The sequence below is a fragment of the Leptidea sinapis genome, chromosome 2 (assembly GCF_905404315.1).
Source record: "Leptidea sinapis chromosome 2, ilLepSina1.1, whole genome shotgun sequence".
Taxonomy (NCBI): domain Eukaryota; kingdom Metazoa; phylum Arthropoda; class Insecta; order Lepidoptera; family Pieridae; genus Leptidea; species Leptidea sinapis.
The window spans coordinates 12,773,149-12,845,237 of NC_066266.1; the positions used below are offsets into that span (position 1 = coordinate 12,773,149).

Below are 72,089 nucleotides of genomic sequence, written 5' to 3' on the forward strand. Positions count from 1 at the left end.
TACAATACCACTACAGTATACTAGAACCCACTGAGCAAAAATTTAAGATATATACTAAAGCTTCTTTAACAAAGAAGGCATACTATAGTATAGTAGAATTATCATCATCATCAGTCGCAAGACGTCCACTGCTGGACAAAGGCCTCCCCCAGAGATTTCCACGACGATCGGTCCTGCGCTGCCCTCATCCATCGTATTCCGGCGATCTTGACCAGATCGTCGGTCCATCTTGTGGGAGGCTTATGAACACTGCGTTTCCGGTACGTGGTCGCCATTCGAGGACTTTACTGTTCCAACGGCCATCCTCATCTCGGTTATCCGAGCAACTGGTGCGGTGGCCTTCAACTGACCTGAAGTAGATGGTTCCGAAAGCTTCCTCGGCGGTTACCCGTCAAACGTGGTGGAGATAGCTTTACCGACACGGGGGCTATGGGGGAGGGGAGCTCACTGGTTATCAGTGCCCCTCCATTGGTGGCGGAGTCGTAGTGGCTTGGCGCAAATGGGATGTAGATCTTGATAACCGAAAGATTGGTAAGTCCATGGGAAGGGAAATGTTCCAACGGCCATCTGTCCGTCTAGTATCTGTCTGTATAGTAGAATATATAGAGGATAAAATGATATTTGGTACTTGTCTGGTTCTGCGACGGCCACCTAACATCGTATAATAGTAGAAGGCTAAGTTGCTAATTATGATTTAAAAGATGGGCTGGGAGTTTCTTATCAGTTCTTCTCCCCATGTCAAATCCCCTCTACGAACTGAAGTAGCTTGATGACGTTTACCAAGTGTTGTTGCAATATGTTATGTTATTTTCACTCCCGATGGTAAAATAATTGCGTGCGTACAAAGTACACATGTCAGAAGTGAAACCTGCATTCTGCATGAACCTCTAAACTACATTATATGAAGTCCTGGTACATGTTGCTAGGATGACACATGATTTCAACCGCTATGGAAGACATTTCTATCACCCCTATCATACTTATGTTCTCCTGGTGTCTTAGTAGTAATACGTTGCGAGCAGAATATATTAAAACATTATTAAAATATTATACATTAAGACTTCAGAATATATAAAAGTATACTCGCGTCATACATAAGAAGAGATTTTTCAACTATGATCGCCTGTTACCACAACTCTGTAGAATACTTCCTATCTAATTTTCCCTCACGTCAAATCTTATGCATTTATGTGTCTGTCTCTTTTTACAGTCGCTTTTTCGTTTCATCGACATTCAAATCACAATAATGCTAAAGACATTTACACTTCACTAAATATAATTCTATTTCTAGATCAGCACGATTTACAATTACAACATACGCATTACACATTGTAATAGATCAATAATTCAATGGATATTAGTTATTCACTGCCCTAAGGCTAATATCCAAGCAAAATTACATGTCCACCCTATGTGATTGATCTCATTAGTGACACATGTATCGAAGTCTCATTAAAGCTTATATATTCACAGTTATATACAGTGTGCTTCTAATTGTATGCACATTTCAATTATTAAAGGTGCTTCAAATAGTGTGCTTAATTAATTTATGTTGTTTTCAATGGCTTCTTAATTTAGAGGTTATTTATCGACTTTTTGTGGTGTAAGAGCAAGATGCACAATAACTAAATAGACTTCCATTCGCCTGTTAATATGTCGTTAAAATTGTAAGAGTGGCGGTGCTGTATATGAGTAATCATTAGGTTATACATATTTCAATAAAACATTCATTCAAATTACTACCTTATTTCGTAGCAGTAGTATTCAAAGCCTATTGTTTACGCTCTTTAAAGTTTCATACATATTTTTTCAGTTTGGGTATGCTGTTATTTGGACAGTTTTTCACTGAACACTTTGTCATTGCGTGGCGTTGTAATCAACCCTCGGTTGAAACCACCAGTAGGAGGCTCCTTTGCACAGGATTCCAGCTAGATTATGGGTACCACAACGGCGCCTATTTCTGCCGTGAAGCAGTAACGTGTAAGCATTATTGTGTTTCGGTCTGCAGGGCCGTAGCTTGTGAAATTACTGTGCAAACGAGACTTAACATCTGATGTCTTAAGGAGACGAGCGCAATTGTAGTGCAACTCAGAATTTTTGGGTTTTTCAAGAATCCTGAGCGGCACACGACCCAGCGACGTGTCAATTACCATCAGCTGAACGTGCTTCTCGTCTCGTCCCTTATTGTCGTGAAAAAAAAAAGGCGTGACCGAAATAACTATTACACAATATTATCCATTGCTAGTCTAGTTTTTAAGGAGCTTTCTTCCACGTACTACAAAGCTGTGGAATGAGCTTCCTTTTGCAGTGTTTCGGAGACGATACGACATGGGTACTAGCCTAGCGAAACTCTCTAAGAAATAAATTATAGTAGTTAAAAAGAACTAAAAAACACGCTTTTTATAGAAAACCGAACTTAGAAATAGTTGAAAATTATATAAATTAACAAAACGAAGTTTGAACGAAATCTGGCCGTTTGAAGTGGGTCAAATCGCGCCCAAATGAGTCAGTTACACACAAACATACATACAGTTTAAGCTAATAAAAAGCATGTAAAAAGCGATTCACTCGATTGTATGAGACGTGAAGCCATTGATAGATTGACAGATGCTATAATCATGTAAAAAAAGGAGGTAGCCGAAATCCACTATGTTTTAAGCAACTGTTCGCTTTCAAGCTTACCCAGATTATACTGTACATACGACATACTGTCATTACTACAACTTATGTCAAATGACTGCACGTTTCATACTTAAATAAATTTCAATTTTTACTTCTTACTACGTAGTATATACATTCTCTTTGGTGCCTTTTTTGACATGTCGAGACAACCTCAACGCATAACTTATCAGGCGTGCAATATACCTTATAACAATGATTCGTACACGACCATAGTTGCCGGCGTATCGTCTACTAATTAAATAGATTAGTTGCAGCGTTCACAGAGCAATATAATCGGAATGCTGCCATCATGAAAGCACAAGTAATTAGTACTGACATCTGGCGGGATGACGTCAGCCAACCGAAAAGTAAGGTAATTGAATCTGTCTCACAAACAATGCCTTTGAGGCTTATAGACACGTGTATTTACGATGTTACATGCTGTGTGTAAGAAGAAAACAATTAAGTTTCTGTTGCTTGTATAATATTTACTGAAAACGTCAAATTTATATGGGCATAAAAATACTTAACCTATACTAATATTATAAAGAGGAAAAATTTGTTTGATTAGGTTGAATAGGCTCCGAAACTACTGAAACGATTTGAAAAACTCTTTCACTTTTTCACATCTCCAGGTGACATTTTTTTACAAGGGGCGAGACGAGCAGGACGTTCAGTTGTTGGTAATTGATACGCCCTACCCGTTCAATGCAGTGCCGCTCAGGATTATTGAAAAATTCTAAGCGATACCACAACTGCGCTCATCACCTTGAGGCATAAGCTGTCAAGTCTCATTTGCCCAGTAATTTCACTAGCTCTGGCGCCCTTCCGACCGAAACACAGTAATGCTTTTACACATTACTTCTTCACGGCAGAAATCAGCGCCGTTGTGATACCCATATTCTAGTCGGCATCCGGTTCAAAGGAGCCTACCACTGGACATAGGCTATATTATATTTACAAAACAAATTGGATCTTGTAAAACTCCAATAATGTAAGCTTGGTAAAAAAAAATACCCAAAATATTCTTTACAGAAGAAAATAATGTGTAGTACATTAGACTTTGCAGTATACATCATTATGTACATAAAGTATTACGACAGCATATACTATCATAAGTATACAACCATTAGTGTTCTTTTATTTTTAAATTTTAATTTAAATGCCGCTACTACGTGCTCCTGTGAGCACGCGAATGATGTCGCGGGACATCAGCTAGTAAGTTATTTATTTTTTTTAAGTTTAAGTCAATTTGACAAAAGTATTTTAAGTCCAATTACAAAATAAACTTCAGAACTGTGTCTTCAATTTGTTTTTTTCTTAATAATGCCGCAAATTTGTAATTATTTTTATTTTATTATTAGGTACTAAATACATTTTGAAAGTTCTGCAAAGAGCAATCATTCATAAAAAATTATTACATTATTTTACTTAGTTTTAAGAAAGAAAACCCTAAATTATCTGTAAATCTAAAACTTAATTAAAAGTGAACTAAATTATTTCTTCTTCGTTTAGCAAAGGCATCCTCCAACTGTCCTTTGAGCTCTATACTTTGCAACCCTTTTCCAATACGGCCCAAATGTTCGAAAAATTGTCTGTAAACATCAAATAATCCTTCAAATACAGAAAATACTGATTATTTTAAATCAAGGAATGAGAAAAAAAATGCCACGCCGTAAGCAATTAGCCTTGTAATAAATACAATGAATTGCTGGCATTAAGAAAATTGATATCAAAAGATGCAGGAAAACTTACAAAAATGCCACATCAGGGAGCCGTTCGTCTTGTTTTAAAGTGCAAATGTAGCGGAGAACGCGGGTATTCGCAAATTTACAATGCTTTTAGACGCGCTTCAGTGGACGGCTCACACGTCGCCAGATCTGTTTTGTTGTATGCCATACTCGATAAATGGATGCGGCATATTATTGCTTCGATATTAATATTTTTTTAATAAATATTTTAATATTTTTAACAACAAGCCCAGGTCAGAAAATGACAAATACAAAACTAAGAAGTTCTTAAGGTTGATTGTAAAAGTAACAAAAATGTTAAGTATTGATAGCTGGGAAAGGAATCATATTTTAATAAATACTTACATATTAACTAGCTGAACCGGCAAACGTTGTTTTGCCATATAAATTAAGTACCCTGTGTCCGCTCATCACAGTTACTTGACTGACTTACATATTTGTATTGCGAATATATAGATAGGTATTTCTAAGTAAACAATTTTAGGTTCCCGATAAGTAATCTCCAATGTATTAATACTAACACCGTGTCCGAAATACGCTGCATCTTACGGTAATATTTAAGAAAATTATAGTAGTCTTTATTTTTTTTTTGCTTTACAACTTCATTTCTTGCGAATGACGGACAAATAAATCAATATTGATATTTCAATTTCATAGAGTTTGTTATTATTTAAGAAAACTAGCATCAGATATTGAAAACACGATAATTTTATTAGGTAAAGATTAAGAAGACTTCAACCTTCCATAATATGAGATATTTGAAAATACCTGATCCATTATAATTTATACATCCTAGACCATGGGTACAAAGGGAGAGACGTAGATTTCCTTATGCCATTAACATGTATATTACCTTTAATTTATCGCGCAAACCTTTTTGATAGCACGACAAACGTTTTATTTGCAATTTGTTCACAAATACCATTTACTGTTTTCGACATTTACACCATATAAATTTATAAGACCCTCTAGGTAATGTACCAAGAGTCCTACGTACCTCCGTCGAGCTTTTGTTTAAATTTTTGTTTAAATTTTGATGAGTTTTACTTAAAATAATCATATATTTTTTTTATGTTTTCTTCTTATTGTATTCTTATATTCAATTCAACTTTGATATGTTTTATTGTAAGGCACACAAAAGCAATATGTGACCTGTTCATTCCTCAAATATGTGCCAGGGGAACGATGGGTAGTCCATGCGTCAACTCGTGGACGGGTGCTGCTTGTGGTGCCAGGTCGACTGTTATAATTAATAAGTATTTGTTGGATGCAATTACTAATTGTGACAGTAATCACGACCATCATGTTCAAGAAGCATCATTACACAAACAATGAGTTCAAAGTCTAAAGGTTATATGCATCTAATATACGATAATTTCTATTTATACAGTTAATTATTTATTACTTTTTATGAATTAATTTATATTATTGAAAAACGACTCATATATTGGATGTAGCGTCTTACAAACTAATTTGTTATGTATTTTATAGCCATTGTAAAATACTCTATTTGATTGAAAAGAGTGGCCGTTGAGTTTCTTTTATGTTCTTCTCACGAGCTCAACTTTTTACAAACACAATATGGTAAAATCTGTAATTTAAAAGAAATATTTGTAGTGACGATTCAAAAGCACTTAGTTTAAGCCTAATTGAATAAAGTTGATTTGACTTTGACTTTTGACTTTAGCGTGCTAGAGAAAAATAAAATATGTGTGTGTACCAGAATACGAGTACACGATCAGTATGACGATCTGCAAGCGAACAAAAACATTGTTAGGCAAAAATACTAAGAAGTATTTTAACATAATATAAAAGGTAGTTCTATTACTATTTAGTATCATGATTATTACCATCGAAAATTCGGATGCATAAAAGACATAAAAGGTATTTATTTTCTCAAAATTGATTCCTTTAGAATTCTTTCTGATGTCATGTCTAATATACTAGATAGTACTACCGCTTCGGAAACAAATGGAGCTCTAAGAGAGAAGAAGGCAAGAAACTCTCCCCGCATTTTTTTTGCGCTCTTTTTATCAAAATATACAATATTGTACTGTCGTTGCTATTGATATAACGTTATCAGAATCTAGTACCAGGCTGTCCGATCACTTAGATATTCAGCTGTGGAGTAATACGATTTACGACAGAGCCATTTTTTAATAAAACATTTAAATTTATGTATTGATAATGCCTGAACAGTGGCTGGGACTTTATTGTGAAAGTATAACATTTACACTTAAAGCTATTATGTATTTTATGAAGCCTAATAGAATTAGTTACAAGCAATCCTTTAAAACATATCTTACGTTATTTACCAGGCAGGGTTCCAAGTCTAACAAAGCGGTGTATTTATGTGTAAGCAATCTTGTGTTTACGTTTTAAGGGCGCGAATTTAATTCATTTATTTATTCAATAGGTACACACCACAGAATTACAACAAATAAAACTATCAGCTAAATACAAGATAGGCTGCAACTCCTCGAGGGTGTGTACTCAGCATGTTTAGCATAAATAACTATTAAAATACAACAATAATAGCGATTTTTAAACTAGCTTTAGGTAATGTAGTATTATAAAAGAAAACGACAGAAAAAATATATATCTGGACAAATAGAAGTGAATAATTATAGTAATAATATTAAGATTTTTTTAAATAATTTAAAGTAATTAAGGAATTTATATAAACTAGATTTCCATTTACAAAAAGATGAACTGTGGATGTCGGGTGCTTCACTGATTTCGAGTAGTAGTGCATTATATTAACGACAAATTCTATAGATAGGGTTATGGAAGGACACGTTATTATTGCAGAATGGAATAGTAAAAGGCTGTGCATGTCTTGAAGACCGATTGGGAACTCTTAGATGAATATTCGACGAGAGGGTAGTAGAAATTGTGCCATCGAGTATTTTGTATAGTCGTTAGGCCATGCAATTTGCGACGACTCTCGAGGCTCTAGTAACTTGAAGTGAGATAGCCTTTCCTCATATGTATTCAGCTCCCTTTTTAGACCAAACCTAATCGTCAATACGCGTATAACGTCTTTGAATAGACTCAAGCATATCAGTATATGTATTATATTGAGGTGACAGAATTAGCGACTTAAAGAGTAACAGATTGAGACTTAACATGTCTTAAAGTAAGATTGGGAATTTAAAGAATCCTTTGAGGCACCGCATTGTATTAGGCACTGTGTAGTTTTACACCTTACCAACCGGACTGCATGGTCGGTTCGTTCTGCTATGCTTGCTAAATGCTAATATTTAATTGAATGGCTTGGCCAATGGATGAAATGAAATGAAATAAAATGGAATGAAATGAAATTTTATTTGCAGGAAACATTGTACTTAAGATGTTAACATAAAATTATTGATAATCCAATATGTTTCGTCAAATGACATGCAAAATATGTTACAAAATTGTCTAAACACTACTGTTATACCGAAACATGTCGGATTACACAATGCTATCATAAACATTTATAAAATTTAAATTTTAAGATTTTATAATATGTGATGTAAATAATTAAAATAGCATCATTCAACGTTTAGCTAGCTTGGCATTCATTTGTTATTAATAAAATTCAATTTATGTATTTAAGCTCACTTACATATTAACTAAACTAATAATATAATATTATAAATAGGAAACATTTGTGTTTTGAATGTATGTTTGTAATGTTTTCACACAAAACTACTGGATCAATTTCAAAAATTATTTCATCATTAGGAAGCTGCAATTCACTGAGTGAAAAAGGCTATATTACATTTACAATAAATCACTAATAAAACTGCAATAATATGTAAACCCAAGGTGTAGAAAAAAATTGTCATCACGTGCGCTGCGGCAACTATTGATGGTAGAACAAAAAATTGTTCTAGAGTATCATAGAACGTATCAATATCTACAGAAAAGTCCTCGATTCCATATTATGTCCAACTACTGTAGTTATGCCACTATATCTACTTTTATACATTTTAATAATTGATAAAAGTGCCGACAATAATCAAACCATATTATTCATACCTATGTATAAACCCTTATCCCATTTAATGATATTTTATTCAATTCCTGTAAAATACTTTTCAAAGTATTAAAATCAGATTATTCCATTCAAAAGATAACATAAAAAATTTGAAAATGTAAATCTATAGAAAATAATGGGTGCTACCATATTCTGTTTTATTTAAAAGTGTTTGTTCGACTGTTTTGATTTTTGCAGACTATATGATTAAGCCGTTTTTTGCACTTTTTGAAGTACTCTAGCACTGTCATAAAACAAATGCCAGATAAAACAAATCAGAGAGACGCATATATAATAATGATATTTATCTTATACGAAAAAAGTTTTGGCCTAGGATAAAAAACCTAGGAGAAAAGAGTGAAGAACGTTAATTTTATGTAATCATTGTAAAAGTTCATAGAAATAGGCAAATATCTCAATTTTGAATTGGTTCCTAATGTACGATACGGATTAATACTCGAATATCAATCAATTTTTTACAATTGGAAGGGTCACAGTTAAATCTTACTAAAATTAATTTTCTCTCTCATTTTAATTTCATAAAAAATCTTCTGATGCCTTCCATCTATTAACTTATTGTAAACAAAAAAGTAATAAGTAACCAAAACTACATTTCACTTGTTATATTTAAAGCCATTTTTACTTTGGTATCCTTTTCCCGAGCACAATTCATTTCCTTTGTCATATAAAATGCATTTTCTTGTTAAGCTACTTCATCATAAGAAAACAATATCAAAAGCAGCCAGAGTCTCATAAATCATCATTAGTTTTTGTTTCTTATGCACCAGACTTGCTTCATATTTTGTCAATTTGCGCGACAATTCCTGCATTTAAAAGCAACATTGAATAATGAACTTTAAGCTTAATACTGTATAGCTCATATTTTTTTAATATCGGATTGCAATCAGTTTTCATTTGCAGTATATTTAGGAGAAAAAGCGATCGCTTGAAATACAACCAAATTGATTGGAGCTTCTAGTAGTTACGAGTTCGAATAGTTCCTGAAGCGGCACGTCTTTTATGAAATATCTTAAACTAAGAATGTGAATTGATAGACAGAACAAAATAGTGAACCAAATACATTTCTGGAAAATTTATTTTGAGCCATATTATAAGTAAAGTGTCTCGATTAAGATAACAATTATTTTTCTTTAAAAGCGTGATATTTACTACAGAATACAAATTAAATTTTTATCTTTCTCCATCCTGTTTTGGTTTCTCCAATACCCGAAATGGCTGAATCATTTTAACGAGGCTTTCTTTATAGTTATTAATGTATTATTAATTTGTTATCTATATATTATCATGATTACTTGTTAGCACTTCTATCCATAGAAATTATTCTCAGTGAATAAAAGTCATTGATACAAGATAACTTTGTTTTTTTGTATTTTTTGTTATGAAGTTAAAAGCCATTTTTACTCATTTTGCTTGTAATTACCACAAGCAAACAAAACATGTACCTACACAAACAACGAATTCAAGATTTAATGGTCGATGCTACGTCCATCCGATATTTTATACTTACTACGAATATTTTAGACTACAACGCATTCAAGCTATAATGGTCGATACTACGACTGACCGATATTTTATACTCAATACGAATATTTTATACTAAAACGAATTCAAGCTCTAATGGTCGATGCTACAATTGGCCGATAATTTATACTCACTACGAATATTTTATACTACAACGAATTCAAGCTTTAATGGTCGATGCTACGTCTGACCGATATTTTATACTTACACAGTTTTTTCTGTTTTCGTGACATTCATGGCATATTTGATTTATAAAATACTTTTTTTTATGTTGAAGGACAAACGAGCGTATGGGTCACCTGTTGTTAAGTGATCACCACCGCTCACACTCTCTGGCAACACAAGAGGAATCACGGAGCGTTGCCGGTTAAATATTTAATTACTGTAATATACATACTTTTTGGTTAAAGAGTGGCCACAAAATATATGGTTATTCTAACACGATTAAATGAGAAAAAACGTGTGGTATAGCCCACATTGCTAATATTTTAGTATGAGTTTGCAAGTGTCTATTTATCTCTAAGTCTGAGATCCGAATAAATTGGTGAAGTTTTACATAAAATAAGGAAAACGCTCGCAGCATATTCGGTACGAAATCTCGAGTATCACTTAGCTGGAGGAGTTATAACAATAAATTCGCGATAACATTTACATGCGGGTGTTCGAGTCGAGGGGACTCTGTACGGCTCAGTTGACACGGTAATGCACAATCGTAAGGTTTTCCTGTTTGTGCCCTTACGACTTCTCGGCGATATTTTGGAAAATGAATAACCATTGAGTATTACCAAAGATTTTTTTGCAAGTAGAGGTTGTATCAGCAAGCTGTATGAGGTTGAACCAGTTGGAGGCTCTTTTGCACATGATGCCGGCTAGTTTACAAAGGCGTCTTAATCTGCCGTGCAGCAGTAATGTGTAAACATTATTGTGTTTCGATCTGAAATTATATAATAATAATATTGACACACTCTAACACAAATTATCCTGCCCCAAACTAGGCATAGCCTTTACTGGATACAATACAAACAAACATTCATATTCATCATATAAATGATTGCACCTAACGGGATACGGACCCGGGATATCAAGCTCAGTAGGCAGGGTCACTTCACTAACCAATAGGCTATACGGGTCGTCATGAGAGAGAAAGATGAAAATGACACTTAGCATCTTATGTCTCAAGGTGACGAGCGCAATTGTAGTGCTACTCAGAATTATTGGGTTTTTAAGGAATCCTGAGCGGCACTGCACTATAATGGGCAGCGTATATCAATTGGCAAATTCAAAATCATGGCGCAAAAGGGCGATGCATGTAGACAGGAGAAACGCTAGAACATGTGCTTAAATTCAAGAATGCAAGAGTGGTTGAAAATATGACCGTTCTTCAACCACTCTTGCATCCTCCGATCTCCGACAGGTTCCAGGAGTGGTCCGGGCTGGTTGGTGTAAGAGGACGAATTGACACACACGATGGCCCAATCAAGAGGCTAAGGCTGAGATCTATACTTAGACTTTGCTCAGACTTTACTCACGTAAAACTCGGGAATTTTAAATGTCGAACAAAAGCTGTTGTGATGACGCAAGAATTAGTGGATCTCATTTTTGTTTAGCTTATATTCTGAATCTAAGTTGTCGTTATGGTGAACTTAAGCGTAAGCTTAGCTCGCCTTTGAAGCGATTTTCATAAATACGGACTTCGACTTATGTGAGATGTTTTTCTATACGCTCGTATTTTAAAAGTCTATGATCATGACTCGTATTTGATGTCCCTGCTATGGACAGATGATGCCGATTAGCATCAGGTTTGCTGATCATAACATAACACTGTGATAACATTATAAAGAAATCATTGCCATTTTTGCATGTATGATTTTATATAACATCGTAAGCTACTTGACCGGTCTAATAAATTCTTTCACTATTATATATACCTACATATTATCACTGCGTTACGTGGAGTGTATTTTAAAAAAGCTTATCGTAGTTAAAATGCCTACATTGAATTCCAATTACTTTGAGAAAAGATTTTGATACGGCACTGTTCAAATCCAAACACAATAATGCTTACACGTTACTGCTTCACGACAGAAAAAGCCGTTGTGGTACCCATAATCTAGCCGGCATCCTGTGCAAAGAAGCCCTTACTGATAATATCCACTTGCAATACTTTGCTGTCAGAAAAGAACAGGGCGTTATATTTTACTTCATAATTATAGAAATCAAATCAAAATCACATTATTCCTGCAGGTCACGGAAGAGACACTTATGAATATCAAAAGTATTTTTTTTCTTTTATAATTACCGTCACTACAAAAAGGGTCCATCGAATACAGTATGAACGAAATCGGCGCGAGAAACTAAGGAATATAAAAATATTATAAAATCTTTTCTTTATTTATTTATTTTATTTTATTCGGGAAACAAACATAACAACTTAACACACTTAAAAAACAAAACTTAAAATATAAATTACTGACCAATAAAAGTTTCCACACTTAAATGGTACATAGAAATATGCGAGAAACTTAATTACTTACAGTGTAAAAGTACCTATTTGTATTGAAAATAATGAATAGATACTAATTAAATATATTGAATTGAAAATAATAAAATATTTACAGAAAATTATTGATAGTTTTAGTTATAATAATAATAGCATACATTTTTGAGTTAAAAAAGAGATGCAATATTATTTAATACTAATGAAAATAAATTAAAACTAAGACATTTTCATTTTTTTTTTTAAGTTTCAAAATTTGATCAATCAACTTATGTAACTACCCTGAAATGTAATCAAGGGAACAGTATTCATTGTTGTATACTAAACAAGAACGATGAATGAAGGCATTTTGTGCATAGTTAGTGCGTAAGTTAAGTTTAGTATGTAAGTTAAATAAAGATTTTATTCGCGAAGATTGTCTTGGACATCGGAAATTAAGGCAATTAAGAAGGAGTGGACAGTCAATAATGTTATGAAGTAATTTTTATTATCTTCTATGGTGATTCCGTTTTGAAACTATTTGGGTGAATTGACACAGGTGAGCTAATACATAATAAAATTAAAAAATAAATACATTTACTTCAGAGATTCATTTTTAATAATAGGTACTAAAAATTATTAGTGTTGTAAGATTCTTATACTAAATTAGTGAATCTATTTATACATGCCTAAACAATAAGAGAAACTTCAAAAGTCAAATCTTTAGCGACTTAAGTAATCTTATATATAAAATTCTCGTGTCACAATGTTCGTTCCCGTACTCCTCCGAAACGGCTTGACCGATTCTCATGAAATTTTATGAGCATATTGAGTAGGTCTGAGAATCGGCCAACATCTATTTTTCATACCCCTAAATGTTAAGGGTGGTCCACACGATTTTTTTTTAAATTATTTTTGACATTTTTTTTTAAATTTGTTTGATTATGAGTCAGAATTAAAAAATACATACAACTTCAAATTTTCATTCATCTACGATCAACAGTTACTTTTGTATCGCGATTTTAATAGCGGCAATACAATGTTTGCTGGGTCAGCTAGTTTTAGAATAAAACCATTGAGATTGCAATCCATAAAATAAGTCGCTCTTTCAAAATATGTAAACAATTTAAAGAGCGAAATCTCAAGTTAATGTCCTAATATGCAATTATTGGGTTTTTGCAATCGATTGTAAAGTAGATCCTGTAGATGGAGCCACAACCTGGGAGTTAAAAAAGATATACCAAGATTTACGAACCATACGTCACTCAAATACATAGTTAGCTCAGTTGGAAGACCACTCGGACGGAACCGAAGAGGTCGCGGGTTCGTGTCCCGCATCGTTCATAGATTTTGGTAACACTTTTAATTTAAATAATCGTAGAAGTGAAGGAATATCACTTTAAAAATTACAATATATATCAAATATTCTTTCAGAATTATTCATTCAAAAACGTAAACATACTTTAAGTTTGACATAATATTTTATTCGACAATCCTTAACGTTTTGTAATCCTTGTAATCCGTTGTCCGATCTAATGATGTAGCAACCATCAACTTCCATAAACTGATTGAGAAGGGTTCCGTACAAAACAAACTCAGATTCAATGCGGACCCCTGTCAGCAAAACAAAACACTTTAAGAATGAAAAATGAAATCAAGTGGACAGTGCGTACCAGTGCGTATGGGTTAATGACTCGATAAACTTCGGACTTGGCACATTTTTTTTTTTATATCTTAATAATATCTTAGTTCGTACGATAATTAATGTGAGTATAATTATATTGTTAAATAATCTCAATGTCTATAGATCAGTGAAAAAATACATTTTTTTTTATAAATTGGTGTGATAAAGGTTAATAGTATCGCAATGTGTAAAAAAACTAATTATATACGTTTGGAACTGAATAGCCTTGAATGATTCAATATAGAATGACGTTTTTAATCCAACATAATAAATTATCAACTTGAAATTTGCAATGGGTCATCTTTTTTTAAACATTCTTAGGTGTTTGTTAATTTTTTTTAAGTGATATCTCTCACTTCTGGTATTAAATATATAAATATTATACATATTAATTGAATTTGTATATTCTTTGGTGTACCACTACTAGCAGGAAACTTTTTTTATGAAACATAGTGAGTAGACGAAGAAAATGTTCACCTAATAATAATAAAATACGTCCTGCCCATAATAAAAAAATGTCTCTCAGGATCTGTACCCAAAATTCAGAGTGGCATAGCCTCTTTGAGATAAGATTTTAAATCTCATTGACACATAATAATGCTTTCCAGCAGTAAAATCTTCAAGGTGTTGCAAATATGCTTAAGGCTTGGGACCAAGTCAGTGGCCTTGAAGAATTGGGCGAAACTAGGTTAGTTCTGCCCATAATTACCATTGTTTCAATTCAGAATCATAATCATTATTAATTTATTTCAAACTAATATAATGTGATAAAAATTCATAACGCCAATTTAAAATTCATATCCTATATTGGGTATAAGTATATATATATCTATTTCACCTTACAAACGGGCTCAAGATACAACACCGATAATTTAACTAATATTATATTCATTAAAAAACCAGTTAAATATTAGGTGACTGCAACGTAATTGTAATTTTACCAAGTTCACAGTTATTTCGGTGGTAGTAGTCCAAGCTTGACCATCCATTTATCAGTAGCACTTAACCAAATTTACATAAAATCCGACACATGATTAATGCGAGTACGTGATACGGTAGTGAGACTGGATTATGTTTATTGTTTATTTGATTAATTATATGCGAAATAGAACGAACTGTATAATAGCCTATCTGTTCTTGTATGACCATGTTTTTGCAACATCACCTCTTTAGCTGAACTGTGCTACCTATCTGTATATCTACATAGTTTTCTTTTAAATAAGGTACGAGACGAGCAGGCAGTTTAGCTGATGGTAATTGATACACCCTACCCATTACAATGCTGTGCCGCTCAGGATTCTTGAAAAACCCAAAAATTCTGAGCGGCACTACAATTATTTCGCTCGTCACCTTGAGACATAAGTTCTTAAGTCTCATTTGCCCAGTAATTTCACTAGCTACGGCGCCCTTCAGACCGAAACTCAATAATGTTTATACATTACTGCTTCATGGCAGATATAGGTGCCGTTGTGGTACCCATAATCTAGCCGGCATCCTGTGCAAAACAGCCCGCTACTAGTGGACAAGTAGCGAATAGTATCTATCCTATTGCTATCATCGTTTTATTAACATTTTGAAGTTATACTTATTTTACATACAACTTAATTTAATTACTTAGACAGACAGCACTCCCGGAGTGCAACCCGTTTTTTTTTATTTATTACTGAGACTTCAGTTAATATGTGCGTCCATCAGTTTTGTCAAGATTACATTACGTCATAAAAAATATTTTATTGTTTTTAATTGACTTCTCACACTTCTGGAATTAAATATACAAAATCAAGTTATACAGGGTGGCCGAGAAGTTGACGTCCAAAGCTAATATTTGAAAGCCTCATGGTGATGAGATCCGAATCACCCCTATGTATGTTCTACAATTTTACGTAGTATACGAGATAATAATTTGTTTCCCCCTTTATCGTTTAGGACCTTTTTTCTAATTTTTTTGAACACTTTTAGTTAATTTTGTGTTGATAATTATTAACTACAGTTGTAATAACCACATAGGAAACTATGAATAGTTTAGACAATGCGGAACTAGTTTAGAATTGAGTCGTAAGTTCAAGATAACAAGATCCAGCTAAATTCATGAAAATGTTCAAGGTATCCTATGGTTTCTAACTATTTTTAAAAACTTCCCAGAACATTGGCCAATAAAATGAGCCAAATTCAAATTTTAGCTTTGGACGTCAACTTCTCGGCCACCCAGTATAATATTATGGACTAGGATTCGACCTATTGGGCTACACCCCAGCGCTTTACCCACTTTGCCAACCGAAAAAGATACATTTAAATAGAAAGAGATCAAATATATTTATTTGGTTCAAAAACTCCTAAATGCCGTTCCCAATATTCAGTCTATCTCCGGTTATGGCCTACTTGAGTTAAAAAATCGTAACCATTGTTGACTTTTCTTTCCCATAAACATATCGACGGTAACTCACCTTATCCGTGCGCGCTGTCTGTCAATGGCAGGACGTATAGCTTACCAGCGATAGAAGTGTGTACGGAAATTGCAATTCACACGTCCCAATATAAGGCGATAAGAATGACTTATCGGGTATACTGGGACAGCTACAGATTATTGACAGCTAATTACTGACAGAAGAAGGTAGTAATTTATCACTATCTGTAGATAGAATAATGGGAACGGCCGTAAATTAACTTGCTTAATTTACTATTTAATTTAACTTAAAGGGTGTCTGCTAAGCTTTATGTTGGGAAATTAGTCCAGAACGCTGTAGAAAAGAAACTTAACAAAATATTCAAACTCTCAACTGAACAAGATATTCGCAACAATCAAATATCTCAAACAGTGGTCGTTCCGTCATCCGTTCCATATTCAAATCTGACATTGACAAATCCTGGTCATTTCCGGCTGCGGCTGCGGATCTTTATATCATTTATATCCATTCTGGTTTCCCCGTTCGTGTCAGCAGAAAGATGTTTTGTGTTGGGGCGAAAATTAAATTACTGACGATGTTGATTGTACTTTGTTTTTTATTATTAGAAGTCTCAAACTTGACGTTGGTTTAATGTGATTTTAACGTTGTCATCTGTTCTTAATGAAGAGGGAGAATAACTGTCATTATCTAAATGCAAAATTCAACTGAAGTACTTTTTATTAAAGTATTATTTTACAGGAATCGAAAGGAGGACCCGGAATTTACGAGAAAGTTCTGGCGAAGCACGAAAATAACAACAATAATTATCATTTTTGCTGTAAATATTTGTGTTACAGTAAAAAAGCGGCCAAGTGCGAGTTGGCCTCGCCCATGAAGGGTAGCAGCAAGTAACATAATATAAAAGTTATATAAAAAGGAAAAAAATCTTGCTCAAAATCATATAGTGCAAATGAGCTCTTATCAGACCTTTACATAGACCCCACCCCACACGTATGGGTTTGATGAAAAAAAAAATTGTGTTAAACATAATAAAATCTGTTAAAGCTTGTGCCAATAAAGCCCTTTCCGATACGATGGAGCGCCGTTCCTTGCAGAAAGGCCCTGTTTTTATAATTTAATTACAAATGCAAAATATTTCCATATACTTGTAGTATAAGGCGATATTCCTTAAAAATAAATATTGATTTATCTATTTATTTATTTAGGCACACAAACAAACTACAATAAATTGTGTAAATAATATGGTTTCCAATACATCCTCTTTTAATACTATAATATCATTGCAATAAATATATATTATATATGTATGTACACATCTGTATTGTAGTTCACTAATAGCTTGCACAGCATGCTTTTTACAAAATTTTAGTATCTATCTGAATATAGCATTAATATTAAACTATACATAAATCATTTAAAATGATTACAATGTTAATTTCAAATATATGATTTTTTGACACAATACTTGAATTCTGACAAACTTTGCCTAAATATGTCTAGGTTTTTATTTTTCTCAGATAATTCATTATAATATCTACACATACGCACAAGGGGATTATAATACGAGGTATTATTTTTGTACACAAACAGAGAAAAAGTCCTATGTGATCTGGAATTGTGAAAAGTGTTAAAATTAAGCGATTGAACGAGATAGGGCGAGTCAATATTGGAATTTATTATTATAGTCATTATACATTCTTCTGTCCTCCAAAGATAAAGTTTTGTATTTAACCAGCCTCTCCCGATAGTTATAAAGCAGCCTTCCTGTGCCTATGCGGCATAAACGGCCGTATCATTTTTTACGTTTAATAAGATGTTTTAATTTTTCACAACTTCAAGATGAAGACTGTATGTAGACTTGAGTATATCGTACCTCCACGCGTTGCCGAGATAACGGGTCTTGACAAACAGACGGACGGGTTTTTCCTTTTAAGATAATTTCAATAGGAATACAGAATCACACTTGATTTTTCAAAGGATGAACATTGAGGCTTCCTCGCCTATTTCATCATTTACAATGTGTCACCGATATAAAATGTCTTCAATCTGCCAGCACTTACCGAGAAGATTCACCAATTAAATTCAAAAAATACAGTCTGTACGATAAAGTATCCAATAAATTTGCCAAATATGATTCGTTATCGGCGCGAATATTATTGTTAATAATTCCCAACCAACCGGAATATATTTGAATAACAACATTCACCGCATTTTCTTTTTAATATCAGCGAACTGGATTCTAAATAGAAGAGAAATATATTTATTTGCATAGTGACAATTATATAACATATTGCAACAACACTTGGTAAACGTCATGAAGCTGTATCAGATCGTAACGGGGCTTTGATATGGGGAGAAGAACTGATAAGAAACTTGTATTCCATCTTTAAAATCACAGAATATAAAATTACTTAGGCAACTGTACGATATAAATTTAGGTGGCCTGCACAGAAGCAGTCAAGAACCATGAATTCTTATCTTCTATATAGTTCTCTAAAATATAGTAAGACTTCTTTGAAAAAAAAACTAAAATATATTTCTTAAATTTGTGCTCAGCGATTTCTAGAAGTAATTTCTGTTTGGTATTTTATGAAACAAATTAACACCAATACCTATGAAAGAGACCTCAACCCCTAGCTGACTTATTAGATAGCACGTACCGAAGAAAGAATAAATCTTTCTTCTTGAATCTTATAACTTCAAATCAAAATTATCTTAAATACAGTAATACTTTACTAACAGTATACAGTCCACAAAGAAATGCACCAACTACAGACTCATATCCTTGATATCTCATGCAAGTAAGGTGATGCTCCACATAATTTATACAACGCTGTTGGACTACCTCTCAAGGCAGATTGCACCCGAGCAAGCCGGACTTGTTAAGGGAAGAGGCAGTCGCAAACAAATTCTTATACTGCGTCAGATTATTGAGAAGGAGAGACTGGTAGTTCAGGGCCAGGTGAAAGGCAAGAGAGCACGCGGTAGATCGCCAACCCGCTGGATAGACGCCATCACAAAGGCTACTGAGTCCACCATTGTCCAGTGTACTCGCAACGCCTCTATCCGTCAGAAATGGAAGCACATCACCAGGAGATCTACCCTCTGTAAGGATATTGACCCACCGAACACTCCACCATGTACCTCCTCACCGCAACCACGACCACTCTGACAAGAGTGTCCGACTAAGAAGAAGAATATAGTACACTCAAATATTAGATATATATATAGATATGTATTGTGAGGGTTAGGATGTTTAACTATATTGTCTAACATGGATAAGAACCTGCCAAATAATATAACAACGATAATTGTGTCTGTGAAATTCCAAAATATTAATTATGCAGTCTTGAAACGAATGACGCAATCAAGTCATAGCTCGGAATTAATGAGGGTACTTTGAAAACTAATGTTCGCTCCCGTCTTTGTGAGCGGTACAAATGTTGCACTATCATTTGAATTGTAGATATTTGTCTACATGAACGCTTCTCAATCATAGAGCGTGGATGACCAGAGGCTAATGGTGGTGATTACTTACCAGTTATGATTGATCCAAGGCGAGTACGAAGGTTGCTGATTCTGTAAATTTTTAGATCTATATTTCAACGTCATTTATTTTTCAACGTTGATTCTACGAGATTTCTTTTTGGTGTCAAATAATCACTACTGTTTCAGAGAGAAAAACTGCTGGTACGAATATTATGCGAAACGTGCGTGTTTTTAAGAAACAGTAACATTAACTTACCTTACTTACCAGTGGGAGGCTCCTTTGCACAGGAAGCCGGCTAGATTATGGGTACCACAACAGCGCCTATTTCTGCCGTGAAGCAGTTATGTGTAGCATTACTGTGTTTCGGTCTGAAGGGCGCCGTAGCTAGTGAAATTACTGGGCAAATGAGGCTTAACATCTTATGTCTCAAAGTGTCGAGCGCAATTATAGTGCCGCTCAGAATTTATGGGTTTTTTGAGAATCCTGAGCGGCACTGCATTGTAATGGGCATGGCGTATCAATTACCATCAGCTGAACGTCCTGCTCGTCTCGTCCCTTATTATCTATATATATAAAAATGAATTGCTGTTAGCTCGCTAAAACTCGAGAACGGCTGGACCGATTTGGCTAATTTTGGTCTTGAATTATTTGTGGAAGTCCAGAGAAGGCTTAAAAGGTGAATAAATATGAAAATGCTGCTAAATTAAATAAAAACAACAAATTTGTTTTTCCTTTGATGTGTCCATACATAATTTCTATGAGAGAATTTATTGACACACGGTTTGAAAGTTCTGCTGTGAAACAATTTAAAAAACATTACGACAGCAGGGTGCATATTTTACGAAGTAATTTTTGATGTTATGATATATTATTGACAAATTCATATAAAAAAATTATTTTATTTATTATAATATACATACAGAACAACGTCTGTCGGGTCAGCTACTCATAAATAAAATAAAAAAAAAACTTAAGAATCAATAGTAATTGAAACGCATACGTAACTTATCATGTAGGTGGATAAACTATATTTATGTAGAGACCGTATGAGGCTTCTTAGCACAAGTTGCTGAAAAGATATGTAGGTAGGTACTGTAACGATATCCTATTCTGCATCTTATGACGACCCGCATCTACATATTGACAGTTGAATCTACACTGTTGATTAGAATTGTCGTCTTTTCTCTCAAGGTAACGAAAGCCACCACGGTGCTAAAAAGAATATCATGAAGAAAAAAAATCAAATTCCAAATTCCAAATTTCTGTATTTGATCTTAAAGTATATATACAAAATTACTTAAATCTACTTATTAAAGCAATTTACAAATAAGCCTTATATATGTAGGTATCAGAAAACTTATTTCTACAACCCTATCTACGTTTGAGGGATAAAACTTTATTATGCTTAAAAAACTAATACATGAGGTTTGTTGGGAATCCAGGAAACTGGGAAAACCTGGCTATTTGCTATTGATATAACGTAATATTAATCGTAACCTATCACTTAACCTAACTTAACTAATGACTAGAACTTAAAACTAACTTAAAAACTAAGGTAAATAAATACATAGATATGTATACATACATATATAAATATAAGAGAGGTGTGGGGAGGGGGGGGGATCTTGGGAAGGGGAAGGAGGGAGAGGGTCATGAAGTTTTATTTGTAATAAATTACTGTTATATACGGAGATATCCTGAATTAAATAAATAATAAAAATAAATAACGATTACATGCTGTAGATATCGATAAATATGAGTATCTTATATCCTATCGATATCTACAGATAGAGTTGTTTCAACCGGCTTATATAATTACATTGGTTAAACTTGTCTGCACTGACCAGGATTTTAAGCGAATACAATTCTCAAGTGAATTGTGTTGATTAAAGTGATAAACTATACTAATACCTTTGGTGTGTAATTAACTATTCCCCTAAATATTATGACATATTTTAATTAGTAGACCGCCATTTTAATTTCAAAAGTAATCCGCTTACAACGCGCTAGAATTATAAAATAGGGATGTGACTATCACATTCGATATTATATTTATATATTAATAAAGTTTCTTTTTAATAATTAAATGTCAAAGAAGTCCTTGCAAGAATTTTACAAAATTGTTCTTTCCAAAAACGTAGAAAGCACGAGGAATAAATCATTTGAATATTTTTTGCTTCGTTAAGCCAAAAAAATATATCTTCTTGCATGCATACATAAGTACACACACACTTTTTTTAAATAATTTGTCTTCATTCGGATGATATTTATTTATTAGGCAACTAATAAAATACACTCTTTACATGCACACTAACATATTATAGTAATGACATATATAAGATTTATTCAATTATAAGTTACTACTACTACTAGCATTCATAATACTACTACTACTACTACATACGTTTTAATAAGACAGCAATAAAACTTTAACAATTTAAAAAATAAACTTTAAAATTTTATAATATTTGATTGAAAAATAAAAATGAAATGTGATAACAAAATATGTACTTAAACCACTTGTGTAAATTAACTTTTTTCTTTTTATATTGGATTATTATTATTTACATTATTTTATCATATCAATTTATTAATCTCCCGTACTACAAACCTTTAACAGATCTAATTTGAATTACCCTGTAACTAGTTATAAAAACTAGTAAGAGCAAACTTTTCAATATATTTATATATTGAAAAGTATTTGTCTATAATTTCAACGTCATATACTAACACGTCGTTGCAAAAAATTATATTGACATCCAAACAGAAAACCGACATCAATATATAATTCAAATTACAAAAAATCTTTATTCACTGTAAAACTTTATAAGTTATTTAGTGCAAGTCAGGATGAAGTACTAAGGTTACAATAACATTCAAATTTGTATAACAATATTCGTTAACAAAATTTAGAAACATAATTCCAAATATCTTTATCAATCAAATAATCATTCGCATTATAATAGGCCTTAGATGTTAATTTATTTTTTACGATACATTTAATTGGTAATATTTTATAGATACATAACCCGGTAGAGTTTTGAAAAATATTTGATTTAGTTTGTACCGATTCTAGCCCCTCCATTTATTATACAAACTATCGACACCGTTGACTCTAGCACAACACTAGCACGCCGCGTTGACACTGCAATTAACGCCTCTTAATCCCACCGCGACAGGTTTCTTATTAACACCATTTGTCAGAACAGGGATTAGTGAAGTTATCAGCCCATCACTATTTGTGTCTCGGGCGCGAATTTATAATCACTGTCTCCCATTCAGAATAATATAATCTCCGAAAAGCGGATTGTAAGTCATTAGGAAGAGAAATGTTTTATGATATTTAATGGATTTGAAAAATGTGTTTAATAGAACGACTTTAATCTCGCAAGAATATAAGCTTATATCAAAAATATAATATCTACTTCATTTAAATTAGTAAAGGTTATAAAAAATACTATACTTAGGCCGGGTTTCACTAACTAACTTTAGCAAAAACAAACAAGAAAAAAATTAGTTGGAACATTTGAAAAATTTTAGATGACGTCATAGCTTTAACTTACAACTGTAAACGTCCATTAACGTTTAATAGCTATAAAGCGAACTGTCAAACGTTTCAAATAATAAAATTCAATTTGAACAATAAGATTTTTGTTAATTTATGTATTATTTTTCATCTAGCGTCGATAAGGCAGGAATTGATTGAATTTAGTGTTTTTTAGTTTTTTCTTAAAACTATTTTTATTAATTTTTGATGGCTTAGCATTTGTCACAATAGCGGGAAATCACAGGGCTGAGGGCAAGTTTCAGGCACAGACAGCTATCTTTAATAATAATACTTGTCAAATATATATTACAAACAGTAAGTACCCCTGTCTCGCACAAAAGAAGCAACTCAGTAAGTACACTAAGTATTAACTCCTGCTACATTTCTAAATAGCACACTATTTTTCATTCTCGAAACATAAATAGATTATGACACCGATGACATGAATGTAGAAGTAACAATGTGTTATGAATTGACGTCATTTATATTCGCTGCCGGGCTTTTGTGGGACCTTGTTGGGCTGAGCTTTGAAGGAATGACAGAATGATGTGATATTCTATGTATGTTTTAAGAGAGCTCAGTTTGTTTTGTGTATTAACACTAATCAAGAGAAGGTAACTAAAGTTTTGAAAACTTTATTATGTGCTTTTAAGCTCAATTTTCAATTGGAGAATGATTTCTTTTGGGTAAAGGAGGACAAAATAGCGTACGGGCTACCTGGTGTTAAGTGATCACCGCCGCCCAAATTCTCTTGCAACACGACTTTTAAGGAAGGTGTACGCGCTTTTTTGAAGGTTCCTAAGGAATCTATATCGTATCGCCACGAAAGCTCATTCCACAGCTTTGTTGGAAGAAAGTTCCTTGTAAACCGCAATGTGCCGGACCGCCACACATCAAGATGGTGGGGATGTTACCCTAATTTGTGGCGTGTCGTGTGAAGGTGGAATTCGGCGGCAGGAATCAGGTATTTTATATATTATATTGATTTGTATAAGCATAGTTCAGTCTTAGTAACATATATTTTATTTATATCAGACTGATTTCAGATTGAGAGAGAGAAAAATAGGACTGAAAGACTGGAGCATGAAAGCAAAAACAACAAAAACCTGGTAACTGTTGGAGGAGGACTATACCCACAATGGGACATCTATAAATTAGGGAGGTAGGGGTTCGATCAAGTGTGACACTGTGTGAAAAGGAGCGGGAAGGGTCTAAATATTTTGACATCACATTGTTTCAAAATATAATATTTTATAGAACTTCGAACTTCTTTCTTCTTTTATTAGAACTTCTTTCTGTCCGAGGTATATTTATCTTGCGTGTTATGACAAGCATGCATAAGGAGGTCTTGAATTTGCCTAATTATAAAAACCTACTAGATAGCCGTTCGTACACCACACGTAAGATTCCAACACCAATAATAAATACAACATTTGCAAGTAGATTTAGCCCATTCTTACATACATATATATACAACAAGGTAAATTTTAAATGTTCTATTAAAAATTGCTCGGTCATCAGGTCAAATTTAAATTTACAGAGATGGTTACACACTCTCACTTATGCAGACATGGAAGCTATTCTTAAAGTGATACCTTAGCATTCATATAATGTTAATACTTTGTAACATGATTAATCAGATACACACACACACACAGACAGATACAGAGTGCACTTTTTGACCTTTCGGTTCATATTGTTAAACATAGGATGTAAATTGGTTGCCTACAGGACAGGCTACGCCTAGTGTAGGGACCAAATATAATGTAATATTATGTGATAAAGTGTCTGTATATAATAAATAAATAAATATCTAAGTACTAGTTGACCCGACAGACGTTGTTCTGTATATAATGAATAAAATACCGTTTTTTATGAATTTGTCAATAATATTTCATAACATCAAGAATTATTTCGTAAAATATGCTCCCTGTTGTTGTAATGAAATTGTTTTACAGCAGAACTGTCAAACTGTCAAACAAATATCGGACGACGGGGGACACATAAAGGAAAAACAAAATTGTTGTTTTTATTTAATTCCGAACACTTTCATATTTATTCTTCTTTTAAACCTTCCCTGGACTTCCACAAATAATTTAAGACCAAAATTAGCCAAATCGGTCCAGTCGTTCTCGAGTTTTAGCGAGACTAACGAACAGCAATTCATTTTTATATTATACTAGTGGACCCAACAGACGTTGTCCTGTACACACGTCTTAAATTTGAAAAATCTGTCCAGCCGTTAGGAGGAGTTCACTAACATACACATGAGCAGGAGAATTATATTATATGGACGTAATTGAGAATCTAAACCAATCTCAAATTCACTGAAACAAACAAAAAGTCATCAAAATCGGTCCAGCCGTTTAGGAGGTAGTTTAATTGGGAATCTAAACCATTCTTGAATCCACCCGAAGACACACATCAATCTCAAATTCACTGGAACACACAAAAATCTCATCAAAATCGGTCCAGCCGTTCAGGAGGTAGTTCAATTGTAAATCTAAACCATTCTCGAATCCACCTGAAGACACACAGAAAGTTTCAATAAAATCGGTCCAGCCGTCTAGGAGGAGTTCAGTGACATACACACGCACACAAGAATTATATATATAAAGATAGATTAAGACACTAAATTTAACTTTTATTTTAGAGACCTACATAACTATCAAAAAAGGGGCCATGTGTGAGTCGGACTCGCCCATTAAGGGCCCAGCAAAATAGCGGTAACGATTTATTTTGTATTAAAAAGATTACTTACAAGATCTCGTTCAAACCAATTTTCGGTATAAGTTTGCATGGTAATGTACATCATATATTTTGTTTAGTTTTATCATTCTCTTATTTGAAAAGTTGTGTGTCCTATGTGTGTGTCCACACACACATTTTACCACTTTGGAGGTGTCTCTCGCGCAAACTATTCAGTTTAGAAAAAAATTATATTAGAAACCTCAATAACATTTTAAGACCTATCCATAGATATGATATAGAAATCTATATACAGGGTGTCCCAAAGTTATGGGACATGAAGGGAAAGTACCTTAAATATCGTAGATAAGATATTTTACTGAAAGAAGACTTTATGTTATTTTTAAAAGTTAGTTATTCTGCATTTAAAGATTTTCTAAAAATTACTTGCCTCGTCTGGGAATCGAACCCATCTTAAATGTAAAAAAAACACCCCTACTTTTATGATATGTAAATATGAGAAAGTAGTCAATTAAGTGGGTATTTTTTTGTAAATTAATTAATTAAATGCTCAAAATGTGATCCCTTCTGTCTTACGCAAATCGCCAATCTTTTAATGAGTCCGCTGCCTTTTGATTTTCTTATCATTTTATGGTGTATACTCGACATGATATGGCACAATTCTGTTTGTAACTCGCCCACGTTCTCGTATCGCTTTTAAACTAAAAAAAAACTATGCTATAAAGTATTTTAATTATGAAGTGGGCACTTATTTACGAATAATCAATGCTATCTATGGAATGATAGTATCTCTACTTTTCGAACGTCGTCGTCGGCAATAAATAACTTTATTGAAATTTGACTCAAACATTTTACGTTGCTTCTTTCTTTTAAAATACTATGTTACTTAAGAAGAGTTATTAGTTTTTGGCCATTCTTTGGATTGGCATCATAAAAGTGGGGGTGTTTTTTTTACATTTTAATCAGGTTTGAGTCCCAGACTAGGAAAGTAATTTTTAGAAAATCTTTGAATGCAGAATTACTAACTTTTAAAAATAACATAAAGTCTTCTTTCAGTAAAATACCCTATCTACGATATTTAAGGTACTATCCCTTCATGTCCCATAACTTTGGGACACCTGTATATATATACACCACACGTATGTATGGGTTTGATGAAAAAAATTTTTTGAGTTTCAGTTCTAATTATGGGGAATACCCAATTTTTCTATTACGTTTTAATAGTGTAGTTCTTATATTTTTGGAAAAAAGTGGCAGTGATATATAGACGGACAGACAGACAAACATGACGAATCCATACGGGTTCCGTTTTTTGCCATTTGGCTAAGGAACCCTAAAAATTAATATATAAATAGTTGTGAGTCTGTCTACATGACTAAGGTCTCATTCGATTTGTTGGCTATACAACCTTGTTTACTTAGTTCTGCAATTTTGTGATTTTTAACTTATGAAACATATTTAAAATGAACAAAAAAAGTAATTTAGATAATAGTTACTTACCTTAAATTACATGAAGCATAAGCTGCACTGCATGCTTATGCGCATATTATAAAAAAAATCAAAATGTACAAGAAATAAGAAGGAATTAGCACATTATGGAAAGGTATGAAAAGTAGTGACAATGCGAAGTGGAATCTAAAATCAAGGAATTACAAAGGAAACTGGAATTAAAATAAAATACTGGAAATTAAAATAAAGTTCAGTAATTTGACTAGCTACGACTTCCTTCAAACTGATACACAATACTGCTTATACACGCATAACACAAAAAGATAGGTTGTACATTACTGCTTCACGATATTCTGTATAAAGGAGCCTCCCACTGGTGTTATTTTACAAATTTTGGAGTACGTACAGAAATACTCAAATTATACTTCAAACAAATACTAATAAAAAAAAAAGCCAACATCACGCGGTGTTCCCAAGCGGTCACCCATCTAAGTACTGACCGCGCCCGACGTTGCTTAACTTCGGTGATCGGACGAGAACCGGTGTATTCAACGTGGTATGGACGTTGGCGAGTGTATGTTCAAATATAATAAACGCTATAAAAATGTTATTTCACGTATGCTTCATATTGTGAAGTCATTCAATTCTCGAGACTTATTATATTATGGGCCGGCAACGCTCCTGTGATGTATCTGCTGTTTCGTGAGGGTATCGGTGGTGGTGATCACTTAACATGACGGTTACCTTTACGCCTCTATTCCAAAAAATAATATTTTTTTTATCACATTTTTTTTATTGACATTCAGAAAATTAGCAAATAAAATTAATGTATTGTCATCGGTGTTCGATAAATCTACGAAGTTTGAACGAAATCTGGCCTTTTAAAGTGGGTCAAAATAACGCCCAAAGGAGTCGGTTACAAACAAACATATTACATACAGGTGAAGGTAATAGAAAGCGTGTAAAAATCCATTTTAGATTGTATAACCAAATATACTGTATCTATAAATCTCAAAATAATTAAGAAACATACTGCCCGCCGGCGACCAAATTTACATAAATAGCTAGATACATTAACTAGATCAAGCCCGTATCTCCCGACTTGACCCCTGTTAATATACCAGTTATTAAGATAGAGCTAATCCTGACATAACTTAGGATCAATGCCGTTAAGCGACCACTGACCATTGTCCAGCACAATTTAAAGGGAGAGAATTGATTACAGTATCCTATTATTAAAATACTGCTCGAATAATTCGCTGCGTAGCACAAACATTGCTGCTTCTATTTTATCAGGCGTTTAAATTTTGGTCTCCAAAGTAGCAATGTAGAGAAAGTTACGTCGAAATACAATGCTCTTGCGAATTTAAATTATTTCAATGCATTGTTGTAATGATTGGGCGTACATCTACAACGTTCATTTTGCGTTTGTACTTTAGTAACACAACTTTATTACAATACAATAAAGTTGTTTTTCGTTTAACTAAAATTTCTAAAGCGAAATAACAAATATGTTTAGCATCATCGTAAGATTTTATGTGAGTCGGTCTTTATGCAAAATGCTCCTTTGGGTGATGTTTTTGGTTTTTAGTTGCTATTGAAACTTGGACAGTAATTTCGGTGCTTTGCTATTAAGGATACTGTACGTTACATTCATGTTCGTTTTGATGACCCTCGAATATTATTATGAACATCATTATGATGTTGGCATTCTACCCAATTATTATCTTATTGTTTCCTTTATGTATATTATTTGACTTGGTTTACTTGATTAAATTGGTTTATGGAAGCGTCACGGAACTGGAGGTAACTTACGCAAATTCATTTTCATATTTTTTCCTCATTTTTATAAAAACTAAGTTCTTTTAAGTGATTATAAATAAACTAACACTTCTACATTATATAAAAATTTAATTACTTACCTTGATATTTTTTTTTTCATTGCTACAAAAAAAAACAATAACATTGTGAATTAATATTATTATACTGTGCTTAGGGTAATCTAAGAACAAAGCGCAAATAGCAAATGTTACAAAACAATTAATTAATTAATTAATTACTCAATATTATTCTGTTCACTTAAATATAACCTAGAAATTATTCCTTTACTTACGTACTTATTAGTTACTTACTTTACTTTCCCTAATATATTATCGCATATAATCAATATCATCATTGCATTTAAAAATTACTAATAAGAGAATAATTTTGAAAATGTATTAAAATTAACGAGACAAAATTTTCTGTATAAAAATTTCTTTAATGTTAACGTAATAACGTTCATACTATTATTAAATAACAATTAAAGTAAAAAAAATGCTCCGCCGTGACAGTGAATGACACTGCCGTGACCAGGATTCGAACCTGGGTTACTACGGCCACAACGTAGGGTCCTAACCACTAGACGATCACGGCTATCGGAGCGATGTGTACTTATTCGAAATTATGGATGTGATGAATAGCGCGTTTGATATATTTACGTCTCACTTATCTATTCATTGAAACCTAATGGGCAAATATATCAATGAATAAATTTAAATGAATACAGTCGAACGTATAGCATTTATTGAAAATATTAAGAAAGTGTAAGCTTATACTTATAACACTACAGCATGCTTTTACTTTTTAAGATAAGGTAATTGAGATAACCTAAGTATTCTAACCGTCATATAGGTCACTTATCTCTAATATTGCTGCATTTAATAATGATACTACAGACTGGGAATTGTTCGAACACCCTCAGCCTATGTAATTAACTACCTATGAATTTTATTGTACAACAACATAATATTATAATGTAACTAAATTAAGAAAAAAGTTCACTCTTCTCAGGTCTGAGGCATAGGTGCTATTTCGAATGGATGGTAAATAGTTGTTGGTGTTCAGAATAGAGTTTAAATCCTATTTTGAATAAAAATATTTGAATTTGAATGCGACAGGTAAGAAATTGTATTCTAACGAACAAGGGTTAACCAACCAATTGTATTAATTACGTACTCAAATTATCAATGTATAAATTAATAGAATGTTGAAACGAAATTATTATTTATTGATTATAACTATTAATAAATAATCACCCAACAGGCACCCAATTCAAACAATGCAATAATTTAAAGAGTCAGTAATCATGTAAGTACATTAATACGAAAAAGCCTGACTTTTTGTCAACAAATTCTTAGGCAATTAAGGAAAACATACAGATCAAAATATATTGTGACTTATGTGGTCTATATACTGATAGAAAGGACAATAGAAATAAATAGTTAATTCCATGAATGACAATAATTTGTGTAACTTTAACAGTTCGCGTGCGCCCGGGGTAACTTGAGCCCCAAACGATACTCGACCAATTATGTACTAACAAAAAGCTTTCCCTTGTTATATTCGTCAAATTTGTTTTAGTGTTTCGTACTTAATTGTTATACTGATTATTACTGACTGAATTAATCATGTGGTTAGTTGACAGTTGACATTGAGTGTTCGATCGTGCCTTGTTTCATTGTTAATGTGCCTTTTTGTGGTTTTTGATAATCAAGCCGATTGTAAATGAACGTAATAATAACACGTATCTATTATTTTCATGTACTTAACTGTTATGGGTTTCTTGAGTGTTATTTCCGCTAAGACTTGTTGCTGTGACATGTTGACTCGCCAAATTCTGGAACGAGACTTGACTGACGTTTCCTGGGATCAGACGACCAGGACGTTCAGCTGATGGTAATTGATATGTCCTGTCCATTACAATGCAGTGCCGCTCAGGATTTTGGAAAAACCCAAAAACTCTGACCAGCACTACAACTGCGCTCCTCCCCTTAAGACAAAAGTTTTCAAACATTGTAATGCTTACACATCACTGCTTCACGGCAGAAATAGGCGCCGTTGTGGTACCCGTAATTTAGCCGGCATCCGGTGCAAAGGAGCCTTCCACTGGTACACGTATAGAGGAAAACCACGTGTTGAATTGGTTAAGGCCAAATCTTTGAAGATAAGAAAACTTACTACATTGAGATATTTATGGACAATCGCAAAGTAACGCCTAGCTCGATAAATTTTCTTTCTCTAAGGAGTTTTTCTTGAAACACATGTTAAATACTAAAACTAACCTCCCAAAAGAATGAAAAGGCTCCACACAATCTACCGAATCCGAGTTGCACCACTAGTATAACATTGATTTAGTGGTTGGTGATTGGTGTAAATATTAAGTATTGTACTTATATTTCAGTAACATGTTTGCCAACGTTCATACCACGTTGAATACACCGGTTCTCGTCCGATCACCGAAGTTAAGCAACGTCGGGCGCGGTCAGTACTTGGATGGGTGACCGCCTGGGAACACCGCGTAATGTTGGCTTTTTGCTTTTTGCTGCCCCTTTAGTAAGTACACCAAAAAGAACATATTATTGTTACAAAATTATATAATTACAGTACACCGTAGCTTATATCATGCGTATTATCACGATGCAAAAACAAAAATTCCACATCGATTCTGCGAATGTTTTATTCAAAATTCTCCCAAAATATTATATCTGATATCATATTTTATTGCGGCGTCTAGGTAATCGAGTGAGACGACGCAACGCAAGTCACCGACATAAATAATACAACGAAATATCGAATGCTATTGCTCCTCTTTACCTATCACAGCAGGACTGTTATGGGCCAAAGTTGAGAAGCTAAGTCAAACAAATACCAACATAACTCTACAAACCAACCTCAATAACATTAGACCTTATAGCAACGAAGTTAAGGCGAATTTAGAGTAGCAAATTCACTAAATTGAACAAAATTTATATTGGCGCAAATATAATGTGAGCCATTTATAACGTATTGTGTTTTGATTGCGCACGTCAGTTCGCAGACTAGTTGTTCGATGGATGACACTCATCCGAGAATAGGAAATGGTTATGTCTTGAGATCCGAGCTAAGTTTCGAACGTCCAAATGGCTGGCTGTTATCGCTCGCTACGTTTACACTTTATTGTCTTCAGGATCCCTTTAAGCGTGAAATCTACGGTTTATGGAGACATGAAATGTTTACTTCAATTTATTTGAAGAAAATGGCTTTATCATTTTGAGAATTTGTGGGCTATTTACATCTTTGTCGCTATCTCTAATGCCAGAGACACTCTTATGTGGCTCCTCAGTTTTAAATTTTCATTAATCCACGGAAGAATCAAAAGCATCAAATTTTCTTGTAATAAAAATAAATTTTTATCTACTAAAATAATAAGTACCTATCACTCTTGTTTTTCACTGAATTGCAGGTTGAATGTCAAATTCATCATGCTGGTGTTTTTTTTATTCCCGGAGATTACTAGAATAAAAACGATACGCAGAAATAAAAGTATAACACAAAAAAAAATTATGGTACAAGCATTAATATTATATTAAAATTTAACTCGTAAGAATTTATTTTTTAAATACATTTTAACGTAGGTACATTTAAATATAATAGAACGGATGAAACAAGAAAAAGTAAATGTCAATATATTGTTTTCTTTCGAACTTAATCTATCCTAAAATATTGGAGCTTGGAGGAGGTCATCTAACTTAATAGTTATTTTACTTATAATTATAATTTATCTTAATCTTTTTTATGCTTCTTGTTTTAGGAAAAAATACAGATCTTCGACTAGAACAAAGGATGTATACAATTATGAACTCCTTAGCTTATTCAGAATCCTTAGATTCAAATAGAACGATCGAATTTTTTTGCCTTATCAAATAGGTCTCTCTTCTACTACATGCCGACAGCACATTCATTATTTTATAATATATCGTACTAACCATACTTAACAAATGATAAACCTTTTTTTGCCAATTATAAATTTATATTATCCTTTATTGAGCATAAGTCCCCAATTTCCAGCAAGCACACCTAAAACTCTGTAAACATTTCTAACAACATACTATGAGTGGTTGCAATATTCAAAAATAATACTAGTATTTCTTCCGTAAACAATTATAATAAATATATACGTGGCCATACAATAATCTAATTATTTTTTTAGAGATAAAGCAGCATACCAATCTTCACAGCCTTAAAAAATTCACCAAATACATCATCTTGACAAGCACGGTATTATAAAACCGCACACAAAAGGGACAATCCAACTTTGAACCAACCGTATTTATTTGAGAGATTTTATTTCTGATATCGGTTGAGTTTTGGCGCTGTATTGTATAGAATACACCCCTCAAACTGAGCAAGTATCATTTTAGATCAAACACGTGATAACAGCTATAAGAACACCCCTATTATTTGATACAATAAAAGTGAAGTGTCGACATATTCCGCATTCTACTGCGAAATTACTAGAAGAATGATTGACCAAACTGGTTCTGTGCCTTTAAGCGAAAATGTAACTAATGTTTCACATGGTAAGGTATATAACGCAATAATTTTTCTCGAGATTGATGAAAGATTTTAGGGTGACAGGCTGAAAGTATACAGTGCTATCGCGAGCATAGTAAAGGTCGGTAGACGAGCGATACGTACTAATGGTGATTGAGAAAAATATTGCTCCTGTGTCACTTCCAATGAGATGTGTTTATATCGTCATGAATATTGAAGATCTTTTTCCTATGCTTTTATTTGATTGCACATTAAGTAATATATAATACTCTGTCTCTGTCTGTGTAGATGTATTGCATTATAAGCATTTACGTACTAGGTTACTGTGCATTAAATAAATCACTGAGTATTGGTTGCCTTTTTTATACTACAAATTGTTGACCGAGCAAAAATAATTACGCAACTAACCTGCTTTTAATATGCTGCTTAACATTTCACAAACATAGAGATTTGCTTATTTAAATAATTGGTTTTGTTTTAGCCAGTAATGCCCCTGAGACTAACAATAGAGAGAAATGGAATGGGAGTTTTCTGAATCAGGGTTCCGGGCAGGTCGGTACCACAACTGTGCCTTTTTGTACCTTGAAGCAATAACGTGCAAGTTGTATTCATTGGAAAGGTGCTGTAGCTAGAGAAATTACTGGCCAATAAATGAGACTTAACATCTTATGTCACAAGGCAACTGCAACGCCGCTCCGAACTTTGGGTTAAATGAAGAATTGCGCCATTGCATTATAATGAACATGGCGTACCCATAATAACATCAGCTGAACGTCCTGCTCATCTCGTCCGTTAATTTTATAAAAAGAAATTTATAAAAAAACATAAACGTTCAATTAATGATACTTTTTAATTCCTTGCACAGTCCTCACTAAACAATTTTACCATACATGCACATATTCGCAAAATATTAATTATTGCCAAAGATTACCCCTGTTGTGAGGATTATTAATATTCAGACGAGTATCAGATAAAGGGGTGAATACATTGAAACAGTGTCGCGTCGAGATCAGCTACCCGTGAAAGATTCGGTAATTAATACCCGGAATGATCTTACAAGCCCCCATACACATTGAAAGGGCTAAAATATAACAGTTTTTTAAACATCAATCATTATTTATTATACTAGACGTCAAGAGTAAAAATAAAAATAACAATTCAAATGTAGGTAAGACGATTTATTGTAACCGGCGTGGTCAATCATCTCCTGTTTCTATAAGTAACGTTAGATTAAGTAGACTAGTTAGAAAAAGAAGTACACCAATTACCGTGTTAGTCCACGGCAATAATTTATTAATTTTTCATTTATTGATTTGAAGTTGCGGCCAGACGCACAATAATGTTTTTATAATTTACATATATTATCATCTCTCTCTTAACATTTTATAGTTATTGTTATCTACCTACAAGTTATATATTGCTAGCTGTGATCGATTTCATTATTTATTATAATTACTATATATATATTGTCCTAGATGGTTTATGGCTACTTATTTTTTCCAATTCCAACGTCCCTACGTTCCTTCCTTTGGCGAATTTTAACGGGTAGTATATAATATATATATTTATTGTTAACACTGTTTCTTAACTAAATAATTAGATAAATACACTATATAAGGCCGACAAACGTACGGTCCAGTGGGCTTACGTGGGCCGCGATCAATAGGTCCGCCGTGGTACTCGGTAAGGTCCGGACGGTAAGAATAATAACTTTGTGCAATGGATAATATGACATTCCATCTAATATGGTCCGGTACTGGACCGCATCCTATTGTTCGACCGGACCAAAACCGACCATGTGTTTAGACTATAAGACTCCCACTGCATCTTTTTCTGAGGTTGAAGTAGATCTTAGTTTCTGTGCAGTGCAGTCAGCAATGTTAGTTCGGGTCAGTATACTCACTTCACCTATTTATGTGTGAAATGTAAGTACCTATATGAAACAGAAATAATAAGCCCTTTGCACAGGATGCCGGCTAGATTATGGGTACCATAACTAGCCGGCATCCTGCCGTGAAGCAGTAATGTGTAAACATTATTGTGCTTCGGACTGAAGGGCGCGCTAGCTAGTGAAATTACTGGGCAAATGGGACGTAACATCTTATGTCTCAAGGTGACGAGCGCAGTTGTAGTGTCGCTCAGAATTTTTGGGTATTTCAATAATTCTGAACGGCACTGCATTGTAATGGGCTGGGCGTATCAATTACCATCAGCTCAACGCCTATCTCGTCTCGTCCCTCCTTCTTCTTCTTCGCGTGCCTCTCCGACTAGCGAAAGTTGGCGGTTAGCTTTGTAGTTTCAATAGTTCAATAGTTCTGCCGCACTCCCGATGCCAGTCCACTCTCGAATGTTGCGCAGCCAAGACTTTTTTCTGCGACCTACGCCTCTTCTTCCGGCAACTTTATGCATCATGATGAGTTGTAGGAGTTTGTACCTCTCGTACGTAAGCACGTGCCCCAAATATCTCGTCCCTTATTTACACCAAATAAAAAAAACAGTTCGTAAGGAATTATGTAAAATTATTGATTGGAAATGTTACTGCCAACGCGACTCAGTAGGTACAATACAGACACAGAATGAAATGTATCCATCGACATGAGGGTGAATAAATTATAATGGAATCCAATTCGAAAATTGTCAGTGCTAATAACGTATTACAACAAATCCAATTGTATTTAATCGTGACGAAATATCAATATTATGTCGGATCACTTAAATTTTAATGAGAGATGATAAAATGTTTATATTTAACCAATGACCTTCTATACACATGAACGTACCATTCGGAGTCTGAGAGCGGAACGTCAAAAGATCAAGCACACTTTTCTCCTTAGTCGTGTGTCAGCTGTCACTGTCCGAATCGAACCCATACTGAATAAATACATTGCTGCTTATTGACCAAGAATATTTTAAACAACTGGAGTAAATGCGGCAATCTATAGATAAAGCTGTATTTGAAGCTTATTATGGTGTAATTTGTGGCATGTGCCATATTTCATCTTTGTTTTTATATATTACTAGCTTCCCTGCAAACGTTGTATGCCGATATTAAAATCGCGATACAAAAGTAACCGTTGATCGTAGATGGGTGAAAGTTGAAGTTGTATGTATTTTTTAATGTTGAGTCATAATCAAACAATTTAAAAAAAATGTAAAAAAAAAATTCGTGTGGACCCCTTAACATTTTCTTCTTCGTCGGACGTCCCTTGACAGAGCAGTCGTGGTCACGTCGAACGACGAACGATTCTACGCCAGTTATCCCTGGCTGTTGCTTCTCTGGCACATGTGTTGAGGGGAGTATTGGTTAGGGCTTTGTTCTGGTCTGTCCAGTGCGTAGGGGAGCGTCCTCTCGACCTACTGCCGTTGACCCTTCCCTGAACAACAAGTCTCTCTATGGCATGCTCTCCACATCCAGCGCGTAGAGGAGCGTCCTCTTGACCTACTGCTGTTGACCCTTCCCTGAACAACAAGTCTCTCTATGGCATGCTCTCCACGTCGCGTGATATGTCCGAAGTATCTGAGGATACGGGCTCTGACTATAGATGAAAGCCTTTCTTTCACCTTGAGCTCTTCAAGTATCGAGACGTTTGTGCGGCGTTGTGTCCAAGATACTCATAGCATTCGTCTCCAACACCACATTTCTAGTGCGTCAATCCTTTGTCTCTCTTGTTCTTTGACTGTCCATGTTTCGGCACCATATAGTATGGGAAACACTAGAGATCTTACTAACTGAACTTTAGTAGCTTTGGTGATATTCCTGTCCCGCCATATCCTCGTCAACTTCTGCATTGCAGATCTGGTAATAGCAATTCGGCTTCTAATTTCGTCTTCCGAGCCACCAGTATTAGCGACCAGTGATCCTAAGTATATGTATGACTGTACAACCTCGCAATTAGCAATCTCGACTATATCTGGTGCATTGTTTTGACTTCGATCGACAATCATCATTTTTGTTTACTGCCGCTTTATTTTAAGGCCATACTGGAGACTGGTATGCTCAATACGATGTAATAATTCAGCAATGTTTTCCTTACTTGTCGCTATTAACGTGGTGTCGTCGGCATATCGGAGATTGGATATGTTTTTGCCGCCAATTGGTATGCCATCTGTCCAATCTTCTAGAGGTATCCTCATAATGTGCTCCGTATAAATACTGAACAGAAGAGGCGACAAAATGCAGCCCTGCCTGACTCCTGCAGAGGGATGAAGTGGGTAGGACGTGACATTATCCACCTTGACTGAAGCGGAACCATGTTCATAAAGGGCTCTGAGGATTTGCACCAACTGCTTGGGCACTCCCATCTCTATGAGGGTCTTCCATAGTAGTGGCCATTTAACAGAATCAAATGCCTTTTGGAAATCAACGAAACATATGAAAGTCGGTCTGTTGAATTCCTTGGCTTTCTGTATTATTTGTCTCACAATTAGGATCTGTTCCCGTGTACCTTTGCCGTTTACGAAACCGGCCTGCTCTGGTGCTATTTCCTTCAGAATATAAGCCTTCAGTCTTTCGTTTACTATATGCAGTAAAGTTTTGCTGGCATGTGGTATGAGCGCTATAAGACGATAGTTATTGCATTTCGTTGTAGACCTCTTAACATTTAGGGGGATGAAAAATAGATGTTGTCCGATTCTCAGACCTACCCAATATGCACTAAAAATTTCATGAGAATCGGTGGAGTTCAATGTTTAACACCATGACACGAGAATTTATATACGTATTAGAGATAGATGTTTATCTTTAACAGATAATATATATTTATAATATTAGTTTTATTGTGTTTAAATTATATTTAGATGAACAAACATATATCTTATGTGTAGACTAAATTGTAGATATTAAGAAACCATTATGTAATTATTATAATTATTGTAATGTAACACTGAAATTGCGAGCGACAACTTACCCAGATCTTTTAGGGGTTTTTATTGTACTTTGATGAAGATGTAGTAGAATTTTATTTTACCTATGCTTTGTTTTGAACAATAATTATAATATTACTAGCTATCAGAAGCTATAGATTTTTTTTGAGATACAGTAGCTCAATTAAAAAAAAACCTAGCAATCTACTTTGTAAATTAGATTTTATATTATTTTTAAATGATAGAGTTATCCCCCTTATTCATAATGGTTCGCTAACTTTAAACAGCCGCTTAGGAGTGTTTTTTCTCATTCTGACTTAGGAATAGACAATAGAAGAAGACAGAGTGAGCATTAGCAAAGCTTTAAGTTAGCAGACTATTATGAATGAGGGGGAAGTGTTTAGCTGTGACATATAAGCTTTAATTGATATACAAATGATTTAAGTTTAAAGCACGAGACACGTGCCAGATTTTGGCGAGACAACACGTCCTGAGGATGCCTCGTGTAGAGGCGAAACACGTGTCGAATTGTTTTAAAAACAAATATTGGCGGAATTAACACTAAAGAAAACTTAAATCATTTGTATAATTATGGATTTCCGCAAAGTAACGCCTAATTCAATAAATTTTCTTTAATTGATATGTCAAATATTATAGAACTTTACTAACTGTTCTTTCATTAGTATTTTTGTACATATAGCTTTAATACATATACATATATACGTAATGTACCTGTTATTTATCAGAAACACGGTTTATTTAATTTTTAGGAATTCACATGTTTATCCTATGTTGGAACTAAAGTAAACGATACCTACAGATCATATTTCTACAGCTGAAATAAATTATAAGATATTATATTTAAGTATGATTTTACATTCATGGGTCTTAACTAGACATACCAAGAGCATTTATGTATCATTGTTTACTAATACTTGTGAATAAGTAAAAATATATAGTAAGTTTTATTTAGATGACTTAAGTTTTTTTTGTTTAATAACCATTAGGATGTAGACAATCGGATCAAATCTTTTTGTAAAAATCCTTACTAAAATTTTATTTTTAAAATCTTCGCTAAGAACTATTGCTCGTCATTTTATATCAGGCAGTATTTTGTGGAAGTAATGTACATATTGGGCAGCAGTGATTACTTACAAAGTTACCTTTATGTTCGTCTGCCGTCTTATTTTATTTTAATTTATTTATTTATAACAGCTTTGACACAACAAAAACGAAAGAAATGGACCCATAAACCATCATGATGGTTTGTCTGTGGGATCATGACATTTAGTAACTTTATATGTAAATAGATATTAAGTTATGAAGCATTTTATAAACGTGGATGTGAAAATTGTTACATAATATTGTTTAGAATGACTAAGGACAATTTTTTTTATGGAATAGGAGGACAAACGAGCGTACGGGTCACCAGGTGTTAAGTGATCACCGCCGCCCACAATCTCTTGCAACACCAGAGGAATCACAGGAGCGTTGCCGGCCTCTAAGGAAGGAGTATGCGCTTTTTTTGAAGGTACCCATGTCGTTTCGTCTCGGAAACACCGCATAAGGAAACTCATTCCACATTTTTGTAGTACGTGGAAGAAAGCTCCTTGAAAACCGTACTGTGGAGGACCGCCACACATCCAAATGGTGGGGATGATATCTTATTATTAATTATTTAAATCTTTATGTATATATATTTATTCTGTGCTTGTGTTAGTCAATCAGAATGGTTCAGGTTTGAACTACCTCCTAAACCATCAAACTCAAACGCGTGGAGTATCTATGGATAGGTCTAGGTGAAAAATGATATTGAGATTTCTAGTATTTTCTTTAATTGAGCGAGAGTTACACGTTAAAATAAGACTCTTTTGAAAGGATTAAAATGTGTGTAATTGTAACTATGTTTTTCCCCCTTGAAAAAGGTGTGTTGGGGTGAGTAGGAAAACATATATTATTAAAATTGCGAATCAATTATGGCTAAATATATACAGACATCCTTGAGATTCCGAGGTGAGATAGTCAGCATCTTGGGGTCCCCGCTAAGCCTCTGGGAACTCCTAGTGCTAAGGTGCGTGTTACTTCCTCTCAGCGTGTGTAGGAAACAGGATTTATGTGTGGCGTTACACCGAGAACTTAATGGGAGGCGATTAGGTCGTCGACCACTGATGAAGTTTTAAAATACTGCGTATGCTTCTTAAACTGTATTGCTCGGTGACAATTTTGGTTATTAAGCGGAAAGACAAGAAGCAAGAGACAGGAAGCGATAGACAACTGGTATCTCTCTATATTTTTTCTTTTTTTTTTTACAGTAATCGTCTGCACTATCATTTGTCATAACAAAATTACAAGAAAAGAGAATAGATAATTGCGGCGCTTCCAAAAGGTGCTCTGAAAAGGTCCCGAAACGTCGGGTTAACTAAAATAATTATACTAATGTACAAACACAGTAATAAAATAAAAGTGAAAATGTATAAACACAGTTACATTTACATGCGTTTTAATCCTGTATAGTTGATAAAGTCCTTTCCTCTTAGAATTCTTTAAAAAGGGTTTTATTTAGACTACTCTACTTTATCAAAATGATTTGCGTTATCTTTAGTTTTATTTCCGCCAATATTTGTCTTTAAACAATTCGACATGTGTTTCGCCTCTACACGAGGCATACTCAGGACGTGTTGACTCGCCAAAATCTGGCATGAGACTGAGACAAATATTGGCGGAATTAACACTTAAAAAAAACTCAAAATCATTTTGATAAATATGGTGTTCCGCAAAGTAACGCCTACCTCAATAAATTTTCCTACACTACTCTATTTCAAAGCATGCTTGGCAACCCTTATCTGCTTACAACTATTTCATAATAATAACACCTATTAATTTCTACTGCCCTGGTATATATATTTCATTACAGATGTTTTGTCTGTAACTGTGTAATAAGGTAATTATCATTGAAGATTGTTATCAAATTCTAATTAGATTTACACTGCTGATTGTTCCGGACTAATTAACTACAATATTATTATTAAATGGCTTATATTATTGTTCGTCTCCGGTTAATATGTTATATTCATATTAATATATCACTGATAAGGATAAGTATTGCAGTTCATAGTAATGAAAAGTTACTCCAAATTTACTTCTCTCTGTCATAGTATTTTCTTTGAATAACGCGAGTGTCACACATTTAAATAAAACAATTTTAAAGGATTAAAACGCGTGTTAAATAGCAAATAGCCAGGTTTGCCCAGTTTCCTGGATTTTCCCCCACAAACTATATGTATTAGTTTTTTAAGCATTTTATCCCTCAACACGTAGATAGGGTTGTAGAAATAAGTTTTCTGATACCTACATATATAAGGCTTAATTGTAAATTGCTTAAATAAGTAGATTATAAGTAATTTTTGTATATATCTTATTAACAAATATAGAAATTTGAAAATTTGATTTTTTTTTAAAACGCGTGTAATTGCAACGGTTTTTAAATTAGATTTTTGCGTAAAAGTTACATTTTTAGTTTATTAGTGAAACCATTAGTGTACAGCAAATACCACCTCCGAGGAAATAAATGGCGCTTAACTTCATAATGACAACTATGACAAATACTATCTTGGACACATTTCATCTGCAGTCACCCTGAAAACGAGATCTGGAAAGGTCTTGCAACGTCGGGTTGAATAAAATAAAAATGTAACTTCTCCCTGTCATGTAATTCTGTAGTGACAAAGGTAAGATTAAGACTAGTAGCTTTACCTAAGGGCCTTACTATTAAAATCGTAACAAATTTAATACAGTTGAATATCTTTTAAAAGAGTACTTGCTGTATGTTCGACAAATACTACCGACTCCAAAAAAGTATTTCAAAGAATTTGTCTATTTGTCTGTTTGCCCGTGTAATACCTATCCGTAAGCAGTGTGTTGCATACAGATGTCGTCTCATTATCTGTTTTCTACACTGACCTCTACTATATACCACTGGACTGGCGGATTTCAAAGTGCTTTTGTGCCTGTTTGATATTCGCCATTTTGGCGCTGTTGGCCCTGTAGCGAGAGTCTGCGGTACTAAACTAGTGATGACAACCTCAGCAAACATCACCTCAACAAAAAATTTGTCCTTTATTACGTTAATTCTTCACGTATAAATAGCACGGAAAACGAAAGGAATTAATTCAAAATGCAAAAATACTTCATAGTATTGAACGTTTCTTCGCAGCCATTTGTATTATACGTTTATACGTCAATATTAGTTCTCTGGACGCTCGCGAGTGGCGCTTCAAATAGGCACAAAAAATTTGCTGTCAAAGATATGGAACAGCCTGTCCATTGGTATTTATACAGGTCAGTGGTTTTCTACCATACTGATATCAACCCCACCATCTGGATGCCTGGCGTTCCTCCACAGTGCAGTTTTCAAGGAACTTTCTTCCACGTACAACCAACAACCAACCTTGTTGGTTGGTGCTGTGGAATGAGCTCCGTGGTGCGGTGTTTCCGTGACGATACGACACAGCTACCTTAAAAAAAATGGCGTACACTTTTCCAAGGCCGGCAACGCTCCTGTGATTCCTCTGGTGTTGCAAGAGAATGTGGATGGCGGTGATCACTAAACAACAGTTGACCATCCATGAGGCCATAATGAGGCTTTCTATTGGTAACAGAATTTTCAAAAGCAGTTCAGTAGGGATTATCTCCTACAAACTCACAAACTTTAACTCTTTTCAATATTAGTATTAGTTTCTATTTCTTAATAACACTACTTACAGAACCTTCAAGTTGATGAATGAAGCTATTGCGTCATGAGATGAATATCAAATATAGTTTTAACGCCTGAAATATATAAATAATAAAATTGCCTTCGCGCGTCAGATCAGACTGAATGCTTACTTACTTTATTAAAATAAAATACTTTTTAAAGGATTCAAACTGGTGCAATTGTAATATTAAAGATACAAACATTTTGAATGTTGCATCTCAATATTTGTATTCTTGATAAAGTTTTATATCTTCATTAGGACGTTAAAGAATTTTCTAGAAACTGTGACAGTTAGTAAGTCGTCACTTTGAGACATAAGATGTTAAGTCTCATTTGCCCAGTAACTTCACTAGCTACGACACCCTTCAGACCGAAACACTGTAATGTTTACACATTACTGCTTCACGGCAGAAATAGGCGCCGTTGTGGTACCCATAACCTAGCCGGAGCAAAATAGCCTCCCACTGTACGTACGCGATTATATTCTACTCAAAACAGTTATTTGCTTTAATAATATTATTAATTATTCAAACAATTTTATGTACTATTTTGAGCAAGAGTATAAATATAAAATATATACTGTAGGTATAAAACATTAAGTACTACTCACGTCAAATCTTCAATGAAGAGGACACCTAACACTCAACCCGTCATTGCTATGCGGGCCTATTGTGCCCTACCGCGACCGCTCTCGTCTAATCGATCAACTTTACATTTAGCTCATCTGCATACTAATTCTGCTCCTGGTCTTATTATGGGCCAACATTTCAATGTACAATCCTGAAGAAAACGTTTTAGATATTTTTATGCAATATTTTAAATATTATTTATTTGTTTAGAATAAGTACGTTTATTTTCATGCAATGCGTTATTTCATGGAAACGCACATGTAATTGAGTATGTGTTTAACGCAGCCTGTATTACCAGAGGCAAAGCACTTGGAACGCGTGTCCCCGAGTAAGTAGAAACTAACCTTAATTCACACCGGTTTAGCGCAAATTAAATTATTTACGAATAAATTTTTAATCGATCTCATTGTTCGTAGGTTCGCTAATAATAGATCTAAAAGGCACACATAAACTCGTTCCACTTTTAATCATTTTATTAACAAACCTATCAAATTTTAACTTACCTATACAACAGAAAATAGTGACAAAAAATAAATTTGAAATTTGACGTTGCAGATAGGTACAAATGTATTTAATTATAACCATATGATTTAATAACTGAGAAGTGCTAATCCTGTCTGTTCTGTCGGCACTCAGCAAGTGATCGCTGGCCAGCGTCCTCTGTCCCAACCGCACTGCCTCTTCCCTTTTTTGTCACCTATTTATCGCAAATATGATCTTTTCTTACATTTTTATGTAGTTGCCAGAGGAAGCGTTACTGAATTTATAAATAATCGAATATTGAATTTTGAATTTATAATAATTTTATGTAAAACCGACATCACAATGGTACGTTGCGGGTAAGGATTGAACTGAGGGCACCATAGTCAGAGTCATTGTTGATGGAGATTTATGCACTAAAATATTACTTAAAACAAACCCCTTATCTATATAATAACTCCTAAACTATTCGACCGATCTCAATGAAATCTTTTGTAATAGATTCGTTGAAGCTCGAGGAAAGTTTACATATATAATTTATATGGCAAAACAACCAGGTCAGCCAGTGTAAAGTAATCTATTACAGTTACGTATGTGAAATAGATTAGGTATAATAAAAATGTTGCTTTTCATTTAAAATTTGGTGATAAAATTATATTTATTATTATTGACAGTTGAATTTTGATCGTGGTTGTACAATGTAGAATGGCTTAAAACTCGGAGGTAACTGATCTCAAAATTATTGGCTATGCGGGCAATTACGATTAATAAAGCAATGGTCACTATCACGTGCGAATATTTATTATAATGCTCACTTGAATCTTAATGATGTTCTAGTCATAATTAAGTATTCTGTTCGTGGGGATAGCTCATTAGAAGAGTAACGCGTTTTGGTACTTTCACCTGCTAAGAATTTTTTAAGCGATAAGCTCTTGGTGTGTTTATATAAAATAGTTTAGAATTTATTCAAACGAGTAACTCATGTACAAATTTAAAATCTGCTTTTGTGTATCTTGGTATAATGCGTTGCTAGGGTTTGCGGTGTAAAAATATTATCTAGCTTGGTCTGTTTTAAGAACTTAAGAATAATTTATGCGTGTAGGTCAAAACATATTTTTATCTTCATCCTTTTAAAAGTTTAAAATGAGTTACTGAGTGTGAGTACAGTGCATACATCAATTTAATTCAATTCTTAAATAAATAAAGGCAATATACGAATAATTTAAAAACTATATATAATAAATTAGGAAATTTTTAGGATTTTCACAACAAAGACAAAATTTGGAATTTACTTCCACACTCTTCGTACTCTTTTTCACAGATTCTAGAATATATCTGGTAATTACTTAAGTTAAATATTCTCACCTGCGCTAGCATGCCACTGATATATATTGCTATGAAGATATAACAGGCGTTATAATTACACAGTTAAACCTTAGGTTCAGTCAAATAACAGAGTCTATCAGTCGAAATCGCCAATTAATTAATGATTTATAGAACTAATATTATTTAAAAAAGATATCAACTATCGTTTTTATTTACATTTAGTCACGTTACAATGACATGTAATAACGTAATCGAGGTTAAGTAAGCCTTAAAATATTATTTTCTATAATTTACACATATTTTTAAATTAATATTCCTTGATAGATTAAAAAATTGTATGGATGCGAAATAATTAAAGATTCATTGAAAGGGTTAGCGGGCAGATTCGGCACGCTCATGGTATTAATAACTTTATCCATCACCCGGTGACGGGTTAAGATGAATCAATGTCAAAGGGTTAGGTTAGGGTATTCAAAGTTTAGAATGTTAAGTCAAATGTTAAATTGCAGTATTAACGAATACGCAATGTATTAGTTTCTATTCAATGCGGCTTAGATTCCGTTACAAAAGTTTGAAATTAGAATTATTTCTTAAACTGCTGATTTCAAAAGGACTGCGGCCTCTTATAAATCCCTACAACGGTAAAATACATATATAAATAATTAAATAAAATAAGCCTTTATTGCTGTTACTTATAATAATATTAATTAATATTATATACTTAAGTAATTGCTAACGATTTTTTAACAGCTTGTCCTTCGACAAAGGCCTCCTCCAAAGACTTCCATCTTTCTCTCTCTCCATTCTCATCCATTATGGGCCAGCCACTCTCTTAGGTTATCCTCCCATCGTTTTATTTGTCGCCCTTTGCTTCTTTTGCACTCTCGTGGATACCCATCCGCTATGATTTTTGTCCAATTTTCGTTTTTTTTTTTTGTAAAATACATAGTGTATTAAAAATAATTTCAATATTAATACATAATAGTATTAAAAGTGCTATTTTTGTGGCGTACTTATAAAATAAACATTTGAATTGGAAGATTTCGCAACAATTTGGTTTTTTGCTGTGGTATTTTCAGATACTCTTCTAAATCACGGAATTACAAACCAAATTCTAGTGAATAAGCTCAAAAGCAATCTCATATTCAATACACAGAATAAACGCGAATATTCATAACCATACCTTTATAAACATTATTTTTCTCTGTGTCGGTTAACATAATAAAACTCAGGAAAAGCAATAAAAAAAAATTGCACAGTTATATTTTAGAAGTCAATGATACGCGCAAAAATTATTACCACAGTACTAGGTAGGTATGTAGTTAGGTATTAAAAAACCGTGTTGCAAGCCAATTGATGGTAAAAAGTTTAGTAGGTATCCAATAAAAGTGAAAAAGTTTGAGAAGCTTGTGTTGTGATTTATTCTGTGTAACAGACAAAGGGTTAAGCCATTAATTAACGGTATTCTCGCATCAATTGGTCAAAAGAAGGGATTATACTTTGTAATTTGATATTGTGTAGGCGAAATGGAGCTAGGTGTGATATTTCATTCAAATTAAAATGCAATTTCTTTGAAATGAAACTTCAGCTATATACATCTCCGTTTACGTGTATTATTACGTAATAATAATAATTATTATTATTATTGACTTAGTGGGAGGCTAAGGCACCTATTTCTGCCGTGAAGCAGTAATGTGTAAGCATTATTGTGTTTCGGTCTAAATGGCTAGTGAAATTACTGGGATTAAATGAGACTTAACATCTTATGTCTCAAGGTGACGACAACAATTAATGTGGTGCCGCTAAGAATTTTTGGGTCTTTCAAGAATCCTGATCGACTCTGCATTGTAATGGGCAGGGCGTATCAATGACCATCAGCTGAACGTCGGGCTCGTCTCATCCCTTATTTTCATAAAAAAAAAATATAGTTGCTGATTTTAGTGATTGCTATAAATATTCAATTGTAGATAATCTCAATGCTTTCAATAGTGTCGACTACTGTAGAAGAAATTTTTACAAATCGCCAACGTCCATATCACGTTGAATACACCGGTTCTCGTCCGATCACCGAAGTTAAGAAACGTCGGGCGGGGTCAGTACTTAGATGGGTGACCGCTTGGGAACACCGCGTGATGTTGGCTTTTTTTTATGGAAAACTTTCTTACTATGTACATGTTTTTTTTGCATCTTTAATGATGGCAGATATACTATTAGGTTATAATAAGTCTTATCGCTTACCTTTTATCGAAAAATCTCTTACTGGAGTAAGTAAGAGTGGTCAGTTGTAGTGAGGTTTTCTAGTAAGTTTCCTGATAGAATATAGTCATAGTTCAGACACTATTACGTCTTGCCTCAAGCATCATTATAATATGTTAAACATTGAGGAAATAAAATATAGCACTACCCGCTTTTTTGTAAATCATACTAACAAGTACCTAATTTGCACATTAACAATGGTTTTCAAATAACGTCAAGCATGTTAATGTGTTTTTAACTACTAGTTATTTTCCAATTAAATATCATAAAACCAAAGCCTTAACACATCACCCGTGATGAAGTTTCATCATAAAATCTGACCACCTAAGTCGTGAAAAATGGTCACCTTTTAGATCACGAGAAATAAGGAAGTATATTATATTAATAAGAGCAGACTCCGCAAAATATATAACAGTCTTAAAGATAAATAACAATCTGTGTAATACCCTTATAATAAGCTAGCTGATCTGACAGACGGTGTTCTATCAATAGAAAAAAAAATGGATATAGTATGTAATTCTTAATAGATATACATATATGCCATCGCATACTTTTAGGCCTATATCTAATATATATCAAATTCTCATGTCGCGGTGTTTGTAGTTAAACTCCTTCGAAACGGCTTGACCGATTCTCATGAAATTTTGAGTGCATATTGGGTAGGTCTGAGAATCGGACAACATCTATTTTTCATCCCCTTAAATATTGAGAGTGGTCCACGCCAATTTTTTTTTTAATTTTTTGACATTTTTTTTAAATTTATTTGATTATGAGTCAGCATTAAAAATACATTCAACTTCAAATTTTCACCCATCTACGATCAACAGTTACTTTTGTATCGCTTTAAATATCGGCAATACAACGTTTGCTGGTCAGCTAGTAAGATATACAATTCCACCATACATTATTTTGTTATACTTATCTCAAAGGGTTTTCGATGAAATCTCCCAGACGGCTTTATTTTCTGACGTCTCCAACAAATACCGATCATATATACAAAGATATACTCGCGATTTGTATGACAATTTCTGTAAGTGTGCGTGAATTTCTCAAAATAGAGGTTAGTTCTAAACTCATTTTAATTTCGACGTTTTCACAGTTGTCATAGTTTATCTAGACCAGCTGAAAATCGAGTAACTATTTAATGTTAATCACGTTAAAATAACAGAATATATATTTTTATCTTGTGTGATCCGATTCCCCATTGTGCATTAAAAATTGCCTGTTACTCTTGTATTGTGTAAAATAATAAAAAAAAACATAGACTAGAGGGATTCACTCTTTAAATCAAAAAAGTAAATAAACAAATTTTTGTGTTAATGCTTGTGTTATATTTTTATAATAGTAATTGTTATACATCGAATATGTAATTCTTTAAATAATATAAAACGGTAATTATCTTCATTTACTTCTTATTAAAAAAAAACAAAAAAGAATTCCTTCGAGCCGGATTTGAACCAGCGACCTATGGATAACAACTTATTACAAACTACAGTCCACCGCTCTACCAACTGAGCTATCGAAGGGATAGAAATCAGGTTGAAATTTTGTATCGCTTACTTGTATGTGTATTTTAGTTTATAACCCTGTTATCATAGATATTATTATTTAATTAGGCTCCCGTCGTGTTTGTTTGTCTGAACATGATAATCTTAAGTACCTAGTAGGTATTTTTTTAACTAAAAATAAGGGACGAGACTAATGCCCATTACACTACAATGCCGCTCAGTACCCATCATCTAGCCGGCATTCTGTGCAAAGGAGCCTCCCACTTGTTAAAAATATGGTATATTATATTCACACATTATTACTTAATCAATTGATATTGATTTACGACCTAATAAATTAAATTGGGGTTTTTGTATAAGAATTCAAATGTTTGATGTTCAGTTAGACAGATATTTGATATTAGAAAAATTAATAAAACCTTAAAAAGTTTCACCTGATCATAGATTTGGTATTACTAGCCCAATCATACGAACCAATTTTGATATGTCAATGTGTGCGTTAGCTAGTGGTTTAATATCCAAAATACTAATCTATCTGTATATCATAATATATATAAATTAAGTGACACGTTGTTTGTCCGCGATGGACTCCTAAACTTAATGAACAGATTTAAATGGGGATTACTTCATGGACTCCAGTTTAGTCCAACTTGAGAGATAGGATAGTTTTTATTTCGAATTGGGACCCTTAATTATTTTTATTTTTAATATTTGTTTTGTATGTACATATTTTCTATTAGAGAATTTATTGACGCACGGTTTGACAGTTCCGCTATGAAATAATTTTATTGTAGTTAACAACAGGGAGGAATGACGTTATATACATAATATAGAACGTCATTGACAGGGAGCATATTTTACAAAATAATTCTTGGTGTTATGAAATATTATTGACAAATTAATAAAAAAACGGTATTTTATTTATTATGCACAGAATTATTATGTCAGGGCTAGTATATATATAAAAGAGAATGTATGTTTGTATGTTCCCTAATAACTCCTAAACTATTCGACCGATCTCAATGAAATATTTTGTAATAGATTCGTTGAAGCTCAAGGAAGGGTTACATATATAATTTGTATGGCAAAACAACGTTTGCCAGGTCAGCTAGTGAGCTGTAAAATTAGATTGTGTTTTAACGGATATTAATAAAAAAAAATAGTGGCGTGTTCTGAATTAGATTGTGTTGTTATATAATCAACAATCCAACAAAAGAAACAATTCACAGGTAAATACTGATTTTTCAAAACTGCTTTCGTATCATAAATCATAAAATAATGATTGAAGTACGATACATTTTATGTACGATTTGATAATATTTGGTAGGTCTGAGAATCGGTCGTTATCTAATTTTTATACCCCAAATATTTTAATTATTGACTTTTTTCTTATTACTTTATATGGCAATACAACGTTTGCTAGTTACTTATAATATAAAGCGGTCCTATATCATTGCTATTAAACCAATTTTAACCAAAAACCAAAATTAATCAGGCTAATGCTTTATTCTTTAACAACATGTTATTATATTTATAGGCACAAAATACTAATTATTGATACAAAAAAAATCTATCATGATTGTCTTGATTTGATTTAAATCACAGTCGTAAGTAACAGGTAACCCAGATAACAATATCAAGCGGCAAAGCGACTCCGCGAATATTTCATCTCAAGAGAACCACTAAATTATCTAAATAGAGATCGCTCCCCAATCAGCGCGAACGAAACATAGATAGAAACATACTGGATGTGACAAGATGCATTATAATATCTAACACAATATCGAATAACTCTGTTATTAATATATTTACTGACCGTATTTAGTAGTAGTAGTAGATTTAAGGTATTATTATTTTACACAAATAAAACTTGAAAAACAAAATTTTATGAACGATGCGGGATTCGAACCCACGACCTCCGGCGTTCCGTGCCGGTGCTCTAACCAACTGAGCTAACCGTTCGAGTACCACCTCGTTATAAAATTCTGTTTGCTTTGCTCAACTCTCAGGTTGTGGCTTCATCTACAGGATTTACTTTACAGTTGATAACCTGCTCAACTCTCCGACATCTCAATTCAATTTGCTAATATTTGCATATTAGCAAATTGAATTGAGATGTCGCTCTTGTAAGTAAAACAATATGTTATGTTTTTAAAGTGATAACCCTCACTTCTAGGATTAATACACAAATAAATTTATTTTTTATTCAAGTTTCTAGGTTTATTAGTTTCAATTATTTATACAAATTAATGAAACTGTAGTGTCTGTTGGTATTTTCAATGTAACATGTTTTTTACTACATAAATACATATACACTATCTGTATACTTATTTCAGAAAACCAATTTTTTAATCTGTCTATCTTTTTGTTTCAGAGAATACGCAAAACGGGTAGACCGATTTTTACGGCTGTGACATTTACTGGCAGATATCTCGAGTCATAAGAAGAAATATACTTATTTAAATAATTGAGGGAGGATAATTAAATATACTATGCCACGTAATATGTATTGTTCTATCCAGTAATCATTAGTAGCAATTGGAATCAAGATGGCGGACGGAAATACGTCGCGCCTACTGTCATGGCGGCCGGAAGTCCTCTCGCCATTTGATAAATAGTTGTTCTTGAAGAGTTTTTCTCATGCAAATGAGGGGGTTCGGATGACGGATCGCATTTGTCACAATATCGCTGGCTCGGATTTAATTTGCGATTGCAGCGGCCCGGATAATCCGACGGTTTTGTTGATTGCAATGTTCGTGAAACTGGGCTTGATTGTACCATGCTATTTACAATTTGGTAGAAAGTTTTAATGTAGGTTTACGAAATATATCATCATACATAATATAATAATACTTACACTTAGAACATAACTTTTTTATGTATATGGGTATCGAGGCGCATTTCAATGATCATTTTATTAACATTATTATAATATTGTTATAATTATAATAAATTTGACGAACTATAGAGGCCAGTGGTTGGTGACTGCCCACGTAGATAGAGGTCCCGGGTTCGAATCCAGGTGGATGCAAACATTTACAAGATGAATATGGATGTTTGTTTATAAGTCAATTTATATTTATGTATGTTTTATGTCTTGTACGCATAGTACATGCTATGCCTAGTTTGGGGCAAGATAATTTGTGTAAATGTGTGTCAATATCACATTATACAAGTTGATGAATGGTGTACTTCACTTCATCTAAGCAAATCCATATATTGTGTACAAAATTAATATCAGGACTTAAATTATTTTTGTTACGAAATTTTTGTAGAAGTTCAATCATCACAATAAAATATTTGATTTTTATCGTCTGTAAAGTTCATGTTGAAATCTCCACTCAAAATCATTGGCAAATTTGCAAAAGTCTACTCTCCATCTTACGAATTTTCGATCAGGTCACGTGTCCTTACGTTAGGTTAACATTTTATAAATAAATATACTCATCCCAAGAAACTTCCTCAACGCCACTAAGGCAGTTTTCACTTCAAAAATTTAACAATAAAAATAATAATAGGGTTAATAATCGAAATAAGATCCTAGCGAATACTTAATAATGAACCGTATTTTCATCCTTCCAAAATTGTAGCGGTACAGAGATTAATTTGAGAGTTAGATAAGAAATTTCACGTGACACAATGGTGGCACTTAACTAGTACATACTGTGTTTTATCACTGGATAAAGCCTATTTGCAGACTTCAGGGCTTATTAATAAGAGGATAGCTAAAGACTGATTGTAAAATAATTCCAATCTATATCCACTTGATTACTATTTAGGTTTTCTTTTACAGAGTATGGGCATGTTAACGGCAAAATAATTTCCTGAAAGATTCAGTTAATTATTATATCGGGATGACATTTTCCTATGAAGAAAGTACGTGTTTCAACCGATTACTATACACCATCTTAAAAGGACAATCCTTTAAGATGGCCTTAAATTTGTTGAGAATTATTTGAGAGTTTTTTTCAAATTTGTTATATGAAATGCTGCTTCGTACTGCATCTTCTTCTTTATAATTATTTTAAAAAATATAATATTTTGCGAAAGAGGTCACTCGTCGAATCCAACTCGGATGGGCAGCGTTCGGGAAGCTCCGTTAAATCTTCTCGTCCCAAATACCATAGTATCTGAAGATGTAGGTTTTCAACCAGTGTGTGCTGCCCGTGATTTCTTACGATAGCAGACCTGGTCGCTAACTGTGGGTCTTATGAGAAAGCTCATGGTCACTCAGAGGGCAACGGAGAGGGCTATGCTCGGATTTTTCCTGCAAGATTGAATCAGAAATGAGAAGAACCAAGGTTACCGTCATAGCTCAAATGATTGCAAATAGTTGGACGGACAGATGGCCGTCGGGGCAGTAAAGTCCTCAAATGGCGACCACGTACCGGAAGACGCAGTGTTGGTAGGCCCCCCACAAAATGAACCGACCTTCTGGTGAAAATCGCCGGAATACGTTGGATGAAGGCAGCGCAGGACCGATCGTCGTGGAAATCTTTGGGTAAAGCCTTTGTCCAGCAGTGGACGTCTTCCGGCTGATGATGGTGATGGTAAAGTTGGTTTACGCCCAATAAACTACTTCGATTGATATTCTTATACGAGTATTATACTTGTTTCTTATTAGAATTAGGATCTTGACGGAATCTTTATCTATGTTTTCGGTAAAAAGCAGAGCTCGTGAGAAGCACGCATACAAGAAACTCAACGGCCACTCTTTTCGATCAAATAGAATATCTTACAATGGCTGTAATATAAATAAAAAAATAGTTTGTAAGGTAGCCAATATAACATGAATCTTGTTTAAAGTTTAAGTTAAAAGCCTTTATATGAAATATTTCATAAAAACTAATAAATGAAATATGCTTCTTTTATTTATTTTGAGCTTTTTTTTTGGAGAGGAGAGTAACCAATTTACGTATTGACGACCCCGAAATGGGACCCATATGTCGCACCACTAAGTCGGAAACCCCCTACCGCCTAAAAACCTCCCCCATGCTGGTAGCTTGAAAGCGGTTCCGGCGACATAGGCCATCGAGGCCACAGCTATACTGTACCATTGTCGGTGTGTAGCGAGTGTGTTTGACCTACAAAGCATAGTTAATATATACATATGCAAATAAAAAATACATATCTTATACCTGTTAAGGAGCAATTCTTGTATATATATCTAATCTCAATCTCGGAAATGGATCCACCGATTTTAATGAAATTTAGTATACAGGTAGTTTCGGAAGCGCGAAAATGATATAGCTTGGTTTCAATTTTAAAAAATGTAGTTTATCCGTGTTTAAATGAAAAAACGCTATAATAACATTAGAATACAAAGGTAAATTTCGCCACTATATACAAGACTATAATAGCTCAGGTGGAACATTGGGTGATCCGGAAAGCAGAAGACCCTAATTCCAATCCGAATTAGTTTCTTTTTGTTCAAATGAATGTAACAATTACGTCCCTTAATATAGTGCCTATAAAAATTTACATTTATTTATTATTACTTATGTTTTTCGAAAACTGCCACTAAACATTGAACTTTCAATATTTAATCTTTTTATTACTACCTCTTTAATGAGATAGGTATTCATAAATTACTGAAAAGGTATTTTAAATGTATATAATTAATAAGTAGTAGATTTATTAAACAACATTCAAATTAATGATAATAATTTACACGTAAACAAAATCTATGCGGACGAAGTTAGGGCTCTTTACCAGTGGGAGGCTCCTTTGCACAGGATGCCGGCTAGATTATGGGTACCACAACGGTGCTTTTTCCTGCCGTGAAGCAGTAATGTGTAAACATTAATGTTTCAGTCTGAAGGGCGCCGTAGCTAGTGTAATTACTGGGAAAATGAGACTTAACATCTGACGTCTCAAGGTGACGAGCGCAATTATTGAAGTGCCGCTCAGAATTTTTAGGTTTTTCAAGAAGAAGAAGAAGCGGCACTGCATTGTAATCGGCAGAGCGTATCAATTACCAACAGCTGAACGTCCTGCTCGTCTCGCCCCTTATTTTCATAAAAAAAGTCAGGGGCTGCAGGTTATCCAAACTAACACACGTTTCGTAACCAATTACAATATATAGTACTTGTAAAAGCAATAGAAAAAACCTGGTCAGTTAGACTTACCCACTGAAGTGTATCGTGTAACCTTACCGGTGAGCTAACATCTGCCGTTTGAACTATAAGTGACCACACCGTGAGGGTGATGGCACGCGGCATGTGCAAAAAACAAGTGATTGTCTATTAACTGTACGCGCGCCCTATCTAGTATATGGAAAACTTGCAGAACAAACTAATTCTAACCGATATAGTGAACACTGCATCGTTTAAATATCATTTTTTATAATGAAAATAAGAGACGAGACGTGCAGGACGTTCAGCTGTTGGTTATTGATACGTCATGTCCACTCAGGATTCTTGACGAACCCAAAAATTCTGAGCTGCACTGCAAATGAGCTTGTCATCTTGAGACATTAAATGCCAAGTCTTATTTGCCCAGTAACTTAACTAGCTACGGGGCGCCCTTCAGACCGACTGTTTACACATTACTGTTGTGGTACCCATAATCTAGCCGACATCCGGTGCAAAGGAGCCGCCCACTGGTAAAAATGTTATTCAAAATATTTTAAATACCAAATAAGTGTTGTACGTTTTTTTCAAGAGAAAGTGATGTGCTCATACCATTCTACTACAGCACGTCATAATATACAGAATTTCCAATCGTTTTTTCAATTCGGAAGGCATGTGTGCGGCCGTACATGAAGGTATTTAATAAGGTATAATAAAAAGAATATAATATGTTATCCCTCACGGTATGGTAATTTTAAAAAGGATAATGGATAAATAATACTTACTTATGAAAAAATATAGTAATTGGTACTAAAAAAAATCAGATATGACCCGCCGCATGAAATATTACACATTGTTTCGAAATTAAACACAATTCTACTTTCACAGTAAAACAATAGGATTGTTCTGTAGATCAACCGTATACTACACTAATAACAGTACATGCAAAACAACAGATGAGCATCGTTAATAACTGTATGACTTGCGATTTATGCGGGACACAGTACAGCTAAATTGCAAATAGTTGTTATGATACATTGCCAATTAACTAACTGTTTGAGCGCCTTGCTCATTTATTTTCATTGTCTTCTGCGCTAGAAGTCTGTATTTAACTACAACTTGCAAATCATAGCAAATTATGCTTGATATCTATAAACAACATTAATTCTGATTTAGAGTTGAAAAACTCGTCACTTGTAAATTTCTTTCTTACTAAAGCCCAAAAATTGTAGTTAATAAAAATAGTTTAAAAAAACTAAAAACCACGTTTTGGTTAAAAGAAAATGGTTAAAATTTAATATGATTATCAATTCCTTATTGACGATAGATGTAAAAATTACATTAATCAACAAAAATCTTATTTTGCAAATTGAAAAATGGAATAATTTTGTCAAATTAATGTCTTGTCATCGGTCCTCAATAAACCTACGAAGTTGGAACTAAATCTGACCATTTAAAATGGGTCAAAATCGCGCCCAAATGAGTCGGTTACAAACAAACATACATACAGGTGAAGCTAATAAGAAGCGTGTAATGATAAGTATTAATATGGTATTTGTGTAAAAAGCTTTTACATTACCGCTTTATTATTGACAATTTTTTAAAGTATTAAAATGGATATAGTAGATATCCTTAAGGGAAAAACATATGCAACAACAACCTGTATAGCTGAGTGTATAGCGATCCTACCTACTAAGAGGTGCCGGGTACGAATCCCGGTAGGTGCAAGCATTTATATGATGAATATAGATGTTTGTTTTCTTGGGTGATTAGTCATTTATTCAATATTTTTAAAGTAGAATTCGCCAACGTCCATACCACGTTGAATACACCAGTTCTCGTCCGATCACTGAAGTTAAGCAACGTCGGGCGCGGTCAGTACTTAGATGGGTGACCGCTTGGGAACACCGCGTGATGTTGGCTCTTTTTGTGCTGAAGCTTAGGTAATATTATATTTTATTTTTGCAATTTAAGATTCTGTCCATACTAGAAAGGATTCAAATAGTGTTCAAATACCTATCAATTAGTTATATTTCAACGCCTTTAAATAATAACGTCTTTAAAAGTACAGGCACATTTTATTAATATAAAACATTTTTTTGTATGTTTGTTGTCGGAAAATGTAAAGTAAATGTAATGTACTAAATAGTAATAAAGAGCCACTCTTTTTATGTCGGTTAAAATAAGATTTTAAGCGAATTCCTTAACACTGCCCAAGCAGAACACACCTGTCCCTTATAAAAAGTTGGCACACACCTGGATGTCCCAACGTGGTTATGGTTCGTAAGGCACAAGGGTGCATAATGGTCTGACTCATCGTTCATAAGGTCAGCCACGCTTTTTACATCATTTGACGGTAGTTATGAAATTAAAATTCAATAAACTTTTTTTTATAAAATAAGGGACGAGACGAGCTGGACGTTCAGCTGATGGTAATTGATACGCCCTGCCCATTACAATGCAGTGCCGCTCAAGATTATTGAAAAACCCAAAAATTCTGAGCGGCACTTCAAATGCGCTCGTCACCTTGAGACGTAAGATGTCAAGGCTCATTTGCCCGGTAATTTCACTAGCTACGGCGCCCTTCAGACCGAAACAAAGTAATGCTTACATATTACTGCTTCACAGCAGAAATAGGCGCCGTTGTACCCTTAATCTAGCCGGCATCCGGTGCAAAGGAGCCTCCCACTGGAAACTTTCATGATATCTCAAATGGTATTCAATTTTCAAATTTGAACTTACCAATAATATTTTCTTAGTACATTCTTCAATGAATTTCCTTTAGTCGTATTGGTTCGGGAGAACTACAGCCGGTAATAAAAAGGTTGTGCGAAGAAAGATGTGTCTCTCGATAGGCGCGGTTGTAGAATGCCAGAAGACAACATGATGTGGGTGAAATTTAGTGCCTCCCCATGACAATATATGCGGTAAATCAAATAAATACAATAATTATATTTTGAGTGGTGCGATCACCTATTTTGTATGGTAGGCGGCAAATCTTACCATAGACCAGCCATTACTCGGCTAAGTCGAGTTAGTAATTCTTTTATGTGGCGATGTATATGCTTTTACAACAAGATCCCTGAAAATTTTCAATATAAAAGTATTACGATATTCAAAAGAATTGTTAAGAAACGCTTGTGTGGTAGAAGTTTCTTCAATGACTTTCTTAATTATGCTACAGATGGGAATGGAGCGACCGCCCTCAGGCTTTTAAATGATAGTTTAATTGTACAATATTACTTTGTTAATATATGTTTTGATGAAAAAAAAAAGCTCGCTGAGTTTGTTGCGCCCATTCTTCTCAGGTCTGAGGCCTTTTTTTTTGTAATGGGTGGTAGTTTTTGACTTTCAATAAGTAACGTCACATCCTATTTTGAATAAAAATATTTGAATTTGAATCCCAACTACTCAAAGTGCCAGTGCAGGAATGTGTATTTCGGTCTGAAGGGCGCCGTAGCTAGTGAAATTACTGGGCAAATGAGATTTAAAATTTTATGTCTCAAATTGATAAGCACAACTGTAGTACCACTCATAATTATTGGGTTTTTCAAGAATCCTGAGTGGCATTGCGTCGTAATGGGCAGGGCGTAACAACTTCCTGCTCGTCTCATTCCTTATTTTCATAAAAAGAAAGTGTTAAGTAGTAGGCTTATCAAATCTCCTATGTCACCCAAGTGCTCGGGGAGAGTCCTTGGTAACCCGTATCTGGTATCTGGCGACATTCTAGAATAACGTGCGGATAGAGTGAGGCCGTCTCTTTGACACAATACAAGCCCTGCACAAGGGACTGTCGCTTAGACCTATATTAAATTAACCTAACCATATTAATTATAAATTTACTAATAACCACCAAGAACTATTTTCCTATTGTAATGTCATATCGATACACTCTAAAATAAGGTTCGCTATTTTAGTTGTAGAATGTAATAGTACATATTGTAATGTTAAGAAATATGAAAGAAAACAAAATATAAGGAAACTAGCCTTCATAAATATAACAATGTATATGGTAAAAGAACCTGTAACTATGTATTACCAAGGATATTAAATACATTACCTAATGATCTAATAGATATATATATCTGCAAAAGAAAAATTTCAAAGTAAAGCTAAAAAAATACTATCTAGAAGCTAATAACCAGGAATACCTGTGATGTATATTTTTAATAATACTACTATATGTTATATTAAGTCTTAAGTAATTAATACAATTATTGTAATGCGAACTTACCGCTCGCACATAAACCTTAGAGGTTTTGCGGGTATCTCTTTATTATTATATATATTAAGATAATTATGAATAAATTAATTCATTTAATAAATAAATAAATAAATTTAACAGATCCTTATTAAACAGGCAGTAATCCGTTATCATATGACTTATTTGTGTCATTATCAAGAAATGATATAAGAAACTCAGTGACGCCACATCAAAACAATACGTCATCAAAACAAAGTGCGGAGTAAAATATTCCGCTAATAACGGAAGCCAAATTTAAATACAGACCACGCGCTCTTAATTGCTCTACGCTGGTAGCTATCAATGGCACAATACAAAAATACTGTCCACTCCATTTGACCGGACGAACGGGTTTTAGGAATTTTTATTAGACAAATCTGTGGAGACGTATTTTTTATTTTTATTTTATTCTTGTTAGTGCTTTATTACTTTAGTATTTATTAGGTCTATAGTTTTTGAGTGTGAAAAGCTACAGCCAAGTTTAAATATTCATTTTAATCATAGCATTTAAAGCATGTTACAACGAATACCTACCTACGAATAACTAACCATTTATTTTAATCCTTCACTTGTTGGAACTAATTTAAAGTACACGTATAAGTAAACCAATTTGTATTTTACAAATTAACTGAACAAACTGTGAGTAGTGAGATTGGAAATAAGTAGTTAAGCGTTTATTAACGTAGATTCATTCAACCCTGTTGTGTTCGAAGATACTTATTATGATGTTTATTATGGCGTGTTATGCTAATTGTATGGTGGTGTTTTTTAAATAAGTCCAAAGATTAATATATCAAACATATTTCAACTATCTTTTAGTTACAGTCACTAAATATCTCTTTAAAAATTTTGTTTTTATGTCTGGCATCGCCATACAAGTATAGGACTCACTTTTTTCTGTGCTTAGTTCTCACCTCAACATTTATGATGCACACCTAGATTTAGTTTTTTTTTATTGAAAATAGCTCCAAATCACATCACTCACATATTCTTTGCACCGTGAGATGTTGTGAGTGTATTTTCTCAAAATCAGCTTACAGGCATCTCCATGCCATCCATATTCATCAATAAAAGGGTACACGCGCACCAATTCGCTTTTGTCCTACTCAAATGACCCCAAATAATAATCATCTATTCAGCGGACTACAATTTTCCCATACTGAAGATACGGGCATTTTGATTTGCGAGATTTGAATACACCTATTTTGAATAACACTTAATTAAGGAATTGCTGGACGCTATTAGCTTCTATTATGAGGATGTGTGGCCCTCCATTTGTAATTATTAATTAATATTTTATGATAAAGTTTTGTTATATCTAATTCAACTTCGGTTTTTCCTTGACAAACAAATTATACATTAAAGTTATAACTATATCGCTGACAAGACTGTCATGATAATTTCGTAGTTTTACTGTCAGGCAGCCTTACAAAAAACGCGGGAAACGTTATACGTCCTAAACGAAGCAAAATGTCTAAGGCAGTTGAATTTTAAAAACACAAATATTTTCTGGATTTTTACGGCTTTTAAGAGATACGACTCATATAAATTTGAAGCAGATGCAGTGACGGTATCTGAATATAGAATGTTAAGATGGTTAGATCAAGCAGAAAAAATTTCAGATCAAGAAGGCAGAAATCCATTTGACAAATGTGTTGGTGTGGAAGTATGAGAGAGGTTACCCTTGGCATAAATTTCACACACAAAGGCCCACTATGTCTGCCTGCCTTCTAATTGTCAATCGATCGGGAATGATGCATCCACATTTCTTTAATTAACCTTCCACATGCACATACAAATCTAATAGATGTACTTAATGTTTTTTTTAAATATTTGATTTATCTATTGATTAGTTTTCATCAGTTTTTGAACCAGATAGGCACATGAACGATTCTTTATCAAGTCAGCCTACTATTAATTATCCTCTATTTTCAGTGCACATATCTAAAGAGGATATTTTAAAGAAACTCAATGCATTGGATCCTAACAAAGGAGCTGGGCCAGATGGAATTCCTCCCTACTTTATTAAGCATTGCTCAGAGGCTCTGATAGACCCTCTTTACTTGATTTTTAACAAATCTATACAAACTGGTGTTTTTCCTCATGCTTGGAAAGAAGCACACATCATACCAATACACAAATCGGGTGACCCTAGCGACTGTACTAATTATAAGTCTATAAGCATCTTATCCAGTTTTGCCAAAATATTAGAGTCCTTAGTTTATGGCCACCTATACCACCACTTTATCCCGCATATCACTCAGAAGCAACACGGTTTCTTAAAAGGAAGGTCAACCGCCAGTAACTTGATGGAGTATACAGACTTTATTTGTAGAGCTTTCAACGATCATGGTCAAGTTGACTCTATCTATACTGACTTCCAAAAGGCTTTTGATAGAGTAAATCATAGAATATTGGCCTGTAAATTGGAGACTATGGGTCTGCATGGTTGCCTCTTACGTTGGATAAAATCTTATATATCCAATCGTAGTCAATTAGTAGCTCTAAAGGGGTTCTACTCACGACGAGTCTCTATAATATCCGGCGTTCCTCAGGGATCCCATCTCAGTCCATTGATGTTTGTTATATATATTAATGATCTGATCCCTAGGCTAAGAAATGTTTCCCTGCTTTATGCGGATGACCTTAAAATTTTTAGTCGAATTAAAACTGTTAGTGACTATATTGATCTACAATTGGATCTTGATACTCTACTTGATTGGTGTAGTGCTAATAGTATGAGTTTGAGTATAAAAAAATGCTCCATTATATCTTTCACTCGTATTAAAAACCCAATTTCGTTTGACTATAAAATTAATAATATACCACTTGAGCGGAAGTTTGTTTTACGGGATCTAGGTATTGCTTTTGACTCGAAACTAACTTTTAAATATCACTATGAAGAAATAGCCAAGAAATGTAATAAGCTATCTGGCTTCATATGCAGAGCTACTAAAGAATTCAAGTCACCAAATAGTTTACTGTTACTCTATAAGTCGCTAATCCTGAGCCAAATCGAGAACGCCTCCATTGTCTAGTCACCTCAATATAATACATATACTGATATGCTTGAGTCTATTCAAAGACGTCTTCTTCGCGTATTGACGATTAGGTTTGGTTTAAAAAGGGAGCTGACTACATATGAGGAAAGGCTATCTCACTTCAAGTTACTGAGCCTCGAGAGTCGTCGCAAATTGCATGGCCTAAGGACTTTATACAAAATACTGGATGGCATAATTTCTACTTCCCTCTTGTCGAATATTCATCTAAGAGTTCCCAATCGGTCTTCAGACATGAACAGCCTTTTATCATTCCGTTCTGCAATAATAACGTGTCCTTCCATAACCCTATCTATAGAATTTGTCGTCAATACAATGCACTACAACAGGAAATCAGTGAAGTACCCGACATCCACAGTTCATCTGTTTGTAAATGGAAATCTAGTTTACATAAATTCCTTAATTAGTTTAAATTTTTAAAAAAGCATCTTAATATAACTACCATAATTATTCACTTCTATTTGTCCAAATATATATTCTCTCTATCTTTTTCTTTTATAATACTACATTACCTAAAGTTAGTTTTAAAATCGCTATTACTATTGTATTTGCATAGTTATTAATTTATTTTTTTATTTGCTAAACATGCTGAGTACACACCCTCGAGGAGTTGCAGCCTATCTTGTATTTAGCTGATAGTTTATTTTTTTTATTATGTATTTGTTGTAATTCTGTTGTGTGTACCTATTAAATAAATAAATTACTTGTTAGTTGTGGAGGTTTATATGTAGGGCCCGTATAAATCATAATAAACTTAAAAGTTGCATAAAAGTCAATCATGAAAAATTAAGTCACTTTATGTTATATAATATATGAAGTTTGTATAAGATCTCTCTGACAGAACATCACGTAAATACACAAATAAAAACTGAAAACAAACCCGCAACCTCTCGCGTTCCCTGCGAGCCGTATCCTTCATAAAATCTTGTTTTCAGTTTTGTGTAATTAATCCCAGAAGTGAGACTCACTTTAAAAACATAACAAATTGTTAACACGTAAATGATTAATAAGAATTCATATACCTATGTGATCTTTGAAAAATATTAAAACTAGATCACGAAGCATTGTCGGAATGGATACCTTTTTTTAAGAACCACAAAAGCAAGCGTTTTACACGTATATCTATAGATAACAGAAAACATTCGCAATAATAAATACTACAGATTAATAAACCCAGGTTCCCTGCGTCATAAAATCTTTACGACGAGCGTCGCTTTCCTGTCGTCGACGTCCGATGCGTGACGTCATTATACATGGTGACGTTTATTGGACTGCCGTACTTCGCGTTTACGCATTTATCGGTAGTAATAACTTACACTAGAATGCTCTATCCACTGATAGTGGTTTTCGAGTGTTGTTGATTTGTCTTCGTTTCATCGATAAATAAGGTACATATATCTTAAGAAGTTTTGCCCTGAATTGAGTATTGATGTTTTTGTCTGTGTATCTAGAGCATCAGCGTAAGTAGAGGTTTTCGTATTTCATAATATGTAGATAAACATTCTTGTTTATACCAGTGGGAGGCTCCTTTGCACAGGATGCCGGCTAGATTATGGGCACCACAACAGCGCACTTATAGTGGCTGGATGATCCTGTTACCAACCTTTTCCGAAGTGGTAGTAAATGTAAAAAGAAAAGAAAACTTTTGACATTCATATGTGTCATTTCCTTGACAAGAATAAAGTGATTTTGATTTATCTGCCAAACGTCTGGTTAAATTTTTTATCGCGTTTAAACAGGAATACGTTAAACCTTATGTTAAGTGATCACTGCCGACCTTATTCTTCTACAAGACCAAATAATTATATGAGCGTTGCCGGCCTTATAAAAAGGTTTCTCCTTTTTAGGGTTCCGTAGCCAAATGGCAAAAAACGGAACCCTTATAGATTCGTCATGTCCATCTGTGTCTGTCAGTCCGCCTGTCACTAATTTTAGGTGGTTCTTATAACATTTTTTTTTCAAATTGAAAATTTTTCGCGTTAGACACTTCCAAATGTATGCGAAAACTTCTAGAATAAGAGATTGATAAAACTAAAAAAAATATAGGATGTACATTACCATGCAAACTTCTACCTAAATTAGTTTGAACGAGATCTAGTGAGTCGTTTTTTTTCAAATATAAAAAAAAAACATTTAATTTCCTCAATGTAAACCTTATGCATAAATCGTGAACCATTATTTAATACCATAATCTAATTTGACGACCTGTATAGCCGAGTGGTTAGGGTTAGTGGTTATCCTACCTACTAAGCTAGAGGTCCCGGATTCGAATCCCGGTAGGTACAAGCATTTATATGATGAATATGGATGCTTGTTTCCGAGTCATGGATTTTTAAATGTATTTATGTATGTTTATATGAATTTATGTATGTTTAAGTAAGTATATTGTATTAAATATGTCATTGTCTTGTAACCCATAACACAGGCTATATATGCTTAACTTGGGGCAAGATAATTTGTGTGAAAAGTGTGTCAATATTATTATTAATACTACGGAACCCTGGAAACCCGAGTCCGACTCGTACCTGACCGCTTTTATTCTAAAGTACCCATTTCGTATTGTCCTGAATACACGGAGCGAGGAAACTCCTTCCATCATTTGGTTGTATTTCATACTTTCATATTTTTTTTTTGAGAAATTTCGCAAAGTAATTTGAAGTGGTCTGTATTAATTTTTTCATCCATTTTCAAAGCTGAATTCATTTGTAATAATTAAAAGTATCATATTATTATATACTTTAATTTGTCTCGATAGCTCTTTTGTTTTAAGTTATTTAAATCTTCAGAACTTAGACTTATTAAAAGATATCAACACAAAAGAAATCATTTCACCAGCTATGAAAATATAAAAGTTTTTGTTGTTGTTTTTAATGAAAATAAGGGATGAACCGAGCAAGACGTTCAGCTGTTGGTAATTGCTGCGCCCTGCCCATTATAATGCAATGCCACTTAGGAATTGAAACACCTAAAAATTCTGAGCGGCACTACAATTGCGCTCGTCACCTTGAGACATAAGATGTTAAGTCTTATTTGCCCAGTAATTTCACTAGCTACGGCGCCCTTCAGACCGAAACGCAGTAATGCTTACACATTACTGTTTCAAGGCAGAAATAGGCGCCGTTGTGGTACCCATAATCTAGCCGGCATCCTGTGCAAAGGAGCCTCCAACTGCTTGTTGAATTGTTATCCAATTTGTGAAAACAACAAAAATTTATTAATTCCATTAAATTTAAAAACTCAGATTATACATTAATTACAGCAACCCCAAACGATTTGCGTCATAGCTGTGTTGATATCGAGTCGTAAATGTCCGGACCCAACATCGGAGACGTATTTATGACAACGCGTCCGACTGTTTATGATTATGTCCCAATGCTGATTGAATGGTCATGGTCACCCTACTGTAAGTGCTGGCACAGAGTAGAATTTTGTTCAGAGCATTTCTCTCTTTAGGTAACAATATCTGACTACCGAGCCTTGCTCGAATTTTTAAGAATGTACAAAATGTGAACATAAAAAAACCAACAGGTCATCTGGATTCGAACCGGGGTCTTCTGCTTTCCGGATCTCCCAATCTGAGCTATTATATTCTTGTATATAGTGGCGAAATTTACTTTTGTATTCTAATATTATTGTAGCTGTTTATCATTAAAACGAAATCCCCTGTATACTAAATTTTATGAAAATTGTTAGAGCCCTTTTCGAGATTCAGGTTATATATATACATGAATTGCTCGTTTAAAGATATAAGATAGATAATATAACAGAGCTTAACTTGACGTTGATTGAATGAAGGGAGCTTGGAGAACAGAAGACATTGCTAGCAGCATGTTTGTAAATTATTACGAGTCGAAAAGCAGCAATGATTATTGTAAAAGTATCTTTCGAAATATTAGTTCAAACAATTTGAGAATTGTTTGAAATTTTAAAGGTCTATGGTTTTCTACCAGAGTTTCGTGTTAATTAGCAGTATTTTAATCAGTTTGTCCAATCTGCTGCTTAAGTGGTATATCTTATCAATCAAGTTTTTTATACAAGGCCAGTAAATTCCGATCAGGTAGCGAAATATCGACGAATTTTGCTCTTTCTGGTTTGATTTTGAGGAATCCTATTTTCATTACTCTATGGCAGGATATGCGACTTAATTGCGCTCCTGTTTATGACTGTAATTATTATTTGATATATAATATCTATACAGCAATATCTGTATTGTCTGTTTATAAGCTCATCTGTATAATATATATACTGCTACCTAAAGTGATGATTTGTAAGTTCGTTTACATACACATATTCATGTGCATTAATAATATTTACCATGTACTGTGTATTATAAGTAATAAAGCTAATTAAGCTTAGAAATTGGAGCATGCAGCCTTGAGTAAGAAGAACATTTTCCCTACTGGACTTTGATTCACCTTTACCTGATGCGAAGTGAAACGTTCATATTATTAAAATGCAGTGCCGCTCAGGATTTTCCATTCTAGATTGAACCCAAATTTACACAAAATGCTTGTATACTGTTGATTCAAGGCAAAAAGCGTTCCTATGATCCCTACCGCGGTACCACTGTGGTTTCACTGGTCGTGTTCTAGTATCTGATATCTCTCTGGTGATATGGTACCGCAGGCATAGTCGCAAAGTGCCGTACTTTTAATTGTAGTGGATATTGTTTAAACTAATATAATACCAAGACCTAAGATGAAGGATTAGTCTTCTCTGCACTCCAACGAAATACCGCAGGCGTAGGCACAATGTGCATTAACTAATACTTCGCCCAACTGGGCGTACTCGATCCAGCCTCGAACAATGTGTGACGTTGACGTGCCACATGTTCTGTTAAACTTTGCTAATAATTGAAACTAAAATGCCGGGTTGCGTAGTAAATTTTGTAAAAATAATGCTACAGGAAATAAGAATGTCACTGGAATAACATATCAGTAAGTATTTTGTATTTTATTAATTTCAATGTAAAATAACACGAAGCGTATGTTAAAATATTTTAAAGATGCCATTGACACATTGCATACAAGCATGTAATAGTTGCCGTAATAAAATATCTACTGTTTTTTTATAATAATAAGGGACGAGACGAGCAGAACGTTTAACTGATGGTAATTGATACGCCCTGCCCACTACAATGCAGTGCCGCTTAGAATTCTCGAAAAACCCAAAAATTCTGAGCGGCACCACAATAATTGCGCTCGTCACCTTGAGACATAAGATGTTAAGTCTCATTTGCCCAGTAATTTCACTAGTTACGGCGCCCTTCACACCAAAACACAGTAATGCTTACACATTACTGTTTCACGGCAGAAATAGGCGCCGTTGTTGTACCCATAATCAAGCCGGGTTCCTGTATAAAGGAGCCTCCCACTGGTGCAAAAATAGGTGCCATTGTGGTATCCATAATATAGCAGGGATCCTGTACAAAGAAGCCTTCAACTGGTACAGAAATAGGCACCGTGGGTACCACACCCATAACCTAGCCGGCATCCTGTGCAATGGAGCCTCCCACATCTTGTTCTGTTCTGTTCTTTGTTCTTAGCTAGTGCGGTATCTAAGTAGTCCAACTAGGATTGGTCTACGGCTTAAATAATCTAGTGTCATACACTTGTACACAATAAATATAATCTAGCTAAACGATGTGGCATAAGAACAATTCCTTAAAACATCTGAAGCAGAAATATGCTCAAGAAACACTGCGATCGCTTAAACAAATGTGCTAAAAAGACAAACGTTCGCCCCCGGGATATATGATAATAGTGCGGGCCCCTACTACTTGTCAATTATATTGAAACTCGATACGTGAGTTTCGCGTCAAATTAACGTCTATTTTCTTTGATCCGGTGCGGATTTGTGGCTGGAATTGTTCAGTTCGTTGATATACTTTGTTGTGTTCTGTTATCAGTATGATGAAAAGTTTTCTGCAAGTCAACAGCGCCTATTTCTGCCGTGAAGCTGTAATGTGTTAACATTACTGCTGTGTTTCGGTCTGAAGGGCGCCGTAGCTAGTGAAATTACTGGGCAAATGAGACTTAACATCGTATGTCTCAAGGTGACGAGCGCAGTTGTAGTGCCACTCAAATTTTTTGCGTTTTTAATAATCTTGAGTGGCACTGCATTGTAATAGGCAGGGCGTATCAATTACCACCAGAGCCACGTCCAGCTCGTCTCATCCCTTAGTTTCATGAAAAAAAAAATACGCTTAGATAATTAATATGTCTCGATAGAGCCACTTGCTGTTAATTGCATTGGTGTGCGTGATAAGCTACGTCTTACACTCGCGGTTTGTATGTCATTTTGTGTTAGTGTGCGTGCATTGCTCAAAATAGAGGCTAACAAATAACCTCTATTTTCTATATTTCTATAGCCGTCACCGTCTATCCAAGCATCTACGCTTGTGGATACTTCTTGTGTCCTGAGTTTTAATCCAAATTTGATGTATGTTTTTCCTCTCAGTGGATAGTGGATGGATATTATATATTTTATGGGAGTGATTGAGTGACGTGAAAAATGGACGGAAATGTGTTACAGGAATGGAAGCACACTTTTTATTTGACCAATTTTTGCTGGCGGGGGCTTAGAGATGGCTGTAAGACAGTGCTACGATGTACTGTCAGCGCATATTGTGTATGTGTGTGACGAGAAAGAAAAAGGAAAATAGAGAAGGAGAACGAGATGAGTAAATCAATAGCAGAATATATGCGAACTTATCGGCAAAAGAGTGAAATAACATGTCGGATGTTATACATATTATGCGACTAGTGCAGGCTCGTGTGTATTTGTTATAAAATAACTACTGTGCCAATCTGTACATATAAAAAATGTATGTTCACTTAAAACTCGAAAAACTTTAGCCCAATTGAAATGAAATTTTGCACAGCCATATTTAAAGAGTAACACGAACACTCCGACAAACATAATTAAACAATTCGTTACGTTTTAAAAGTGATTACCCTCACTTCTGGAATCAATTACACAAATTAAATTTGCAAGAGTGACATCTCAAGTCAATTTCCTAATATGCAAATATTGGGTTTGTGCAAGTTATCAAGTGTAAAGTAGATCCTGTAGATGAAACCACAACCTAAGAGTTGAACAAAGCATATCAAGATTTATCAACGATACGTCACTCGTACGATTGGATCAGTGGAAGAGCGCTCGCACGGAACGCACGGTAGCGCGTTCGTGTTCCGCAATGTTCATAAATTCTGTTTTCAAATTTAACTTGTGAACATAGCGTTAGCGACGGATTGATATGAAGTTTTATATATCTATAGTCACAGTATTGGAACAGTTTGATATTTTTTTTAGGTGAAGCGAGCACACCAGGCATTAGGAATAGTTCAATAAAATTGAATATGGAATCGATGACTTACTTAAGATGTACCAAGGATAAATACTTTTGGGATGTTTGTACCTATTTACGTATCACAAACAATTACAATACAACAAGTGGAGAAGACGAGCGCTCTTTTAATATAACGAAGCTTTAGATAGTCTATACTAAGTACACATAAATTTGCTATCTTATACAAAAGGAACTATTCAAATATTTTTGGTAGATCTTGAGATACGTGCGTTCAAACAATCAATAAAAAAGCCTTCGGTTATAAATATATATCTAAGCTTTGTACACTGTATGCTGTGTACATAGCCTAATATACGAGTGTGTGTACGCCGCCTAACAAGTATGACGTGACACATGAAAAATGACATTGACAGGAGCACACCGGAGAGAGAGAATTTAAGCCTGCATGTGGAGGGATATATTTTTCTAATTGTTTAAAAGTAATGAAAAGAAATAATTTTCACAAAGTAACTAGTGTAACTCAAGTAAAGTAATTCAGTGTCGGTCTACTGAAATATTGGAAGTAAAAAACCTTTAATTGTCGATTTTTCTATTTTTAGGTTAGTAGATTCACAATGTGTTTATATTTTTTTAAGTGTTTTAATTGTAGAATAACAATAAATATTTCTATTTTTAGATAAATCAAGTTGTGCGTTGTTTACTCCAGTATCATCTAACATATTACATATATATTAAATGGGTAAATACTGTGATATATTTACGGTGCAAGCTGCAACGGTCAATAGAAAACATAAGTACTTTTTTTACTTTCAGTTATTTTTTCATTCAGCTCAAAATTAATTTCTTTTGGTGATGTTTCCGAGTCCATTGACCATTTGGCACGAAAAATAAAATCAATATTATCACTTTTAAGATCTGTCCCTCAAGAGCTCTTCTTAATCCCCTAACAAACCAATGTAAATAAATGTAAATTAGTAATCATATGTTTTAACACGAGTTTTAATGCAATTTCTTACTTATAAGAGTGGAAGAGTAATGTTGCACACACAACCGAATAGTGCCAGCACGCCTGGAAAAAATACCCACCACTTTCCCCCTTAAAACTGATATGAAATAGCAACTTTACTGTCTGCCTATTCTACCCCGGGTATGCTAGGGTAAATAAAAGCAGCCGAATTCCACCACCGGACGTTATGTCAAAATGCAAATCTCCAACTGCATCATGGTGACATCTGGCATTCTATTCCCGCTGGTCTTGCAAGAAATATCTTGCCTCGCACGGCTGTAGGGAGTAGGTACCACAAAGTGGCTCACTTTGTGGTACCAATTACCGGTTGCAGTTTTCTCGAACCAATATGACTTAAGGACATTCAAGCATACTCTCTTAAGTAACTTAAAGGCTGACATCGCATCTCTTGACCCCTGGTGCTGAGGATGTCCATGGAAGGCTGCCTCACCACTTTACATCATCAAAGGAAAGCCGGACAGACTGGCGCC

General features: G+C 34.1%; 6 non-coding genes across 6 annotated transcripts; 3 read left to right on the forward strand and 3 right to left on the reverse strand.

The window, feature by feature from the left end:
• Window positions 1-28,189: 28,189 nt before the first annotated feature.
• On the reverse strand, window positions 28,190-28,308 carry LOC126978253 (5S ribosomal RNA). Its single transcript, XR_007732562.1, has one exon. It is a non-coding gene; the product is annotated as a 5S ribosomal RNA (ribosomal RNA).
• A 1,773-nt stretch (window positions 28,309-30,081) lies between these two features.
• Window positions 30,082-30,153, reverse strand: Trnah-gug (transfer RNA histidin (anticodon GUG)). The gene has a single exon. It is a non-coding gene; the product is annotated as a tRNA-His (tRNA).
• A 1,817-nt stretch (window positions 30,154-31,970) lies between these two features.
• On the forward strand, window positions 31,971-32,089 carry LOC126978189 (5S ribosomal RNA). The gene has a single exon (XR_007732530.1). It is a non-coding gene; the product is annotated as a 5S ribosomal RNA (ribosomal RNA).
• A 16,076-nt stretch (window positions 32,090-48,165) lies between these two features.
• LOC126978197 (5S ribosomal RNA) lies at window positions 48,166-48,284 on the forward strand. The gene has a single exon (XR_007732531.1). It is a non-coding gene; the product is annotated as a 5S ribosomal RNA (ribosomal RNA).
• A 1,552-nt stretch (window positions 48,285-49,836) lies between these two features.
• Trnay-gua (transfer RNA tyrosine (anticodon GUA)) lies at window positions 49,837-49,925 on the reverse strand. Its single transcript is given in 2 exon segments — window positions 49,837-49,872; window positions 49,889-49,925. It is a non-coding gene; the product is annotated as a tRNA-Tyr (tRNA).
• Window positions 49,926-57,782: 7,857 nt separating this feature from the next.
• On the forward strand, window positions 57,783-57,901 carry LOC126978268 (5S ribosomal RNA). Its single transcript, XR_007732568.1, has one exon. It is a non-coding gene; the product is annotated as a 5S ribosomal RNA (ribosomal RNA).
• The last annotated feature ends 14,188 nt before the right edge of the window (window positions 57,902-72,089 follow it).